Raw genomic sequence first — 71,707 nt, forward strand, 5'->3', positions numbered from 1 at the left:
GGGATATACTGACTCCGATTTTCAAGCGGATAAGGATTCCAGGAAATCCACTTCGGGATCTGTGTTCATCCTTAATGGTGGAGCTGTTGTGTGGAGAAGTATTAAGCAATGTTGCATTGCTGACTCCACAATGGAAGCAGAATATGTGGCTGCTTGTGAAGCATCCAAGGAGGCTGTATGGCTTAGAAAGTTCCTTAAGTATTTGGAAGTTGTTCCAAACGTCGACGAGCCCATGACCCTTTATTGTGATAATAGTGGGGCTGTCGCTAACTCAAAGGAACCTAGAAGCCATAAGCGCTCTAAGCATATTGAGAGGAAATACCATTTCATTCGAGAGATCGTGCAGCGCGGAGACGTGGAAGTGAAGAAGATCTCAACGGTGGACAACCTCGCAGATCCATTCACCAAGGCCCTAGCGAACAAGGTCTTCGACCAACATCGTGAGGGATTAGGCATGAAGGACTACACACACCTTCTTTGAGTCAAGTGGGAGTTTGTTGTCAATGGTGCCCACAAGAAGAGTTGTAGTCTTTATTTTGTACATTTGATGTAATAAAGTCTCATGAAGACTCTTGCTTGTAATTGCCTATCTATTCATTAATAAAGTTGAAACGTTCATTCATTCTTTCTTTGTTTGAAGCTTTATGATAAAACCTTAGTCTTTTAGTCCATAAACAAAGTTAACAACTTATGAAGAGACAAATGTAGATTTGCATGAACAAACTCTTCGTAGTTTGCTTAAAACGATATATTCGCAATCTTAGGGTCAAAGGACTATTGACCTCAGTATGATTGTTAGAAGAATCTATGATGTCTGGTTATGAGGCATTGAGAGTTGGAGACTCTATAGTTCTTCTAGGTATCTTCCGAAGGTACTGAATTGACCAGTGCACTTCTAGAGACAAGATAAGAACAAACCGTTTAACCTCTTATGTCTCGAAGTCACTATGTATGAATTGCATCTTGCTTACCTTAATCCTGAAATGAGACATGCCATTTCACAGCTTAGTATTCTCTTTTGAGAAAGTCAGAGTTCGGACTCACTATGTGATTCCGAACAGGGCCTATTGGTGAAGTACTAAGTTGTGAGTATGTCATGAGTAACTTTGTGAAGTTCTCATAGATATGGAATTCATGTACAAGATTGCTGAAATGCAATGTATGTCACCTCATGCTTTGTTCCTTGGAGTGTGAATAAATGAACTGGCCAGTGTCCAAATTGAGTCCTGACTCTTTTGGATGAAACAATGTGACTTGTTAGCTCCTCGTCAATACATTGTTTCTAACTTATTCACAAGCGACAAAGGAGTTGAGGAAATAACAGCTAGAAGGGTAAAATGGTAATTCAGTAAATCCCGACTAGCTGATGACATTCATGAAGGGTAAATATAGATAATATTCAGTGGATCCGCTCATCATAATTTGGTTGAATTCTTGAGTAGAAAATAAATTCATTTTAACCGAGAGATTTTCAGTGTCAGCTCTTTAGTGGAGTCAGTTGGCATTAAGCTAAACTTGGAAAAGTTTTGTGAACTTTTGAGTCCAAGTGTTTAGCTCAAGCTTTGTTCATTTGGGTCCATGAGGTCACTGTCACGAATCACATCGATAGGAATAGTTAAACTGGAAGCTAAGTCAAAACGAGAACGAAAATAGTCAAAAGGGTATTTTTGTCTTTTGAGACAAAGGATGAAATGAATGTCAATAAATTTTTTGACAAGTTCATTTGATGACTTAATGTCACTCGGCCATAACTTGATTATTGGGCCTTGTGGATTAATTTCATTTCATAAGAATTTTATTGAAAATTCTAAATGGGCCTTTTCTTATGTTGTCATGAACAAGTGAAGAAAATTCTAGAAGCCTTTCTAGAAGATTTAGGCGCCTACTACCCAAGAGGAAAGAGAGTTTATTTTGTGCATAAATGTATTTAGATACTTGCCAAAAGAAAAAGAGGAAACAAATTTCCTATGCATGGCATAAGGGAATTTCGGCCATAAGGGTCAAGAGAGAAGCAAATAAAAGAGGAAACAAATCCAAGGACGTGCTTGGCAAGTCTTGGCCGTGTGCCTCATAGAAGAAAAGGGGAAATTGGCTCATTAATATGTGATATTCTATAGAAGAGGAAACTACCTTATTGAAGGTAAGACCTCACCTATAAATAGGAGCCCCATTCCACACTTTTCATTCATCCAAGTTTGAGAGATTTGAGAGACTCTCTCTCTAGAACTTGGCCGAACTCCTCTCTCTCTCTTTCTAGTTTATTTTCGATTTTTCTTGTTTTGGCACCTAGGTCCTCACTCGACCTAGAGTTTAGCTCTGCGACTTCAAGACTCGTTCTTAAGTCGTAGTGTTTAAAAGTGCCCACTCACTAATTCCTTTATTTCGAGTGATTTAGTGATAGAAACTTTCGTGGTTGCTCGAGGTGTCGAGGAAAGGAAGAGAGACATGCTGCGTGGGGAGACGAGCGTTGCAACTTTCTAAGAGCTTCTCAAAGATCAAGCTTCAAGAAAGGTTAGTAAACTTCTTAGCTCATATTAGTTTTTAATTACATGTACTTGCACTTGTCTAGGTTAGTAAAAACCGTTTTTACTTGTAAAAGAAAATTTTTAAAATTCCGCCGCTTCCCGAAGCGTTAATTATTTTCTTAAACCCTAGATCGATTCCAACAGAGACATGTAGAGTCGGCGAGAGGAGTATCAGTCGACTCGTGGACTCGGGACTCAACTCAAGGACTCATGTAGAGCCTGCACGAGGAGTTACGTGAAGAGTCGGAACGAGGAGTATCAATCGACTCGTGGACTCGAACTCGACTCGAGGAATGAACTCGTCTCGAGGAGACATGTAGAGTCGGCACGAGGAGTATCAGTCGACTCGTGGACTCGGGACTCAACTCGAGGACTCATGTAGAGCCTGCACGAGGAGTTACGTGAAGAGTCGGCACGAGAAATATCAGTCGACTCGTGGAGTCGAATTCGACTCGAGGAATGAACTCATATCGAGGAGAAATGCGGAGTCGGCACGAGGAGAATTTGTCGACTCGTGGACTCGGGACTCAACTCGAGGACTCATGTAGAGATTGCACGAGGAGTTACGTGAAGAGTCGGCACGAGGAGTATCAGTCGACTCGTGGACTCGGGACTCAACTCGAGGACTCATGTAGAGCCCGCACGAGGAGTTACGTGAAGAGTCGGCACAAAAATATCAGTCGACTCGTGGAGTCGAATTCGACTCGAGGAATGAACTCATATCGAGGAGAAATGCGGAGTCGACACGAGGAGAATTTGTCGACTCGTGGACTCGGGACTCAACTCGAGGACTCATGTAGAGCCTGCACAAGGAGTATCAGTCGACTTGTGGACTCGGGGCTCAACTCGAGGACTCATGTAGAGCTTGCACGAGGAGTTACGTGGAGAGTCAGCACGAGGAATACTAGTCGACTCGTGGACTCGAACTCGACTCAAGAACTCATGTAGAGCCTGCACGAGGTTACGTGAAGAGTCGGCACGAGGAATACTAGTCAACTCGTGGACTCGAACTCGACTCGAGGAACGAACTCATCTCGAGGAGACATGTAGAGTCTGCACGAGGAGTTACGTGAAGAGTCTGCACGAGGAATACTAGTCAACTCGTGGACTCGAACTCGACTCGAAGAACGAACTCATCTCGAGGACTCATGTAGAGCCTGCACGAGGAGTTATGTGAAGAGTCGGCACGAGGAGTATCAGTCGAGTCGCGGACTCGAAACTCAACTCGAGGACTCATGTAGAGCCTGCACGAGGAGTTACGTGAAGAGCCGGCACGAGGAGTATCTGTCGACTCGTGGACTCGAACTCGACTCGAGGAATGAACTCATCCCGAGGAGACATGTAGAGTCGGCACGGGGAGTATCAGTCAACTCGTGGACTCGAACTCGACTCGAGGAATGACCTCATCTCGAGGAGACATGTAGAGTTGGCACGAGGAGTATCAGTCGACTCGTGGACTCGGGACTCAACTCGAGGACTCATGTAGAGCTTGCACGAGGAGTTACGTTAAGAGTCGGCACGAGAAATATCAGTCGACTCGTGGACTCGAACTCGACTCGAGGAATGAACTCATCTCGAGGAGAAATGCGGAGTCGGCACGAGGAGTATTAGTCGACTCGTGGACTCGGGACTCAACTCGAGGACTCATGTAGAGATTGCACGAGGAGTTACGTGAAGAGTCGGCACGAGGAGTATCAGTCGACTCGTGGACTCGGGACTCAACTCGAGGACTCATGTAGAGCCTGCACGAGGAGTTACGTGAAGAGTCGGCACGAGGAGTATCAGTCGACTCGTGGACTCGAACTCGACTCGAGGAATGAACTCGTCTCGAGGAGACATATAGAGTCGGCACGAGGAGTATCAGTCGACTCGTGGACTCGGGACTCAACTCGAGGACTCATGTAGAGCCTGCACGAGGAGTTACGTGAAGAGTCGGCACGAGAAATATCAGTCGACTCATGGAGTCGAATTCGACTCGAGGAATGAACTCATCTCAAGGAGAAATGCGGAGTCGGTACGAGGAGTATTAGTCGACTCGTGGACTCGGGACTCAACTCGAGGACTCATGTAGATCCTACACGAGGAGTATCAGTCGACTTGTGGACTCAGGGCTCAACTCGAGGACTCATGTAGAGCTTGCACGAGGAGTTACGTGGAGAGTCGGCACGAGGAATACTAGTCGACTCGTGGACTAGAACTCGACTCGAGAACTCATGTAGAGCCTGCACGAGGTTACGTGAAGAGTCGGCACGAGGAATACTAGTCAACTCGTGGACTCGAACTCGACTCGAGGAACGAACTCATCTCGAGGAGACATGTAGAGTCTGCACGAGGAGTTACGTTAAGAGTCGGCACTAGGAATACTAGTCAACTCGTGGACTCGAACTCGACTCGAAGAACGAACTCATCTCGAGGACTCATGTAGAGCCTACACGAGGAGTTACGTGAAGAGTCGGCACGAGGAGTATCAGTCGACTCGCGGACTCGAAACTCAACTCGAGGACTCATGTAGAGCCTGCACGAGGAGTTACGTGAAGAGCCGGCACGAGGAGTATCAGTCAACTCGTGGACTCGAACTCGACTCGAGGAACGAACTCATCCCGAGGAGACATGTAGAGTCAGCACGGGGAGTATCAGTACACTCGTGGACTCGAACTCGACTCGAGGAATGAACTCATCTCGAGGAGACATGTAGAGTTGGCACGAGGAGTATCAGTCGACTCGTGGACTCGGGACTTAACTCGAGGACTCATGTAGAGCCTGCACGAGGAGTTACGTGAAGAGTCGGCACGAGAAATATCAGTCGACTCGTGGACTCGAACTCGACTCGAGGAATGAACTCATCTCGAGGAGAAATGCGGAGTCGGCACGAGGAGTATTAGTCGACTCGTGGACTCAGGACTCAACTCGAGGACTCATGTAGAGATTGCACGAGGAGTTACGTGAAGAGTCGGCACGAGGAGTATCAGTCGACTTGTGGACTCGAACTCGACTCGAGGAATGAACTCGTCTCCAGAAGACATGTAGAGTCGGCACGAGGAGTATCAGTCGACTCGTGGACTCGGGACTCAACTCGAGGACTCATGTAGAGCCTGCACGAGGAGTTACGTGAAGAGTCGGCAGGAGGAGTATCAGTCGACTCGTGGACTTGAACTCGACTCGACGAATGAACTCGTGTCGAGGAGACGTGTAGAGTCGGCACGAGGAGTATCAGTCGACTCGTGGACTCGGGACTCAACTCGAGGACTCATGTAGAGCCTGCACGAGGAGTTACGTGAAGAGTCGGCACGAGAAATATCAGTCGACTCGTGGACTCGAACTCGACTCGAGGAATGAACTCATCTCGAGGAGAAATGCGGAGTCGGCACGAGGAGTATTAGTCGACTCGTGGACTCGGGACTCAACTCGAGGACTCATGTAGAGATTGCACGAGGAGTTATGTGAAGAGTCGGCACGAGGAGTATCAGTCGACTCGTGGACTCGAACTCGACTCGAGGAATGAACTCGTCTCGACGAGACATGTAGAGTCGGACGAGGAGTATCAGTCGACTCGTGGACTCGGGACATAACTCGAGGACTCATGTAGAGCCTGCACGAGGAGTTACGTGAAGAGTCGGCACGAGGAGTATCAGTCGACTCGTGGACTTGAACTCGACTCGAGGAATGAACTCGTCTCGAGGAGACATGTAGAGTCGGCACGATGAGTATCAGTCGACTCGTGGAGTCGGGACTCAACTCGAGGACTCATGTAGAGCCTGCACGAGGAGTTACGTGAAGATTCGACACGAGGAGTATCAGTCGACTCGTGGACTCGAACTCGACTCGAGGAATGAACTCATCTCGAGGAGACATGTAGAGTCGGCACGAGGAGTATCAGTCGACTCGTGGACTCGGGACTCAACTCGAGGACTCATGTAGAGCCTGCACGAGGAGTTACGTGAATAGTCGGCACGAGAAATATCAGTCGACTCGTGGACTCGAACTCGACTCGGGGAATGAACTCATGTCGAGGAGAAATGCGGAGTCAGCACGAGGAGTAACTAGTCGACTCGTGGGCTCGGTACCCGACTTGAGGAGTGAACTCGACTCGAGGAAATATGTACAGGGTGTTTTTCTCTTTGGGACCTCCGGCCTGACCATCGGCCCCTTGAGATTTTGCTACACTTTTGTTTTTGTTTTTGAGTTGTTTCATTGCTCCCTATTAACCCCCCGAGTTTCTTGTGTTTGTGAGACGAGGACCAAGAAACTCTCGTGTTGGAGGTGTACAATAGTGTGCGTTGATATGTGTAAAATATCTTTTTATTGCAGTAGGGAGGTCGTTACAGGTTGTTATGGCACTTGGCCTTCTTTGAAAAAAGAAAATTACATAATTGAAATGAAGCGATTACAAAGTTGATAGAGTTCGGGCGTGAGTTTAAGGGCGAGAGCTGTGACAATCACGGCTTGCTAGCAGACGCGACGCATTCCTGGAGGTCCCCACTTCGAATTAGGGAGTCAATTTGATTCTTAAGCTGGTAGCATTCCGTCGTTGCGTGTCCGTGGTCATGGTGATATTCGCACTGTTTGCTCTTGTCCCTCGTTGCAGGGTCCGTCTTCAGCGGGGGCGGAGATCCCAGTTTTTGTTGTCAATGGTACCCACAAGAAGAGTTGTAGTCTTTATTTTGTACATTTGATGTAATAAAGTCTCATGAAGACTCTTGCTTGTAATTGCCTATCTATTCATTAATAAAGTTGAAACGTTCATTCATTCTTTCTTTGTTTGAAGCTTTATGATAAAACCTTAGTCTTTTAGTCCATAAACAAACTTAACAACTTACGAAGAGACAAATGTAGATTTGCATGAACAAACTCTTCGTAGTTTGCTTAAAACGATATATTCGCAATCTTAGGGTCAAAAGACTATTGACCTCAGTATGATTGTTAAAAGAATCTATGATGTCTGGTTATGAGGCATTGAGAGTTGGGGACTCTATAGTTCTTCTAGGTATCTTCCGAAGGTACTGAATTGACCGGTGCACTTCTAGAGACAATATAAGAACAAACCATTTAACCTCTTATGTCTCGAAGTCACTATGTATGAATTGCATCATGCTTACCTCAATCCTGAAATGAGACATGCCATTTCACACCTTAGTATTCTCATTTGAGAAAGTAAAAGTTCGGACTCACTATGTGATTCCGAACAAGGCCTATTGGTGAAGTACTAAGTTGTGAGTCTGTCATGAGTAACTTTGTGAAGTTCTCATAGATATGGAATTCATGTACAAGATTGATGAAATGGAGTGTATGTCACCTCATGCTTTGTTCCTTGGAGTGTGAATAAATGAACTGGCCAGTGTCCAAATTGAGTCCTGACTCTTTTGGATGAAACAATGTGACTTGTTAGCTCCTCGTCAATACATTGTTTCTAACCTATTCACAAGCGACAAAGGAGTTGAGAAAATAACAGCTAGAAGGGTAAAATGGTAATTTAGTACATCCCGACTAGCTGATGACATTCATGAAGGGTAAACATAGATAATATTCAGTGGATCCGCTCATCATAATTAGGTCGAATTCTTGAGTAGAAAATAAATTCATTTGAACCGAGAGATTTTCAGTGTCAGCTCTTTAGTGGAGTCAGTTGGCATTAAGCTAAACTTGGAAAAGGTTTGTGAACTTTTGAGTCCAAGTGTTTAGCTCAAGCTTTGTTCATTTGGGTCCATGAGGTCACTGTCACGAATCAAATCGATAGGAATAGTTAAACTGGAAGCTAAGTCAAAACAAGAACGAAAATAGTTAAAAGGGTATTTTTGTCTTTTGAGACATAGGATGAAATGAATGTCAATAAATTTTTGGACAAGTTCATTTGATGACTTAATGTCACTCGGCCATGACTTGATTATTGGGCCTTGTGAATTAATTTCATTTCATAAGAATTTTATTGAAAATTCTTAATGGGCTTTTCTCATGTTGTCATGAACAAATGAAGAAGCTTCTAGAAGCTCCTTCTAGATGAGAGATGGGCGCCCAAAATACCCAAGAGGAAGAGTTTATTTTGTGCATAAATCTATTTAGATACTTGCCAAAAGAAAAAGAGGAAACAAATTTTGCATATGGGATGCATAAGGAATCGGCCACATGAGAGAAAAGGCAAGCCTTGAACAAAATAGGAAACAAGGAGAATCGGCCAAGGCAACCAAGAAGGGAAACAAAAGAGGAAACTAATCCCTTGTGGATTGTATGAGATGGGCGCCTATATTGATAGGTATGGGTAATAAAAGATTGCTCATAAAGGCTTGGAAAATAAGAGGAAACTATTTCTTTCCAAGGCCAACCCCTCTCCTATAAATAAGACCCTCATTCCCTTCATTTTATGCATTCCACACAAGTTAGAGATTGAGAGACTCACTCTCTAGACATTGTGGCCGAAAATCCTCTCTCTCGCTCTAGTTTATTTTCGATTTTTTCTTGTCTTGGCACCTAGGTCCTCACTCGACCTAGTGTTTAGCTCTGCGACTTCAAGACTTGTTCTTAAGTCGTAGTGTTTAAAAGTGCCCACTCACTGATTCCTTCTTTTCGAGTGATTTAGTGATAGAAACGTTCGTGGTTGCTCGAGGTGCCGAGGAAAGAAAGAGAGACGTGCTGCGAGGGGAGACGAGCGTTGCAAACTTTCCAAAATCTTCTTCAAAGTTCAAGCTTCAAGAAAGGTTAGTAAACTTCTATGCTCATATTGGTTTTTATTTACATATACTTGCTTCTTTGTCTAGGTTAGTAAAAACTCTTTTTACTTGAAAAGAAATTTTTTAAAATTCCGCCGCTTCCCGAAGCGTTTAATCTTTTTCTTAAACCCTAGATCAATTCCAACAAATGGTATCACAGCTATGGTCAAAGAGATGCATGTACATGTTTTTTTAAAATTATGAGCTTGAAAATCGTTTTCAAAAGTTTACTAATTTTGTAACAAGTTAGAATTGTTATCTTAGATTTTTTTTAATTTATTGCTCATGCCTTTAAATTAAAAACCATGTTGATTTTCTATGAGTTTGGGATGTTTTTAAAACACATTAGAATCAGTTCTAAAAGTTTTTAATTTTTTATACTGAAAAACGTGTTTTAAAGGTTTGAGAAATTTCGAGTAAAATTTTGTGACTAGTTATATTGTCTTGCTAGTTTCGTTTATTTACTTGAATCGTTTTATGCATGTTGTTATTTCTTTTATTCTATGTTATTACCCTGCTAATAAAACACAAATAAAAGCTTTAATCAACATCTTAAAACGTTCCGTTACACTCGATTCTTTTTCGCACCTAAAAAGGACCAAGCTTTAATTTATTTCTTTTTCTTCGAGCTGGAGTAAACCCGCATTAAAAGTGGCATACCTCTCTGGTCAGAAATCGAAATTTAATGATTCTTGAATCAAATTAAAGCTCTGTCTGTCCTCTGTCCAATGCCACCAGTTTCGGCTCAAAAAGACATCGGAGCCGCCAGATATGGCGATTTTACTCCGAGGTGCGCGGCTGTCTGAAACTCCAGTTTTTTAGAAATCCGGATTTTCAAACCCCACTACCATGAGTTATAGAACTCTAATGAAAAAATTTTCTTGAGGAAAAATGTTTTTCATATGATTATAAACATGATGTGTAAAGATTAAAATGTTTTGATTTTTGAAAGTTTAATTGAAATTGAATTTTTACAAAACTAGTTTGAATTTTGAAAAACCGTTTTCACTTTCAAACTTGAAAAATATTTTGTCATCCAAATCAAATAAATTTTCGAAATGTTTTCAAAACTATATCTATATCACATATGTTCAAAATCTATATGCTCTTGAAAATTTGAGTGGGAGGTCTCCTTGTAGACAAGCCGAAAAATAAAAGGATGTGTAATCTAAAACTTTCAAGTGTTCGAGTGAGTTGAAGTTCACACTTCCCTCACGCACTTTCCCGAAATAGAAAATAGGAAAAGATCGAGTATGTACCTTGTGCCTTTATGCACTAATACTGCTCTGAACATGTCGATCTAGGATTCTTTTCTAGTTGTCCGCTCTGTCGCTCTCTAACTAGGAAATTTGTTTCCGAACTTATAAGAGTCGATGAACCAACTCCAAAAACTAAGTGGGAGGGTTATACTTGTTGTTTGTAACCCACGATCCCCAACACTAATGAAAGATGCAATAACGTGGGACTAAGAGCCGCTCTTGCGACCCTCACTTAAATGTGAGTACTCCAAGACGTTATTGCTTCGATCATTGCTCAATGAGCTACGTCCGAAAGTGATGCAATGATGACAAGGCCTCCCCTTGGGGGATTGTTTTTCAAAGCTGATCTTTTGGACTAAGTGGTTGGTTGCACACTTAGGCTCAATCCCTAGTAATCCTCTCTTGAGGCTCTGCGAAAAGATGTGAGTGATCAAACCAATTTAAAAGGTGGCTAGTCAAAATAGATGTATTGACATCTTGGCTTAGCATTAATGATGGGTCATTTACTTATAAAAGGAGATTTTTCGCGGCCTTCTCTTGAGGGAGTAAATTATCGTTTGGTTTATAACACCTTTGGATTTTATAAAAGTCTTAATAAAACTTAAATCCTAAACCAAAGACTAATCATAAACTTGTTTCAACTTATATAGGCAATATGTCTCTCAACCATCTCTCAATCTTTCTTTCCTCGATCAAACTCGAAAACGAAAACTACGTAGATTCGAAACGTAACCTCGACATAATACCTACCGTTAACAAGCACAAATGGGTACTCACCACCCCGTGTCCTCCTCTGACGAATGATGATTCAACTCAAGAGGACAATGACGCCTTAGCGGCCAGGCTTCGATCCGATGAGATTGTGAGGTGCTATATCTTGGCATCTATGAACAATATGATGAAAGAGCAACATCGTGACATCGAGACTGCCACTGACATGCTCTACAATCTCCTTGAGATGTTTGGAGGGCAAAGGCGTCAAACAAGGCTAAAAGCAGTCCGACAGTTTACGAACTGTCATATACAGGCTAGGACTCCTGTTGGAGACTTCATGATACTGATCATTAGTTTTCTGAATAAAATGGAAATCCTAGGATCTGAGATTGATGGGAAGAATATCATAGATATGATCTTAGAAACTCTCCCCGCATCTCTTGATACCTCCAAGATGAACTACTCCATAAACAAGCTAGAGTACACTGTTACCAAGCTTATGAAGGAACTTCACACTGCTGTAGGTCTCACTAAGAGAAAGAGGAATCAAGGAGAGGCATATGCTACTGAGCAAAAAGCCTCCACCTCTGGAACTAAGAAGAGACCTCACAAAGCCGATAAAAAGAACTGTCCTGCCTATCTCAAAGCAAAGGAACATAGTATTGTACTAGTTACCGAAGCATGCTTAGTAGCTGATAATGTATCAACCTGGATTCTTGACTCCGCTGCTACTAACCATATTTGTTGTTCCTTGAATGGTTTCAAGAAAACCAAAAGCTTAGAGGAAGGCGAGTTCTGTTTCAAATGGGGTGATGGGAGCCTGGTGTCCGCGAAGGGTGTGGGATCCGTGACGCTGTCTTTTGAAGACCGCACTTTAAACTTGAATAATGTTTATTTTGTTCCTACCTTTGGGAAGAACTTAATATCCGTTGCTTGTCTTCGTGAGCAAGATTATTGTTTAAAGTTCATTAAGAATGGAATTCGTATTTCGGACTCTTTTGGATGAAACAATGTGACTTGTTAGCTCCTCGTCAATACATTGTTTCTAACTTATTCACAAGCGACAAAGGAGTTGAGGAAATAACAGCTAGAACGGTAAAATGGTAATTTAGTAAATCCCGACTAGCTGATGACATTCATGAAGGGTAAACATAGATAATATTCAGTGGATCCGCTCATCATAATTAGGTCGAATTCTTGAGTAGAAAATAAATTCATTTGAACTGAGAGATTTTCAGTGTCAGCTCTTTAGTGGAGTCAGTTGGCATTAAGCTAAACTTGGAAAAGGTTTGTGAACTTTTGAGTCCAAGTGTTTAGCTCAAGCTTTGTTCATTTGGGTCCATGAGGTCACTGTCACGAATCACATCGATAGGAATAGTTAAACTGGAAGCTAAGTCAAAACAAGAACGAAAATAGTTAAAAGGGTATTTTTGTCTTTTGAGACATAGGATGAAATGAATGTCAATAAATTTTTTGACAAGTTCATTTGATGACTTAATGTCACTCGGCCATGACTTGATTATTGGGCCTTGTGAATTAATTTCATTTCATAAGAATTTTATTGAAAATTCTTAATGGGCTTTTCTCATGTTGTCATGAACAAATGAAGAAGCTTCTAGAAGCTCCTTCTAGATGAGAGATGGGCGCCCAAAATACCCAAGAGAAAGAGTTTATTTTGTGCATAAATGTATTTAGATACTTGCCAAAAGAAAAAGAGGAAATTTTTTTTGCATATGGGATGCATAAGGAATCGGCCACATGAGAGAAAAGGCAAGCCTTGAACAAAATAGGAAACAAGGAGAATCGGCCAAGGCAACCAAGAAGGGAAACAAAAGAGGAAACTAATCCCTTGTGGATTGTATGAGATGGGCGCCAATATTGATAGGTATGGGTAATAAAAGATTGCTCATAAAGGCTTGGAAAATAAGAGGAAACTACTTCTTTCCATGGCCAACCCCTCTCCTATAAATAGGACCCTCATTCCCTTCATTTTATGCGTTCCACACAAGTTAGAGATTGAGAGACTCTCTCTCTAGACATTGTGGCCGAAAATCCTCTCTCTCTCTCTCTAGTTTATTTTCGATTTTTTCTTGTCTTGGCACCTAGGTCCTCACTCGACCTAGTGTTTAGCTCTGCGACTTCAAGACTTGTTCTTAAGTCGTAGTGTTTAAAAGTGCCCACTCACTGATTCCTTCTTTTCGAGTGATTTAGTGATAGAAACTTTCGTGGTTGCTCGAGGTACCGAGGAAAGAAAGAGAGACGTGCTGCGAGGGGAGACGAGCGTTGCAAACTTTCCAAAAGCTTCTTCAAAGTTCAAGCTTCAAGAAAGGTTAGTAAACTTCTATGCTCATATTGGTTTTTATTTACATGTACTTGCTTCTTTGTCTAGGTTAGTAAAAACTGTTTTTACTTGAAAAGAAATTTTTTAAAATTCCGCCTCTTCCCGAAGTGTTTAATCTTTTTCTTAAACCCTAGATCAATTCCAACAGTTTTTCCCTGTATAAGCTCAAGATCCGGCTGGGCGTCGTGTTGAGTGGGACGAAGGGCTGCTTCAGGGCTGGAGAAGGATGGTCATTCGGGATTCGACCCTTCTACCCCTCTTTCTTCGCGAGCCGGGACCGGTGGCCGGTGCCATGAGTGTGGCGGCACGCTTCTTGTTTGATGCACGGTCGGCAACGTTGGGTGGTTGGTGTCCCAGGGCAGCTTCCCTCACGGTTTCGCGTCGGGCGTTGAGTTTCTCTCTCAAGTCGCACCCACGGGATTCCATTCGGGACTCGAGGTGGTCTCTCAAGTCTCCATTGGCCGTCCCTATCACTTTGGGCGAGGATACGCCATTCGAGTGACGTCCTCGACGGACGTCGCGGCCATTGACGTCGTCATCTCCTCGGGGATTTTGCACGCGGATGGTGAGCTTGGAGCGTCCCTTTCGAGACCTAGAGGTCGAGCGCCCCTGAGTATCATTCGACACTTGACGCCTCGACGTGGTCGCCCGAGGGTGTCCCCTCGAGGGCGTGTGCGCGTGTTCGTTAGAAAGTTGACGTCTCAGCGCGGTCGCCCGAGGGTGTCCCCTTGGAAGCGCGCGCAAGCGTCCCCTTTCGTGAACAGCGTGGTGGGGGTCGGTCTCGTGGGTTCTCGGCTTTGCCACGTAATCGGGGTCTTTCTCGCCGTGGTAGACGTCGTCGACGTCGTTGGAGTCGAGGAGGTCGGCGATGAGCGCGCCGGTGACGCCGGGACGGTCCAGGAGCTCGGCGAGCCTTCGGGCCGTGTCCTCTCGGACTGCGGCCGCGAGGTCACTCGTCGGGTCTCGGGGCTGGCTCTCATTATCATGAGGATTCCCTTCGAGACGGTGCGCGGAGCCTTGGAGGCCGTGCCTCGAGCTCGTCGCTCGGTCGGCCGCGGGGGTGACGGGCAATTGACTCATCTCTCGAGAGTTTTGCCCGTTGAAGGATGAAGAAGAGTGGTAGAGGGAATGCGTCGCCAAGCTCGAGAGATCCCCTCCTTCTAGCGCCAAAATGTTGTCGCTGTTTTTCGGACAACGATTTAGGAGCCACAGGCGGTTAGACCCAAGGCCGGACCAAGTGGTCTCGCCTAGACTCGAGCGTGTCGGACTTGGTATCCCAAGTTGTCCCTTAGCTGTGAGTGTCCCTTGAGTTCGTCCAAGTACCTGAAAAGGAAGAGAGAACACGTGAACTACAAAGGGGAAACAGAGGGGGTGCCTCTGTTTACCTCTCCGACGCTCAACATTAGTGGGATTGAGGTGAAGTATAGAGGTTTTAGAGGGTGAGAGGCCAAAGATGAGCGAAACGAGTGAAGTATGAGTTCGACAGCGTTTCGGGGCTCAAAAATGGATTACCTGGGTCAAGGGAGGGACCCTTGTATTTATAGGCGACCAAGGGGCATTTTGGGCAACCCCTTTGCCGAGGATGGCCTTGGCTCGGCCATTGGCCGAGGCTGACCCTTGGGCCGGCCAATGGCCGAGGCTGTCTGAGCCGGCCATTGGCCGAGGCTGGCCCTAGGGCCGGCCAATGGCTGAGGCTATTTGAGCCGGCCATTGGCCGAGGCTGGCTCTGGGGCCGGCCAATGGCCGAGGCTATTTGAGCCGGCCATTGGCCGAAGCTGGCTCTGGGGCCGGCCAATGGCCGAGGCTATTTGAGCCGGCCATTGGCCGAAGCTGACTCTAGGGCCGGCCAATGGCCGAGGCTATTTGAGCCGGCCATTGGCCGAGGCTGACTCTAGGGCCGGCCATTGGCTGAGGTCGAGCTCGTCAGGCCGAGGCTGAGCTGAGGCCGAGCTGAGGCCGAGCTAAGGTCGAGCTCATGAGGCCGGAGGTCGACCATGAGCTGGAAGCCGAGTTCATGAGGCCGGAGGTCGACCATGAGCTGGAGGCCGAGCTAATGAGCCCGGAGGTCGGCCATGAGCTGGAGGCTGAGCTCATGAGGCCGGAGGTCGGCCGTGCGTCGGGGGAGTCCCGGGGTGGTCGCTAACGCGGCCGTCGCTGCTCTGCCGGGCCGAGATGGACCGGTACTATACTCCCCCTTTTTGTCTGAAGACATGCTTGAAGAAACGGGAGACAAGCAAAGCCAAAGTCTAAGACAAAAAGAAGGGTACAAAGCAGGCCAATCAAAAATCAAAACATCTCATCACCTCCAATACAGAGCAGCAAACATGTCTCAGAACTCAGCAGAACTGACGGAAGACTCGTCTGCAGAGTCAACAACGGTTGAGGTCGATGCGGAGGCGGTTCCAGCATGTGTAGGGGCAGCGGAAGTGGATGGTTGGGCTGGTGCCGATATCCCCCCCTCCCTTTCGTTTTTTTTTTCGTTTTTTTAAGGGAAATAGCTCAAAAAGGTGATGACTCAAGATTTGATAACACATAGACCCAAGGCGGATCTAAGTGCTTCGAACTGAGAAGCATCGAGAGCCTTCATGAGGATGTCGGCTAGCTGTCGATCGGTAGAGGTGCCGGCACGAAGAGAAACACGGTTGAGGATGTAGCAGGCGGTATTGAATGCCTCGGCCCAAAATTTGAGAGGTATATTGGCAGCGTGTATCATGACTCTTGCCATCACTTGTAGCAACCGGTTCTTGCGCTCCACAATACCGTTCTGTTGGGGAGTGATTGGTGCCGAAAACTCGTGGGAGATGCCATGGTCTTCACAGAATTCAGCAAATGCGTTGTTCTCGAACTCACGACCATGATCGCTGCGGGTTCGTATCACCTTGCCTATGTCACGAGCTTTCTCCTTTTGAAGGCGGAAGCAGAGAGCCTTGAAGACTTCGAACGTCTCTGATTTATCTCGGAAAAATTCCACCCAATAGAAACGTGAGAAATCATCTACACACACGTAAATATATTTTTTACCTCCCATGCTTTCAAACTGCATAGGACCCATGAGGTCCATATGGAGCAGTTCCAAAACACGTGTCGTAGAAAGATGTTGTGACATGCTGTGTGACATCTTGGTCTGTTTGCCTATCTCACAATCTCCACAGATCTTTCCACCTTGGTACTTCAGTGCAGGAATACCACGAACAGCTTCCTTCGAAACAACGTCATTCAAGCTGCGGTAGTTGAGATGTCCAAGACGGTTTTGCCATAAGTCCGTCTCCTCAAGTTTTGTCTTCAAACAGGTTTCTGGAAGCACATCTAGAGGCACCCATAAGTAGCAATTGTCGGAGGAGCGTTTACCTATCATAACATGATTGTTGGAGGCATTGGTCACATTGCTCGTAGTCTTGTTGAAGTGGACATAGAGCTCACCATCACACAATTGGCTGACGCTAATAAGATTGGCTTTAAGGTCTTGCACATAGAGGACTTTGTCAAGAGGGGGCAGGCCATCAACATTCAGTGTGCCTACATCGAGGATTTTTCCTTTGACCCCGTCACCAAAGGTAACATGGCGACTAGGACAAGTCTCGATATTCTTCAAAAGATCCTTTTGACCGGTCATATGGCGGGAGCAGCCACTATCAAAATACCAATCTTCGGCCGTCATTGCTCTGAGTGAAGTGTAAGCGAAATTGCATCGGATGTCTGGTTCACGAACTCTCCAAATATTCTTGGGAGAGGCAACGATCTTTTTCTGGCTCCGGAACTGCTTCTTCAGATCTTTTTGGAGTCGGTAGCACCTAGGTCTGATATGGCCAGGCTTTAGGCAGTAATGACAAGCCCAACGTCACCGATTGCGTCTTGTCACAAGAGTTGTTGCAGCATATTCTGTGACATCAGCCTTCTCTGGGTTTTTGCTGCTCTTTACAAACGTGGTTTTGGAAACAGGTTGTCGAGCATCATAACCAATGTCGTGATGATTTCCTGCATTTTTCCCAAGGCAGAGAATGTCATCAAGATTAGATGTTCCTGAATTGAGCATGCGAATATTTCTTTTAAGAGCATTAAATTCAAAAGTAGCTTATCTTGCCGTGTCTTCTCTGACTGAAGTGATTATTGAAGAGAAACAATGGTTGAGGCAAGCACTTCCTTTTCCTTAGAGACGACATTAACCTTTGTGCGAAGGTTTTCATTCAGCCGTACGATTTCGATCCATCGACTAAACAGTTCACGATAGGCTCGTGAGACGGAGTCCAATGAGATTTCAACATCACTTTCACTGGAAGAAGCGTTGTCACCGAATTTGTCATAGACATTTTCTGTGACATCCTAATGAGACTGAGGATCGGTCACTTCCCGAGTGGTGAATGCAAGGAGGTTGGTCAGACTATCTTCATCCTCTGACTCTTCATCACTCCAAGTAGTATTGTAGCTCTTGTTGTTCTTCTTGAGTGTATTTGCACATTCTGCCTATATGTGACCGAACCCTTCGCATTCTCTGCATTGTATCCCCTTGGATTTGCCTCTCTGGTCAAGTGATGTCTCAGCAGCCTTTGGTTTTCTCTAAGGATTGGAAGCCCAGTTGTTGGTGTGGAATTTGTCTTGGGCAGATTCTATGGTATTCCCGCTTGAATTGTGGTTGAGCTTCGTCATGTACTTCCCAAATTTCCCAAAGTTCTTTGTTAGCAAGGCAATGCTTTTAGCCATATCATCATCGTCAGAGGGTGCAAGGTCTCCATGGACATCCGCTTTCAAGGCGATTCCCTTCATTTTGGGCTCCGGATCAATTGTCATTTCAAAGGTTCGGAGAGAACCCATGAGTTCTTCGAGTTTCATGCTTCTTATGTCTTTGGCCTCCTCAATAGCCATATCATCATCGTCAGAGGGTGCAAGGTTTCCATGGACATCCACTTTCAAGACGATTCCCTTCATTTTGGGCTCCGGATCAATTGTCATCTCAAAGGTTTGGAGAGAACCCATGAGTTCTTCGAGTTTCATGCTTCTTATGTCTTTGGCCTCCTCAATAGCAGTGACTTTGTAGATGAATCGCTTGGGTAGCGATCGCAAAACTTTCCCAACAAGTTTCTCCTCGGGAATTTTCTCGCCAAGGGCAAAAGATTCATTAGCCAGATCACAAAGACGAGAATTGAACTCATTCACAGTTTCACTTTCTTCAATTATGAGAGTATCAAACTTGGTGGTCAAAAGTTGAAGTCTCGACATACGTACCAATCGGTTCCTTCATGGTGGACTTGAAGGATTGTCCATGCATCTTTGGCAACCTCGCAGGCGTGGATGAGTTTGAAGATGTTGGCGTCCACAACGGAGAAGATGGCGTTGAGTGCTTTCGAGTTGGAGTTAGCAAGCCTCTCTTCATCAAGGGACCAATGTTCTTCAGGCTTGAGAGTCGAGCTTCCATTGGCTTCCTTAGTGGTCGGATGAGCCCATCCCGCGAGAATCACTTTCCAAGCCTTTTCATCCAAGGACTTCAGAAACGCCTTCATACGTGCCTTCCAATAAGAGTAGTTGCTGCAGTCAAGTAATGGAGGTCGGCTAATCGACGCACCTTCCTTCATGAAATCCATCTCGAATACCAAATCAGTAAACACCACGGATCACACTCAAGGTGAGGAGTGAACCGCTCAGATACCAATTGAAATTACGTAATCTGTGCGTATGTCACATAATATGTTGTGACGGATTCTGTGACAACCACTAAAATTCGAGTGATCAAACAGAGAAATGCTATAAGTGCGAAATTATAAAGAACACAAGGATTGGTAACCCAGTTCGGCAATTCGTGCCTACGTCTAGAGGGCCTTTGCCCGGTGGAAAGTAATTTACTATGATAACGTGGTACAATAAGGATTTACACTCAACGACTCCATCGCTAGCTATCCAACCTACGTCTATCCTCTTCAACAGCAACTTAGGCTCCCCTAAGCTCAAGATCCCTTCGATTCCCACAGAATATCTCTCCCGAGACTTCTAAACGTGTTTCCCAACAAAAAAACAATTGAAAAACCTAACCTCTAGCTCCTAATACAATCACCCGTATATAAGCAACAAAGTAGAGGTAAAAGACACCTTAAAAGCTTCAACATAGGTCGTTCTAAGCTCTGCCAAAACACTAAAAAAAAGGATTCTCTCAAAAGGTGTCAAAGAGTTTATGAAACGAGGATGCCACATATAGTCTTCGAGGCGAATTAGGGCGTCACAATTCAGTTGCTGGCATCATGGTTATCATATCTTTGACCCCTGGAAAATCTCGCGGATATTTGATGACTCCGAGAATGTCGTAGAATACGTCGCCACAAAATCTGCAACAAATCAAATATTCTCAGCCGCGTGAAGACTGTGGGAGTAAATATCTCTCCCCTCTATCTAGCGAACTAGATCGACCAAGCCCACAGCGAGCTCGGTCCAAAAGGAAAGATAATTGTCAGATCGGCCCAAAGCCCAGTTCGGCCTAATAAGCCCAGAACGGTCCAAGACATTATTCCGGATGGAAATCAGACTCGACCCGGGCCCATAGACGTTCCCAGACGGTCCCGCCAAGGAATTTGAAGTTCGAAGTCATCAAAGAAACGGTCAAATCGCCTAGAAGAGTGGAGATGTGCGCAAGAATAAAGGATCGAAGACCAGTTCTGCACGTACACGTGCATCGATCTGAAGATGAAGGAAAGTCGGAAAAGTGGCTATAAAAGCTCATTCCATCCTCGTTGAGAGGAACGGATTTGGAAGGAAGAGAGAGAGATTGCGATATTATCTTCTGAAGCTTATTTTCTGTTCATTTCCATTCGAATTTTTCTTATTCTGATAGAGCTTTATTTGATTATCAATAAAAAAAGGAGCATCCTTTCGCCCTATTTATATTGCTATTTATATCGTTTATTAATTCCTTTCGGATTCTAATTCATTCTTCATAAACGGATTATGAGACCCTCTATTCATATAAATAAATATACTAGATAAATCGAAATAATCCAGTGTAGATTGTTGGGTCGAGAAATCGGTTCAACAATTTGGCGCCGTCTGTGGGAAGCTTATCAGAAACCTAACGCCGAAGAACACAGATCGGATTTGAAAGAATGTCTTCTAACAGCGAACACGAAATCCTGATCTCTGGAGATGATCCAGAGACACGGGCTCTTTTGCTAAAACTCGTTGAAACCACCGCACAATCTTCACTTCAAGAGCAGCTCGACGCTGAGCGAGCTATCCTGCTGAGTTCGACCGATCCGCCTACCGCAAACGGATGAAAGTTCGTTCTGCCCGGGAGGCGGTTAAGTTTTTCTGGGATCCACATGTCGCCCGACACGGCCGGCCCTAGCAATACGGCCGGGATGGGTCTGTTTGATGGGCAGGTCAAAGCCAGTGTTTGGCGAGCTCGACCGACTCAAGGCGACCTACCACCCCCACCTCCAGGAGGCCCTCCTCCTGGATATGTTCCCCAGATCATCAACCTCCCCCGCGAGGGAGGAGTTCTTGAGGAACCAAATCATTTCGAGCCGATAGCTCGCCCGAATGAAGGAAACCCTCAGAGAACAGAAATCCGAACTGGGGGAGAACAATTCGCCGAAGGAAACCCTCAGAGAGGAGAAATCCGAACTAGGGGAGAACAGTTCGCCGAAGGAAACCCTCAGAGAGGAGAAATCCGAACTGGGGGAGAGCAGTTCACCGAAGGAACCCCGAGGGACGATCACCCCGCGTTCAATGCTTTCCGCCAGTTGGTGGAGGAGAAGTTCCGGGCTGTCGATTCCCGAATGCACTATTCCACGAGTTCGGCCCCTGAGATCGACCGATTGGTGGCAGACACCGGTCAAACTCCTTTTGCTCCGTGCATCACCCAGGTCAGGATTGGGGACACCGGGAAAGTCAGGCTCCCCAAGTACTCCGGTACTTCCAACCCAAAAACCTATGTAACAGCCTTTCGCATCGCGATGGGGCGAGCATGTCTGCGAGATAACGAGCGAGAAGCAGGGTTTTGCCAGCTATTCGCCGAAAATCTATCAGGAAGTGCCCTAGATTGGTTTTCCCGACTGGAGGAAGGATCCATAAGTTCTTTTCAACAGCTGTCGGCCGCGTTCATCAAACACTACTCAATGCTGGTGGAAGATGAGGCGACCATGGCGGATCTATGGAACACTCAACAGGCCAGAGACGAGACCTTGAAAAGCTTCATGACAAGGTTCAAAACTGTCATGTCAAAAATCCCTTCCGTAGCGGGAGAGTCGGCTCTGAACGCTCTAAAAAATGGACTATGGCACATGTCCAGATTCCGAGAAGAAATGAGCGTGAACAGACCGCCCACCATCGAAGATTCAATTCACCGCGCTTCGAACTACGCCAAAGCTGAGGAAGAAAGGGCCCTCCTATCGAAGAAGCATAACCCAAGGAAAATCCCCTCTATGACACCTGTTCCGGCCATGACTAGGTCACCCAGGATGAGACCTTACCGAAACAATGAATGGAGGAAGCCTCCGAGTATCCCGGAGCACGCCTTTAACGTAAACGATGAAGGAGTTCCCGAAGGAAGCACCCCGAAATGGCCACGTGACAAAAAAAAATCTTGCGACTTCCACAAAAACTACGGGCACGACACTCTGGACTGCGTCGTGGCCCGAAAAGTACTTATAGAGAAGTATAAAAATGGAGAGTTAAAGAACGTCGACCTGGGGCCACCACCCCAGAAGAAAGAATTTAACAACAACAGAACCCGAGGAAATCCCCCCCCCCCTCCCAAAAAGAGGAAGAGCAAAGGAGGACGACAACGACGTCTCCCAAGCAAAACCCCGGATTGACTACATCATGGGAGGTTCAAAATTTTGCAGGGATAGCATAAATTCGATTAAGGCACACCAACGTCGACTTAAAGGTGCGCCAAGGTCACCTGGGTGCCAAGAGGAAGAAGATGCCACGATCTCATTTAGCGAAAACGATACCAAAAGGCTATACGGGCCCCATGACGACGCTTTAATTATCGAACTCGAAGTGGGTAACTGCGTAGTAGCCAGAATCTTGGTCGACGGAGGAAGCTCCGTGGATGTTATATTCAAAACCACTTTGGATAGAATGAACATCGAGGAGGCTGAAATCGAACACAAACCCAACCAGCTATCAGGATTTAATGGAAAAGTGACACCTTCTCTAGGAATCATTGAACTCCCTGTACGGGCTGGAGACGTAAACCAGATGGTCGAATTTATCGTTCTCGATTGCCCGTCCCCATTCAATGCTATCCTGGGGAGACCTTGGATACATGGGATGGGGGCGGTACCATCAACTTACCACCTGTGCGTGCGATTTCCGACCCCCAACGGGATACAAGAAATCAGAGGGAGCCAAGAGGCGTCCCGAATTTGTTATATGAATAATCACAAAAGGATCGTCGAAAAACACCGGCCAGAAGAAAACGATTCGGAAGATCCAACTAGCAAAGAAGCCAATGAGGGCCAATAGCAATTAATGACCATCGGGGACGAAATCACCTTCTCGCCTCCGAAAGAAAGTTCAGAGGAAAAAGATGAGCCTAGTACGGAGTCAGTAACACAGATTCAAATAGATGGAACCGACCCCGAAAGATGTGTAGGCATCGGAGCCAAGTTGAAAGGGAGCATCCGTCGAGAACTAATAGCGTTCCTAAAGAAGAACAAGGGAACATTTGCGTGGACGACAGAGGACATGCCAGGCATAGACCTCGAAATCGCTGCACATCAACTCAACGTCGACCCCAGTTACAAACCCGTGAAACAGAAGCGTAGGAAACTCGGCCCAGAAAGAGCTAAAGTGGTCAACGAAGAAGTAGACCGCCTCTTAAAATCCGGTTTAATACGCGAAGTAAAATATCCCGATTGCCTCGCCAATACCGTCGTTGTCAAGAAAAAGAACGGTAAATGGCGCGTATGCGTCGATTATACCGATCTTAATAAAGCTTGTCCTAAAGACAGCTTTCCTCTACCACACATAGAACGCTTGGTGGAAGACACCGCCGGTCATAAAGTCCTGTCATTCATGGATGCATTTTCAGGATACAAATAAATCTTGATGCATCCCAATGACCAGGAAAAAACCGCTTTCACAACCGACAAAGGTATCTATTGCTATAAGGTAATGCCCTTCGGGCTGAAAAACGCAGGAGCCACGTATCAACGCCTAGTGAATAAAATGTTCGCCGACAAGATAGGAACAACGATGGAAGTTTATATCGATGACATGTTAGTAAAATCACTACGAGAAACTGTTGGAATCGATCTAGGGTTTAAGAAAATAATTAATGCTTCGGGAAGCGGCGGAATTTTAAAAATTTTCTTTTACAAGTAAAAACGGTTTTTACTAACCTAGACAAGTGCAAGTACATGTAATTAAAAACCAATATGAGCTAAGAAGTTTACTAACCTTTCTTGAAGCTTGAACCTTGAAAGAAGCTTTTGGAAAGTTTGCAACGCTCGTCTCCCCTCGCAGCACGTCTCTCTTTCTTTCCTCGGCACCTCGAGCAACCACGAAAGTTTCTATCACTAAATCACTCGAAATAAAGGAATTAGTGAGTGGGCACTTTTAAACACTACGACTTAAGAACAAGTCTTGAAGTCGCAGAGCTAAACACTAGGTCGAGTGAGGACCTAGGTGCCAAGACAAGAAAAAATCGAAAATAAACTAGAGAGAGAGAGAGGATTTTCGGCCACAAGTTCTAGAGAGAGAGTCTCTCAAATCTCTTAAACTTGGATGAATGAAAAGTGAGGAAATGAGACTCCTATTTATAGGAGAGGTCTCACCTTCAATAAGGTAGTTTCCTCTTCTATAGAATATCACATATTCATGAGCCAATTTCCTCTTTTTCCCTTTGAGACACTCGGCCAACACAAGGCTTCTAGAAGCCTTGATTTGTTTCCTATTTTGTTCAAGGCTTGCCTTTTCTCTCAACATGGCCGATTCCCTTATGCGTGCATATGCAAATTTGTTTCCTCTTTTTCTTTTGGCAAGTATCTAAATACATTTATGCACAAAATAAACTCTCTTTCCTTAGGTATGTTGGGCGCCCAACATGTCTCTAGAAGGAGCTTCTAGAAGCTTCTTCATTTATTCATGAGAACATGAAAAAGACCCATTAAGAATTTTCAATAAAATTCTTATGAAATGAAATTAATTCACAAGGCCCAATGATCAAGTCATGGCCGAGTGACATTAAGTCATCAATGAACTTGTCAAAAAATTTATTGACATTCATTTCATCCTTTGTCTCAAAAGACAAAAATACCCTTTTGACTATTTTCGTTCTTGTTTTGACTTAGCTTCCAGTTTAACTATTCCTATCGATGTGATTCGTGACAGTGACCTCATGGACCCAAATGAACAAAGCTTGAGCTAAACACTTGGACTCAAAAGTTCACAAACCTTTTCCAAGTTTAGCTTAATGCCAACTGACTCCACTAAAGAGCTGACACTGAAAATCTCTCGGTTCAAATGAATTTGTTTTCTACTCAAGAATTCGACCTAATTATAATGAGCGGATCCACTGAATATTATCTATGTTTACCCTTCATGAATGTCATCAGCTAGTCGGGATTTACTAAATTACCATTTTACCCTTCTAGCTGTTATTTCCTCAACTCCTTTGTCGCTTGTGAATAAGTTAGAAACAATGTATTGACGAGGAGCTAACAAGTTACATTGTTTCATCCAAAAGAGTCAGGACTCAATTTGGACACTGGCCAGTTCATTTATTCACACTCCAAGGAACAAAGCATGAGGTGACATACATTGCATTTCAGCAATCTTGTACATGAATTCCATATCTATGAGAACTTCACAAAGTTACTCATGACATACTCACAACTTAGTACTTCACCAATAGGCCCTGTTCGGAATCACATAGTGAGTCCGAACTCTGACTTTCTCAAATGAGAATACTAAGGTGTGAAATGGCATGTCTCATTTCAGGATTAAGGTAAGCATGATGCAATTCATACATAGTGACTTCGAGACATAAGAGGTTAAATGGTTTGTTCTTATCTTGTCTCTAGAAGTGCACTGGTCAATTCAGTACCTTCGGAAGATACCTAGAAGAACTATAGAGTCTCCAACTCTCAATGCCTCATAACCAGACAACATAGATTCTTCTAACAATCGTACTGAGGTCAATAGTCCTTTGACCCTGAGATTGCGAATATATCGTTTTAAGCAAACTACGAAGAGTTTGTTCATGCAAATCTACATTTGTCTCTTCGTAAGTTGTTTAGTTTGTTTATGGACTAAAAGACTAAGGTTTTATCATAAAGCTTCAAACAAAGAAAGAATGAATGAACGTTTCAACTTTATTAATGAATAGATAGGCAATTACAAGCAAGAGTCTTCATGAGACTTTATTACATCAAATGTACAAAATAAAGATTACAACTCTTCTTGTGGGCACCATTGACAACAAACTCCCACTTGACTCAAAGAAGAAGTGTGTAGTCTTTCATGCCTAATCCCTCACGATGTTGGTCGAAGACCTTATTCGCTAGGGCCTTGGTGAATGGATCTGCGAGGTTGTCCACCTTTGAGATCTTCTTCACTTCCACGTCTCCGCGCTGCACGATCTCTCGAATCAAATGGTATATCCTCTCAATATGCTTAGAGCGCTTATGGCTTCTAGGTTCCTTTGAGTTAGCGACAGCCCCACTATTATCACAATAAAGGGTCATGGGCTCGTCGACTTTTGGAACAACTTCCAAATACTTAAGGAATTTTCTAAGCCATACAGCCTCTTTGGATGCTTCACAAGCAGCCACATATTCTGCTTCCATTGTGGAGTCAGCAATGCGAGATTGCTTAATACTTCTCCACACAACAGCTCCACCATTAAGGATGAACACAGATCCCGAAGTGGATTTCCTGGAATCCTTATCCGCTTGAAAATCGGAGTCGGTATATCCCGTCATAGTCAGGTCAGTACCTGAGTATGTAAGCATCAAGTTCCTAGTTCTTCGAAGATACTTAAGAACATGCTTAACAGCAATCCAGTGCTCGGGTCCACGGTTGGATTGGAAACGGCTAGCTACGCAGAGGCGTAAGGAATTTTCCTCATGTCTTCAATCTCTTGTGCAGTCTTGGGAGACTGGTCCTTAGAGAGTGAAACTCCATGCCTAAAGGGTGTTTGGCCCTTCTTGGAGTCTTGCATCGAGAAGCGATCCATTATCTTATCAATATAAGATGCTTGAGAGAGGGACAGGGTCCGGTTTTTCCTATCTCGAAAGATTTGGATCCACAGAATGTACGCGGCTTCTCCTAGATCCTTCATATCGAATTGCTTTGCCAGCCAGACCTTAACATCAGATAACTTACCCACGTCATTACCAATGAGTAGTATATCATCGACATATAGTACTAGAAACACAACTTTGCCTTCGTGTATTAACTTGTAAACACAAGGCTCATCTATTGACTGTTCAAAGCCGAAGCTCTTTACAGTTTCATCGAATCTAATATTCCATGACCTAGATGCTTGCTTTAGTCCATAAATGGATTTAAGCAACTCACAAACCTTGGTCTCTTGACCTTTATCCACGAAACCGTCTGGTTGAGCCATGTAAATGCGCTTGTCAAGATTGCCATTCAGAAAGGCTGTCTTGACATCCATTTGCCAGATCTCATAGTCGAGAGCTGCAGCTATGGATAGGAGTATGCGGATGGATTTAAGCATCGCGACTGGCGAGAAGGTTTCTTCATAGTCAATCCCTTCTTGTTGGGTATAACCCTTCGCCATAAGTCGTGCTTTGAACGTCTCAACGTTCCCATCAGGACCCCTTTTCTTCTTGTATATCCACTTACACCCTACGGGTTTAATCCCTTCAGGAAGGTCCATAAGTTTCCAGACATTGTTGACATACATCGAGTGCATTTCAACTTTCATGGCGTCAAACCAAAGGTTTGACTCAGAACAAGCCATCGCTTGGCTATAGGAAACAGGATCATCCATGTCAGAGACGGCTACAAGAGAGTCTCCATAAGACATGTACCTGTCAGGCTTTTGAGTAGCCCTCCCACTACGTCTAAGTACTACTTGAAGAGATTCTGATTAGTTAGGTTGTGTTTCAGTTGGGGTAAGAACAGTTCTTACAGATGAGGTAGAAGCTTCCTCACCCAACTTTTCTTCAAGCACAATTTTGCTTCTAGGTTTTGCATCTTTCATAAAGTCCTCCTAGAGGAAACGAGCATTCGTGCTAACGAAAGTCTTATCGTCCTCGGGACTATAGAAAGTAAAACCTTTGGTTTCCTTTGGATATCCAACAAACAGGCACAATTCTGACCTACTAGCCAACTTGCTAGTCTTTTGCCTCAGCACGTGTGCAGGGCAACCCCAAATTCGGATGCGGAAAAGATTCACTTTACGGCCAGTCCATCGTTCATAAGGAGTACCAGGAACCGTTTTGGACGGAACTTGGTTCAAAATATAGGCGACTGTTTCAAGGGCATATCCCCAAAAGGAAAGAGAGAGTGATGAGTAACTCATCATTGATCCAACCATCTCCATAAGAGTTCGGTTTCTTCTCTCTGACACTCCGTTTTGTTGAGGTGTGCCAGGTGCGGTAAGCTGAGAAGCGATACCTTCTTCTTTAAGAAAGTCATTGAACTCTCCAGACATATACTCACCACCTCGATCAGATCGAAGGGTTTTGATCACTTTGCCAGTTTGCTTTTCCACTAAAGCCCTAAAGATCTTAAATACGTTAAAGGTCTCGGATTTGTGTTTAAGCAAATAGACAAACCCATATCGCGAGTAATCATCGGTGAAGGTAACGAAGTATTCGTATCCTCCACGTGCCTGTTGGCTGAGCGGACCACATGCATCAGAATGTATTAGTTCCAGCAACTCAGTGGCTCTTCGACCCTTATCAGAGAAAGGTCGCTTAGTCATTTTTCCTTCTATGCAGGATTCACAAGTAGGTAGTGAACCTATTGCAGAGGCTTGGAGTGGACCGTCCCTCACAAGTCTCTTAATCCTATCTAGACTGATATGACCAAGCCTTAAGTGCCATAGGTATGTTGATTTTGCTAGATCGGAGGATTCAGAAAGTTTGATCCTCTTTGGCTCCCTAATTAGATCGTTATCTATTTCGGTGTCTAAAAGAGAAGGTTGAGTGGGATAGATGTAAAAAAGACCATTCTTCATACATGCATCAGTGATGAAAGAATTAGAAAAAGAAATACGAATTCCATTCATTATAAACTTTAAACAATAATTTTGCTCGAAAAGTTGAGCAACAGATATTAGGTTTTTCCCAAAGGAAGGAACATAATAAACATTATTCAAATTTAAAGTTCGATCTTCAAAAGATAGCGTCACGGATCCCACAGCCTTCGCAGACACCACGCTCCCATCACCCCACTTGAAGCAGAAGTCGCCATCCTATAAGCTTTTGCTTTTCCTAAAACCAGTCAAGGAGCAGCAAATATGGTTAGTAGCAGCGGAGTCAATAATCCACGATGATACATTATCAGCTACTAAACAAGCTTCAGTAACAAGTACAATACCTTTTACTTTGGTTTTGAGGTAGGCAGGACAGTTCCTACGCCAGTGACCAGGCTCATTGCAGTGGTGGCACTTGTCTTTAGACTTGTCCACCTTCGGAGCCTTTGGTGCCTTCTTCTTCGTTTGAACCTTAGGTTGGTTCTTCTTCTCGGCATTGCGAGGTCTCTTCTTAGATCCAGAGGTGGAGGCAGTAGCATGTACTTCTCCTTGAGCCCTCTTTTTCTTAGTGAGTGCCTCAGCGGTTTGAAGTTCCTTCATGAGCTCGGTAACAGTGTACTCTAGCTTGTTCATGGAATAATTCAATTTGAAGGTATCAAAGGTTTCGGGGAGAGTTTCCAAGATCATATCTATTTTAGTCTCCCCATCAATCTCAGATCCAAGGATCTCCATCTCGTTGAGATAGCTAATGATCAGCATCATGTGATCTCTAACGGGAGTTCCAGCCTTCATACGACAGTTCATGAATTGTCGGACCGCTTGTTGCCTAGCCTGACGTCCTTGCCCTCCAAACATCTCATGGAGATTGTAGAGCATATCGGTGGCAGTTTTGTAATCACGATGTTGTTGTTGCAACACATTGTTCATCGATGCCAAAATATAGCATCTCGCAATCTCATCGGATCGAAGCCAGGCCGCCAGGGCGTCTTTCTCCTCTTGCGTCGAATCATCATTCGTTTGAGGACAGGGGGTGGTGAGAACCCATTTGTGCTTGTCGACAGTAAGGACTATGTCGAGGTTACGTTTCTAGTCGACGTAATTTTCGCCTTCGAGTTTATTCGAGGAAAGAATGGTTGAGAGAGGGTTGAGAGACATATTGCCTATAAAAGTTGAAACAAATTTATGATTAGTCTTTGGTTTAGGATTTAAGTTTTATTATGACTTTTATAAAATCCAAAGGTGTTATAAACCAAACGATAATTTACTCCCTCAAGAGAAGGCCGCAAAAATTCTCCTTTTATAAGTAAATGACACATCATTAATGCTAAGCCAAGATGTCAATACATCTATTTTGACTAGCCACCTTTTAAATTGGTTTGATCACTCACATCTTTTCGCAGAGCCTCAAGGGAGGATTACTAGGGATTGAGCCTAAGTGTGCAACCAACCACTTAGTCCAAAAGATCAGCTTTGAAAAACAATCCCCCAAGGGGAGGCCTTGTCATCATTGCATCACTTTCGGACGTAGCTCATTGAGCAATGATCGAAGCAATAACGCCTTGGAGTACTCACATTTAAGTGAGGGTCGCAAGAGCGGCTCTTAGTCCCACGTTATTGCATCTTTCATTAGTGTTGGGGATCGTGGGTTACATACAACAAGTATAACCCTCCCACTTAGTTTTTGGAGTTGGTTCATCGACTCTTATAAGTTCGGAAACAAATTTCCTAGTTAGAGAGCGACAGAGCGGACAACTAGAAAAGAATCCTAGATCGACATGTTCAGAGCAGTATTAGTGCATAAAGGCACAAGGTACATACTCGATCTTTTCCTATTTTCTATTTCGGGAAAGTGCATGAGGGAAGTGTGAACTTCAACTTACTCGAACACTTGAAAGTTTGAGATTACACATCTTTTTATTTTTCGGCTTGTCTACAAAGAGACCTCCCACTCAAATTTTTCAAGAGCATATATATTTTTAACATATGTGATATAGATATAGTTTTGAAAACATTTTGAAAATTTATTTGATTTGGATGACAAAATATTTTCAAGTTTGAAAGTGAAAACGGTTTTTCAAAATTCAAACTAGTCTTGTAAAAATTCAATTTCAATAAAACTTTCAAAAATCAAAACATTTTAATCTTACACATCATGTTTATAATCATATGAAAAACATTTTTGCTCAAGAAAATTTTCTCATTAGAGTTCTACAACTCATGGTAGTGGGGTTTGAAAATCCGGAATTCTAAAAAACTGGAGTTTCGGAACAGCCGCGCACCTCGGAGTAGAATCGCCATATCTGGCGGCTCCGATGTCCTTTTGAGCCGAAACCGGTGGCATTGGACAGAGGACAGACAGAGCTTTAATTTGATTTAAGAATCATTAAATTTCAATTTTTGATCAGAGAGTTATGCCACTTTTAATTCGGGTTTACTCCAGCTCGAAGAAAAAGAAATAATTAAAGCTTGGTCCTTTTTAGGTGCGAAAAAGAATCGAGTGTAACGGAACGTTTTATGAAGGTTGTTAAAGCTTTTATTTGTGTTTTATTAGCAAGGTAATAACAAGGCATAAAAGAAATAACAACAAGCATAAAACGATTCAAGTAAAAATAAGAAACTAGCAAGATAACAAAACTAGTCACAAAATTTTACTCGAAAAATCTCAAACCTTTAAAACATGTTTTTCAATATAAAAAATTAAAAACATTTAGAACTGATTCTAATGTGTTTTAAAAACATCCCAAAATCATAGAAAAACAACATGATTTTTAATTTAAAGGCATGAGCAATAAATTAAAAAAAAATCTAAGATTACAATTCTAACTTGTCACAAAATTAGTAAACTTTCGAAAACGATTTTCAAGCTCATAATTTTAAAAACATGTACATGCATCTCTTTAACCATAGCTCTGATACCATTTGTTGGAATCGATCTAGGGTTTAAGAAAATAATTAACGCTTCGGGAAGCGGCGGAATTTTAAAAATTTTCTTTTACAAGTAAAAACGGTTTTTACTAACCTAGACAAGTGCAAGTGCATGTAATTAAAAACTAATATGAGCTAAGAAGTTTACTAACCTTTCTTGAAGCTTGAACCTTGAAAGAAGCTTTTGGAAAGTTTGCAACGCTCATCTCCCCTCGCAGCACGTCTCTCTTTCTTTCCTCGGCACCTCGAGCAACCACGAAAGTTTCTATCACTAAATCACTAGAAATAAAGGAATTAGTGAGTGGGCACTTTTAAACACTACGACTTAAGAACAAGTCTTGAAGTCGCAGAGCTAAACACTAGGTCGAGTGAGGACCTAGGTGCCAAGACAAGAAAAAATCGAAAATAAACTAGAGAGAGAGAGAGAGGATTTTCGGCCACAAGTTCTAGAGAGATAGTCTCTCAAATCTCTTAAACTTGGATGAATGAAAAGTGAGGAAATGAGACTCCTATTTATAGGAGAGGTCTCACCTTCAATAAGGTAGTTTCCTCTTCTATAGAATATCACATATTCATGAGCCAATTTCCTCTTTTTCCCTTTGAGACACTCGGCCAACACAAGGCTTCTAGAAGCCTTGATTTGTTTCCTATTTTGTTCAAGGCTTGCCTTTTCTCTCAACATGGCCGATTCCCTTATGCGTGCATATGCAAATTTGTTTCCTCTTTTTCTTTAGGCAAGTATCTAAATACATTTATGCACAAAATAAACTCTCTTTCCCTAGGTATGTTGGGCGCCCAACATGTCTCTAGAAGGAGCTTCTAGAAGCTTCTTCATTTATTCATGAGAACATGAAAAAGACCCATTAAGAATTTTCAATAAAATTCTTATGAAATGAAATTAATTCACAAGGCCCAATGATCAAGTCATGGCCGAGTGACATTAAGTCATCAAATGAACTTGTCAAAAAATTTATTGACATTCATTTCATCCTTTGTCTCAAAAGACAAAAATACCCTTTTGACTATTTTCGTTCTTGTTTTGACTTAGCTTCCAGTTTAACTATTCCTATCGATGTGATTCGTGACAGTGACCTCATGGACCCAAATGAACAAAGCTTGAGCTAAACACTTGGACTCAAAAGTTCACAAACCTTTTCCAAGTTTAGCTTAATGCCAACTGACTCCACTAAAGAGCTGACACTGAAAATCTCTCGGTTCAAATGAATTTGTTTTCTACTCAAGAATTCGACCTAATTATAATGAGCGGATCCACTGAATATTATCTATGTTTACCCTTCATGAATGTCATCAGCTAGTCGGGATTTACTAAATTACCATTTTACCCTTCTAGCTGTTATTTCCTCAACTCCTTTGTCGCTTGTGAATAAGTTAGAAACAATGTATTGACGAGGAGCTAACAAGTCACATTGTTTCATCCAAAAGAGTCAAGACTCAATTTGGACACTGGCCAGTTCATTTATTCACACTCCAAGGAACAAAGCATGAGGTGACATACATTGCATTTCAGCAATCTTGTACATGAATTCCATATCTATGAGAACTTCACAAAGTTACTCATGACATACTCACAACTTAGTACTTCACCAATAGGCCCTGTTCGGAATCACATAGTGAGTCCGAACTCTGACTTTCTCAAATGAGAATACTAAGCTGTGAAATGGCATGTCTCATTTCAGGATTAAGGTAAGCATGATGCAATTCATACATAGTGACTTCGAGACATAAGAGGTTAAATGGTTTGTTCTTATCTTGTCTCTAGAAGTGCACTGGTCAATTCAGTACCTTCGGAAGATACCTAGAAGAACTATAGAGTCTTCAACTCTCAATGCCTCATAACCAGACATCATAGATTCTTCTAACAATCGTACTGAGGTCAATAGTCCTTTGACCCTGAGATTGCGAATATATCGTTTTAAGCAAACTACGAAGAGTTTGTTCATGCAAATCTACATTTGTCTCTTCGTAAGTTGTTTAGTTTGTTTATGGACTAAAAGACTAAGGTTTTATCATAAAGCTTCAAACAAAGAAAGAATGAATGAACGTTTCAACTTTATTAATGAATAGATAGGCAATTACAAGCAAGAGTCTTCATGAGACTTTATTACATCAAATGTACAAAATAAAGATTACAACTCTTCTTGTGGGCACCATTGACAACAGAAACAGACAACGTCTCACATTTAGAGGAGTGTTTCAACGTCCTAAACAATTACCAAATGAAGTTGAACCCGTCCAAATGTACCTTCGGGATATCTTCTGGAAAATTCCTCGGATACATGGTAACTCAGAGGGGAATTGAAGCCAACCCGGACCAAATACAAGCGCTCCGAAATTTACCTTCTCCCCGAAACAAAAGAGAAATCCAGAGGCTAACCGGGCGAGTGGCAGCCCTTAGCCGATTCATTTCTCGGTCAACCGATAAATGTCTTCCTTTCTATAAACTCCTAAGAGGAAATAAGAAGTTCGAATGGACAGAAAAATGCGAAGAAGCGTTCGAACAACTAAAACAATACCTAGCGAAACCCCCAATCCTAGCCAAACCAGAAGTAGGGGAACCACTCTACTTGTATGTCGCCGTATCGCACACCGCGGTCAGCGTAGTACTCGTTAGAGAAGAGCGAGGAGACCAAAAACCTGTATTTTACATCAGTAGATCACTCGTTGACGCAGAAACAAGATATCCGGCAATGGAAAAATTAGCCTTGACCGTCGTCACAACAGCCCGAAAGCTACGACCATACTACCAATCCCACTCGATAGTCGTAATGACCACTCAACCTTTACGATCATTCCTACACAGCCCCAATCAATCACGAAGATTAACAAAATGGGCCGTCGAATTAAGCGAAGACGACATCGAATATCGCATTAGGACATGCGCAAAATCACAAGTTCTAGCCGACTTCCTCATCGAGCTCCCCGCAAACGAAAGCAAAACCACGGCAAGCACCGGATGCTGGACCCTTAAAGTCGACGGTTCCTCCACGAAACAAGGGGCCGGAATCAGGATACATTTGGCATCGCCACATGGAGAAATAATCGAACAATCCTTCCGACTGGATTTCACCGCCTCAAACAACGAAGCCGAGTACGAGGCACTAATCGCGGGACTACGCCTGGCAAAAGCTGTAGGAGCAAAATCCGTGTCCGCCTTCAGTGACTCGCAACTCGTCGCAAACCAAATCAGCGGAGAGTTCGAAACAAGGGATGAGCGTATGGAGGCATACGCACAATTAGTAAAAGAGATAACAAAACAATTCGAAAAATTTGAATTAACCCGAATTCCTAGAGGAGAAAATACCACAGCTGACGCCCTCGCCGCCTTAGCTTCAACATCAGATCCCGCCATAAGCCGAATCATACCGGTCGAAGCAATAAAACAATCTTCCATCACTACCAAAAGCGCGAGCATAATGGTAATAATAGAAGAGGGGGACTGGAGAAGGGATATAATCAGATATATATCCGAAGGCCACACCCCGACAGATAAACAATTGCGCCGAAAACTAATCAGCTAAAGCGCAAGATTCTCCATAATAGACGGAGTGCTTTTTAAAAGAAGTTTCTCCGGAGTATACCTGCGGTGTATAGGAAAAGATGAATCCAATCGCATCCTTTCCGTAATACACGAGGGAAAATACGGGAACCACGCGGCCGGAAGAGCTCTAGCCGTTAAAATAAAAAATCAAGGGTACTTTTGGCCAACCATGGTCGCCGACTGCGAACAACATTCACGGAAATGCGACCAATGCCAAAAGCATGCCCCAAATATCAAACAACCAGCCGAAGAACTATCCTCCATATCCGCTCCGTACCCATTTCTAAAATGGTCCATGGATATCGTCGGCCCCCTAGCCACAGCACCCGGAGGGCTGAAATTCCTCCTTATAACAACAGACTATTTTTCCAAATGGGTAGAAGCCGAAGCATTCGTCTCGATATGGGACGTGGACGTAAAAAATTTAATTTGGAAAAACATAATTTTTCGACATGGAGCGCCGAAAGAAATAATCACTGATAACGGCGCACAATTCATATCAAAAGAATTCCGACGATTCTGCGCAGCAGAAGGAATCACTTTACGATTCTCCACGCCCCGATACCCGCAAGGGAACGGACACGCTGAGGCTACCAACAAAACAATCGTTGGTAACCTGAAAAAGAAACTACTAGCCAAGAAAGGACGATGGGCTCATGAACTCCCCGGAGTACTTTGGGCCTACCGCTCGAGTCCGCGAAGGCCTACTGGGGAAACCCCATACTCCCTGGTCTACGGAGTCGAAGCAATACTGCCCATTGAACACGAAATCCAAACAATTCGCACCATGTACGCGAACGATCACGAGGAAACTAACAATAAAATGCTGTGCGACTCCCTCGATTTGACAGATGAAAGAAGAAATCGAGCCCTAACGCGCATGAGTTTATACCAACGATCAATCGCCCGATACTACAATAAAGGAGTCAACTTCCGAGAATTTCATACTGGAGATCTCGTATTGAGGAAGGTGTATCAAAACAGAGCCGAAGAAAATGCAGGAAAATTGGGAGCAAACTGGGAAGGACCATACCGAGTCTCAGAAATCCCACGAACAGGCGTCTACAAGCTTGAAACGCTCGATGGTATCCCAGTACTCAGATATTGGAATATCCACTAGTACAAAAAACAGCATTGGGTGCAACTTTTTTCGCACCTGAAAGTCAATTTTTGCACCACCCAATGATACCTTTAGGTGCGACTTTAGGTGCGACTTTTTCGCACCCGAAAGTTCGCACCTAAAGGTCATGGGTGCGAAAAGTCGCACCCGAAGGTCATGACTTTTAGGTGCGACTTTTAGGTGCGGTTTTTCGCACCTATATTCGCACCCATAAGTCAGAAATGATGTGCGAAAAAGTCCGCGGAAAGGCCATTGGGTGCGACTATTCCCACCCAAAGGCCTACCCGCCAAACCTTTGGGTGTGACCAGTCGCACCCGTTCGCCTACCCGCCAAATTTATGGGTGCGACCAGTCGCACCCGTTGGCCTACCCGCCAAATTTATGGGTGCGACCAGTCGCACCCGTTGGCTTACCCGCCAAATTTATGGGTGCGACCAGTCGCACCCGTTGGCCTACCCGCCAGATTTTTGGGTGCGACCAGTCGCACCCGTTGGCCTACTTTAGTTTTTTTTTAATTTTGTTTTATTTATTATGCTTATGAATTCTATAATTGTTGTTGTCGCACGAAAATGAACAACTATTTAAAACCTCGGGCGGTTCGATCCAAGGCCGGACCAAGTGATCGCACCCGGGCCAAGAGTGTGAACTCGATAGTCTCGAGCAAGGGTTCTCTCCGATCAACCCGCCTCTCGGGAGAGGTAGGGGGTGAGGAGGAGGAGTGACCGTGCCTTGGTTGTCGGCTGCCTACGTACCCGTGTGTGGGATCAGGTCAGAACGTAGTTCAAGCGTGTAGGACGCTGTATGAGGCGCGGAGCCTTGGTGGAGAAGCGTGCTCGACGAAGGAAACGGGGCTCGAGGAGTCCTCGGCGGCGTCTCAGGACTTCGGAGATCGTGAACGCGAGAGAGAATGTGTGTTTTCTCTCTTTTGGAGACGTGGAAGACTCTAAGTCAAGAGTTCCTTGTTGTGGCGGAGATTCCGGACGCGTAGGCGATTCCTGGTCGGAAATGCCGGACGCGTAGGCGATTTCTTGTCAGAAATGGCAGACGCGTCTAGGGTGCTAGACGCGTAGGCGATTTTCAGTAGAAAACCGTTAGAGCACTCGTGGGCTCAAGATTAATCGCTCGATCAAGAGAGGCGGCACTCGGGAGTCCCCGGAAAGCGCTTCAGAATCTCCGAGAGCGAGAAATCGTGGAGAATCCGCTTCAGGCCAAGGATGGCATCTAGAGAAGCGGAGAGAAGTCTCAAGTTCCTTGAGAAAGAAATGGGATGGCTTTCCCCTCAATGAGAGGGGGTATTTATAGGTGTTTGGGGGCCTTAAGAGGCTCCTTTTTCGTCCATGTGGGACTAGGAATGCGCGTGGCATTAATTGGAGGCGCACGGCGCGCGCGGCGCACAAAGTGCGGCGCACAACGCGCGGCGCGCGGCGCGCGGCGCAGGGGGCGCGGCGCGCGGGTCACCAGGCGCGGCGCGCGATGCGCGGCGCTGGATGTGCGGCGCGGGCGTGTCATCACGCGGCGCGCGGTCTGCTTGGCGCGGCGCGCGGCCCGTCTGGCGCGGCGCGCGGGCTGCTGCGCTTGGTTGGCCGGCGCGGCTGCGCGCGCGGCGCATGGCCCGCCTCGTCGGGCTCTTGCGGACCTTCGAATACCATTCTTGCCACATGAAATATGAGGGTTTTTACTTGGCAAGAGTGACTCGATTCGAGGAGCGACTCGAGGCTCGTCTTGAGGAGTGAAGCTCAACTCGAGGAGACCGACTCGAGGCTCGACTCGAGGAACAACTCAAGGCTCGCCTCGAGGAGCGAAGCTCGACTCGAGGAGATTGACTCGAGGCTCGACTCGAGGAGCGAAGCTCGACTCGAGGAGATTGACTCAAGGCTCGACTCGAGGAGCGAAGCTCGACTCGAGGAGTCAAGAGTTTAGGCGAAGGCTTGAAGACCTGCCGCTCTTCAGGACCTCCGGCCTGACCATCGGCCCTTTGAGTGACGTGCCTTCTTGGCGTCTCGGGTTTTCCGAAAACGACCGACAACATTAGCCCCCCAAGTTCGTCGCTCGGGAGGCGTCCCAGCGATGAACTTTTTGTTCTTCTAGTTGGGTGTTTGAGGAAAATAGACTTTCCAGAGCTTCACTGTTGCGAAGCCTTTGTGATTATAAAGAATACTCTCACAATTGCTAGTGCTTTCTCTCGCTTTTCCTTCTCTCTCGACACGAGTGTGTGATGTACACGTGGAGGAGGATCCAAGCGGATAGGAGGCGTAGCTCAACGTGGGCGAGGCGAACGCGCTTGCGTTCGTCGCTCTAGCCCCGGAGCAAATGGGATATGCATGCGCGAGTAGGGCGTGCATTTATGTAGAGGTGTGTCGGCGCGTCGCGGCTTATTGATCTTTTGGCGATGTTACGCCCGAGTTAACCTTCGATGGCGTTTTGTTTGATAATGTCATCAATCCGGAGTCCATGGGACTCGACGGTGACTAGCAGGGTGATGATTGTGTAATCGTGACCTATTAGGGGAAGATCATGGCTTCCGTCTCGGCCAGCTTGGAAGGCGACTGCACTTTTGCATTTTGCAAAGGCGTGCTCATTCCGAGGTCTCGAAGACGGAGGTTGATGCTGCGGGCTGATGCTTCGAGAAGACGGAGCGGCACCTGGCGGAAGGCTCTGCCGCACCGGAGGGCTTCGACTGCTCGGGGATAAACGCTAAAAGTTTGACCACGCATCAAGCATAAGTCGGCCTCACGGGGCATCCGCCATTCCCGCCTTGGTGACGCTTCTTCGTCTGCGTTCGGAAGATCGGTCCTTATTCCCCAGGCGCGAGCGCGGGTCTCTACCTTGGCTGACCTGTTCTTCAGGTCGCTCCAGGCGTTTGTTCGAGGAGTGGGACTCGTCTCGAGGAGACTGACTCGAGGCTCGATTCGAGGAGCGAAGCTCGACTCGAGGAGACTGACTCAAGGCTCGACTCGAGGAGCGAAGCTCGACTTGAGGAGACTGAATCAAGTCTCAACTCAAGGAGCGAAGCTCAACTCGGGGAGCCGACTCGAGTCTCAACTCGAGGGGCTAGGCTCGACTCGGGGAGCCGATTCAAGTCTCAACTCGAGGGGCTAGACTCAACTCAAGGAGACTGGCTGGACATTAAGGAATATGACTCTACTCGAGGAGCGATGCTCGACTCGAGGTGTATGACTCAATTCGAGGAGCAAGACTCAACTCGGGGAGAATGGCTCGACTCAAGGAGCGAAACTCGACTCGAGAAGGATGACTCGACTCGAGGAGCGAAGCTCGACTCGAGAAGAATGACTTGACTCGAGGGGCGAAGCTCAACTCGAGGAGACTGACTCGACTCGAGAAGCGAAGCTCGACTCGAGGAGGATGACTCGACTCGAGGAGCGAAGCTCGACTAGAGGAGGATGACTCGACTCGAGGAGCGAAGCTCGACTCGAGGAGAATGACTTGACTCGAGGAGCGAAGCTCAACTCGGGGAGACTGACTCGACTCGAGGAGCGAAACTCGACTCGAGGAGGATGACTCGACTCGAGGAGCGAAGCTCGACTCGAGAAGAATGACTTGATGAAAGGGGTGATGCTCGACTCGAGGAGAGCGACTCGACTTGAGGAGCATGGCTCGACTCGAGGAGGGCGTGACTCGACTTGAGGAGGATGTCCTGACTCGAGGAGCAAGGCTCGATTCAAGGAGAGCGGCTCGACTTTAAGGAGCGATGCTCGACTCAAGGAGAATGGCTCAACTCTAGGAGCGAAGCTCGACTCGAGGAGGATGACTCGTCTCGAGGAGCAGAGCTCGACTCGAGGAGAATGGCTCAACTCGAGGAGCGAAGCTCGGCTCGAGGAGGATGACTCGTCTCGAGGAGCAGAGCTCGACTCGAGGAGAATGGCTCAACTCGAGGAGCGAAGTTCGACTCGAGGAGAATGGTTCGATTTGAGGAGCAAGGCTCGACTCGAGGAGAGTGACTCGACTCGGGGAGCGAGGCTCGACTCAAGGGGAATGACTCGACTCGGGGAGCGAAGCTTGACTCGAGGAGAATGACTCGACTCGAGGAGCGAAGTTTGACTCGAGGAGAATGGTGCGATTTGAGGAGCAAGGCTCGACTCGAGGAGAATGACTCAACTCAGGGAGCGAGGCTCGACTCAAAGGGAATTACTTGACTCGGGGAGCGAAGCTCGACTCGAGGAGAGTGACTTGACTCGAGGAGCATGACTCGACTCGAGGAGCGAAGTCTTAGCTAGTTCAGGCTAAGCGAGGTTCTTGCTCAGAGGCGGGGGTCGCGAGTTTTTGCGAGCAGCTTCAATTAACTCGCATGGAACGGGGATTCTCCCACGGTGATCGTGTTTAGTTGGCGATGGCGAAGATGGCATGAACCGCGCCTCGTACGGCGGTTCAGGTGCGTTGCGATTTAGTCATCATATGCAACACCTCGTGGCGACTCAGAGCGCGTTGTGAGAGACGGTTTTGTGCGTCGTTTAGGTGTCTTAGGCTGCGCAATGTAGGCGTCTTAAGTGCGCCATGTAGGCGTCTTAGGTTGCGCCATGTAGGCATCTTACGTGCGCCATGTAGGCGTCTTAAGTGCGCCATGTAGGCGTCTTAGGTTGCCCCATGTAGGCGTCTTACGGGCTGCGCCTTTACGCGTCTTACGTGCGCCATGTAGGCGTCTTAGGTTGCGCCATGTAGGCGTCTTAGGTTGCGCCATGTAGGCGTCTTACAGGCTGCGCCTTTACGCGTCGTACGTGCGCCATGTAGGCGTCTTAGGTTGCGCCATGTAGGCGTCTCACGGGCTGCGCCTTTACGCATCTTACGTGCGCCATGTAGGCGTCTTTGTTGCGTCACGAGGGACGGCTTTAGCCTGCATCTCGGGGATGTTTCTTGGGCGCGCCGCGGAGGCGTCTTTAGCCTGCATCTCGGGGATGTCTCGTGGGCGCGCCGCGGGGGCGTCTTTAGCCTGCATCTCGGGGATGTCTCGTGGGCGTGCCGCGGGGGCGTCTTTAGCCTGCATCTCGGGGATGTCTCGTGGGCGCGCCGCGGGGGCGTCTTTAGCCTGCATCTCGGGGATGTCTCGTGGGCGCGCCGCGGGGGCGTCTTTAGCCTGCATCTCTGGGATGTCTCGTGGGCGCGCCGCGGGGGCGTCTTTAGCCTGCATCTCGGGGATGTCTCGTGGGCGCGCCGCGGGGGCGTCTTTAGCCTGCATCTCGGGGATGTCTCGTGGGCGCGCCGCGGGGGCGTCTTTAGCCTGCATCTCGGGGATGTCTCTTGGGCGCGCCGCGGGGGCGTCTTTAGCCTGCATCTCTGGGATGTCTCGTGGGCGCGCCGCGGGGGCGTCTTTAGCCTGCATCTCTGGGATGTCTCGTGGGCGCGCCGCGGGGGCGTCTTTAGCCTGCATCTCTGGGATGTCTCGTGGGCGCGCCGCGGGGGCGTCTTTAGCCTGCATCTCGGGGATGTCTCGTGGGCGCGCCGCGAGGGCGTCTTTAGCCTGCATCTCGGGGATGTCTCGTGGGCGCGCCGCGGGGGCGTCTTTAGCCTGCATCTCGGGGATGTCTCGTGGGCGCGCCGCGGGGGCGTCTTTAGCCTGCATCTCGGGGATGTCTCGTGGGCGCGCCGCGGGGGCGTCTTTAGCCTGCATCTCGGGGATGTCTCGTGGGCGCGCCGCGGGGGCGTCTTTAGCCTGCATCTTGGGGATGTCTCTTGGGCGCGCCACGGGGGCGTCTTTAGCCTGCATCTCTGGGATGTCTTACGGCGCGCCACAGAGGCGTCTTACGTGCACGCTTGCTCCCGTTTTGTGTTCGGGTGTTTTGTTTTGATGGAGCGTGCTTTCTTTTTGTGGAGCGTACTTTCTAGAGGATTTTTAGTGTACATACCATTGCCTATAGGACTAGCCCCCCGAGTTCTGGGTTTACAAGTGTAATCTTGATGATTAAAAATCTTTGATAAAGTGGATTTTAAAAGAAAAACATCGAACTTTATTAACATTGCAAAAAATTTGAAATCCTAAAACGTTGGCTCGTAGGCCTTATTGTTTAGAAAGCAAATAAATAAATGGGGGGAGCGCTGGCTAGTGGTAGTACTCTCTTCAAGTGTTCCGCATTCCACAGGCGATAGATCGGTGTCTCGTCCATGTATGACCTGGTAGACCGTGTGGGGTCTCTGATGAGGACGCCATTACCTTGCACTTGGGTGTCATGCAGGTGTCTTTATGGACTTCGCGGAGGACCTTGGTCGACTCGACGCTATCTCTGAGCTGAGAGATCGTGTTAACCGTCTTTTTAGCGGTCTTTCCATCGATTCCCTGGATGTAACATATTCTGGCTTGGGATTGATCTCCAGCCATGATGCCGATTCCATCCTTGGTAGGGAACTTCACCAGTAGGTGGTATGTTGAAGTGATTGCCCTTAGCCGGTTCAACGTGGGTCGCCCAACGATTACGTTGTAGGGGGACTCTTGGTCGACCACTAGGAATGGGACCATGTGAACGACTTCAATGCCTCCGGGAGTTCCGAAGGTGACCGGCAGATTGATGACGCCTTCAGTCATGACTCTCTTCCCAGTGAACCCGAATAGAGGCGTTTGGGTCGGAGTTGGGCGTAGCCCCCCGAGCTTCATGCGCTCTAGGGTGGACTTGAAAATTATGTCGGCAGCACTGCCGTTGTCGATGAGAACTCTTTTCACCAAGTTATTAGCTACTTGGGCTTTGAGCACAATTGCGTCATTGTGCGGATGCACAACTCGCTTGGCCTCTTTGTTGGTGAAATGCATCGTCTCGTGAGGCACGGACGGAGGTTCTTCATACGTGAGGTTGACGTGCATAGCAGCGTCTTCTTGAGCCACGGCCTTTAGGAATTTTTTCCGTTGTCGGGCCGAATCTCCATCTTGTGGACCTCCCAATATGGTGGTCACAACGTGGAGTTGTGGATTGGCATTGGCAGTAGCCGTGGTTCGGTCGGCAGAAGCGGCTGTTCCTCCTCCCCTGCCAGACTGTGGTCTGTTCGAGGTGGGGCCCGCAGCGCTAATCATGCGTGACACGAACTCTTTTAGCTCACCCCGTTGGATCAATGCCTCGATCTGCCTTTTAAGACTATAGCATTCAGAGGTCAAGTGACCGTATTCCTGATGGAACTCGCAATATTTAGATCTATCGCGAGTCGCGGGATCTTTGTTCATTGGAGCCGGGGGAGTGAACTTGTCACGCGCTAAAGCTAGGATTTGCTCCGGCGTTGCGTTCAACGGTGTGAACGACGAGTAGCCCTTAAAGTCTTCCGCAAGTCGCGGCTTCTGGGGCATCGGAGGTCGTCTATTAAAAGTCTGACCTCCTCTGTTTCGCCTTTTACGGGAGTTTCCTTGCTCGTTGCTAGGCTCGTCTCGGTGGTGAGGGCTTTGATCATTGCCCTTGCGACCATCGAGGTAATCTTCGACTCCCATGAAGGTCTTGGCTCGAGTCATTAACTCGGCCATGGTAGAAGGGACACGGCCGACGATGGACTTAAGGAAGTCACTTGTGCGCAAGCCTTCAGTGATGGCGGTGATTGCGTCTTTGTCGTCAAAGCGGTCGACCTTATTCGATTCTTCAGTGAATCGGGCGAGGTATCGTCTAAGGGACTCGCCATCCTCTTGCCTGATTGACCACAGGTACATCTTGGTCTTCCTTTGGACCATAGACGTAGCGAACCGTGCTAGGAACATGTCCTTCAGGTCTTTGAACGAGCGGATGCTTCCCGGCCTTAAGTTCTTGAACCACTCAAAGCCGGGTCCGGCGAGGGTAAGACTAAAAGCTTGGCACATAGCGCCGGGAGTGACACCCTGCATCGTCATCCAGGTTTCATAGTGCTGGATGTGGTAAGCAGGATCTGCTTTTCCATTATATGGAGCGAGGTTCGGGAGTTTGAAATTTCCCGTACATACCTCGGCCAATATCTGAGCCGTGAAAGGCGAGGACTTCTCCTCAATGACCCCATAGGCACTTCCGCCTATTCCGTGTTCTCGGAGATCACGTACTTCATTTCGAAGATTGTGCATCATTGTGATCACATCGAGACCGGTAGTCGGAGTAACTCCCTGTTCGGGAGGAGTCACCTGTCGTCTTTCATTTGACCCTTGACCCGTTCGGCGGTTCCCGTTAGTTGGGGCTGCTACGGGGATGTTTGGCCGAGAGCTTAGTCGCTCCCTTAGGTCATCGCCACGCTCGATGCGTTGGGCGGTGAGGTGATCCCTAAGATCTGGGCTGGTCGTTCGGAGGCGCAGGCTTCGTCTGCGACGGCGCGCTCTCCGCGTGCCCTGACTTTCCTCAACGTTCTCCCTTCGACCCAGTCGGTCGAGGGCCGAGCGTCGGGAGTTTCCCTCTTGAGAAGCAGCCGGCGCGTCGCCTTTCCGGGGTAGGGGATTCGGAGGACCGGCTTCAAACATGGCGGGGAGTACTCCGTCCTTCGTGAGAGAAGTCTCGATATCCTCCGGATCGCAAGTACCCTCATAGTCAGGGTCACGGTCGTGACTTTCCTCGTTGAGGTTCTCAGGATCCCCGTTGGGGGTCATTGCGTTATGCGCGGGTTGCCTGGTAGCCAGTTGGCTGTGGTACCTCGCGTTCTTCGCCTTTAGTTGGCGGATACTCTCCTCCAGCTCCATGATGCGGTTGTCCCTGCTATCAGGAGATGGAGATGGTGAGCGGGTCGAGATCTCTTCGTGGAGCGACTCTTCGTCACCATGCGCTCGGGAGCGCAAGAAGTATTTCTTGGTCCCAGTGACGTTTTCGGGGTTGTTCACGCCCTCAGAACGTACAGGTGGTTGAGTACTCATCTTTTCTCAAGTTCGAGAAAGTTGAGTTTGTAGAAGAAAAGAAGAAGATGAATAGAAGGGATTTCGGGCTGAATAGGTCGGGAAGTCCCCTCCTTCTAGCGCCAAAATGTTGTCGCACGAAAATGAACAACTATTTAAAACCTCGGGCGGTTCGATCCAAGGCCGGACCAAGTGATCGCACCCGGGCCAAGAGTGTGAACTCGATAGTCTCGAGCAAGGGTTCTCTCCGATCAACCCGCCTCTCGGGAGAGGTAGGGGGTGAGGAGGAGGAGTGACCGTGCCTTGGTTGTCGGCTGCCTACGTACCCGTCTGTGGGATCAGGTCAGAACGTAGTTCAAGCGTGTAGGACGCTGTATGAGGCGCGGAGCCTTGGTGGAGAAGCGTGCTCGACGAAGGAAACGGGGCTCGAGGAGTCCTCGGCGGCGTCTCAGGACTTCGGAGATCGTGAACGCGAGAGAGAATGTGTGTTTTCTCTCTTTTGGAGACGTGGAAGACTCTAAGTCAAGAGTTCCTTGTTGTGGCGGAGATTCCGGACGCGTAGGCGATTCCTGGTCGGAAATGCCGGACGCGTAGGCGATTTCTTGTCAGAAATGGCGGACGCGTCTAGGGTGCTAGACGCGTAGGCGATTTTCAGTAGAAAACCGTTAGAGCACTCGTGGGCTCAAGATTAATCGCTCGATCAAGAGAGGCGGCACTCGGGAGTCCCCGGAAAGCGCTTAAGAATCTCCGAGAGCGAGAAATCGTGGAGAATCCACTTCAGGCCAAGGATGGCATCTAGAGAAGCGGAGAGAAGTCTCAAGTTCCTTGAGAAAGAAATGGGATGGCTTTCCCCTCAATGAGAGGGGGTATTTATAGGTGTTTGGGGGCCTTAAGAGGCTCCTTTTTCGTCCATGTGGGACTAGGAATGCGCGTGGCATTAATTGGAGGCGCACGGCGCGCGCGGCGCACAAAGTGCGGCGCACAACGCGCGGCGCGCGGCGCGCGGCGCAGGGGGCGCGGCGCGCGGGTCACCAGGCGCGGGGCGCGATGCGCGGCGCTGGATGTGCGGCGCGGGCGTGTCATCACGCGGCGCGCGGTCTGCTTGGCGCGGCGCGCGGCCCGTCTGGCGCGGCGCGCGGGCTGCTGCGCTTGGTTGGCCGGCGCGGCTGCGCGCGCGGCGCATGGCCCGCCTCGTCGGGCTCTTGCGGACCTTCGAATACCATTCTTGCCACATGAAATATGAGGGTTTTTACTTGGCGAGAGTGACTCGATTCGAGGAGCGACTCGAGGCTCGTCTTGAGGAGTGAAGCTCAACTCGAGGAGACCGACTCGAGGCTCGACTCGAGGAACAACTCAAGGCTCGCCTCGAGGAGCGAAGCTCGACTCGAGGAGATTGACTCGAGGCTCGACTCGAGGAGCGAAGCTCGACTCGAGGAGATTGACTCAAGGCTCGACTCGAGGAGCGAAGCTCGACTCGAGGAGTCAAGAGTTTAGGCGAAGGCTTGAAGACCTGCCGCTCTTCAGGACCTCCGGCCTGACCATCGGCCCTTTGAGTGACGTGCCTTCTTGGCGTCTCGGGTTTTCCGAAAACGACCGACAACAATTGTAATCAAATAATATGTACTAAATAGTTTATTAATTAGAAAATTCATAAATTAATATTCATAATAATAATAAAAACTAACCATTAGTTGTTCGATTACAATAATTATTATAATGTACGACAAATAATTAAAAAAAAATGTTCATTCTTTTCCCTTTCCTTTTCCTCGGTTTGTAAACCACTCCTTGAACATTTTACTCCCTCTTCCGCCAAATCTTGCTCCAGAACTGCTGCTACCTCCTCGTCCACTGCCGCTCGTACGCTCATTGCCGCTCGTACGCTCTCGCTGGAATTCTGCTGAAGCTGGCGGCGTCGTCTGAGCATCTGCCATTGAAACTGATGGCGGCGTTGTCTGATGCATAGGGTGCATCTGAGGCGACGGGTGCATTTGAGGCGATGGCGTCGTCTGAGGCATCTGTGGCATCGTGCCGGGCGACATCTAAGGCATCTGTGGCATCGTGCCGGACGACATATGAGGCAAGGGCGAAAACTGCTGCGTGAACGCGAACATTTGTCGCTGCATCTCCTCCATCTGCTGTTGGTTGGCTCGCCTCATCTCATCCATAGCGAGTTGTTGTGCCGCCACCTGAGCTTGGAGCTCGCCAACCACTAGATCTGGAACGCGGCGCCGCGACGAGCCTGAGCCTGATGACGAGCTTTCGTCCTGAGCCTGAGCAATAGCCCAAGTATATCTCGGGACCGTTGGACCTATTCCAACATACCAATCTTGACGGTTCCCGAGAATTTCTAGCATTGCGTGCTCCTCTGCATCGTCCTGGTTAAAGACTACGCCTTGCTCTTCTGCTTGTCGCTGAAGATCCACCAGTAGAGTAACTATCCGCGCCTTTACACATAAAAAAAATTATTAAAAATTAATTATTATGTAAGTAACGTAATCTTAATTATCACATATGACTTACATGTGCTCGTCTCGCCCAATCTGTCGTCCATTCACCTTTTCTATTATGGTGTTTTTGCTCCCACGTCGTTAACGCGGAGCCTAAAGTCCCATCATCCTTACTCTGCAATTGTTATGAAAATATAAGTATTGAATTTATTTCAAATTAAGTATTTCAAAATTAGAATAACTTACGTTCAAATGACGATGAGCCAAGAAAGAAAGAGATCCTTGAGTCGACCTCGTCTTCTTCTTCTTCGAATTCTCCTTGTTGCGATTAGACTTTTTCTGCAAATAATTAATTTTGTCATTCTTCAATCTGATAAAGATATTGTGATTTATTACAATCATACATTACGTACCTTCCAATCATCAGTTGCGAACTCGTCTACCACCGCCTCCCAATCCTCTTTCTTATATCCCGGTGGTGTTTCCACCTTAGCGTTTTCTGTGCTCCCACAAAACTCCAACCTGAACTTCTCTGATAGCTTGGACTTCTGGTTGCGTCGCCTGATCTTGGCATTCCGAATGATAGTCTGATCAATCGTATTCTGATAGCAATCCGCAGGCAGATCCTCGCCGGTGTTAGGATCCGTGTACACAAATCTGAACTCCGAATGAAGTGCGCTCAAAATAACAGCCAACATCTGGGGCGTCACTTCACTCCAATCACGAGTCGTAGGCGGGATATGTGATTTCACCAAAGCACCGAGGTGGTTGTTAAATAGGCCAACCTTTTTATTTTCTTTCCTTATCTCTTGATAGAATGTTTGGTTTATTGGGTCCCACTTGACCACCTTCGCACCCGGTACACCCTGTGTTGCTCGCGCCGACGTCGAGCCGGTTGTTGGTCCCCTTGATTTCTTAGGACCTTGGGAATCAGGTTCCTGTGGCGGACCTTGAGAATCCGGTCTCTGTGGCGAATCTCCACCAGAACCTGAAGCGGTCGACATCCTATAAAATGAAAACAACATTTGTAAATTGACATCGTATAAAATAAAACAACATTTGTGAACATACATCACAAAACAAAAGGAAACAACATCATACAAAAACGTGGGTGACACCAGAGATATATTTTATTATAAAACCTCACATATGGCGGAGGAAAACCGTGGTTACATAGATAGTTCTCATTCATCGTCATCACTACCTATATCAATATCAACATCAACATCTTCTCCCTCAAAAACGATGCATTCCTCATGATCATCATCGTCTTCCTCACCATCGTCAACGATATTTACTAGCTCAGCATCTTCGATTTCATGTCGATGATTCAGACGATCGATGTTTGACAATTCTATTGTCAACGGAATCGAGGCTGAGGTGGTGGGGTCGACTTTAGGAACGTCCCAAATCCCTCGATGATTGCATTCCTGAACGATTTCCCAGTTACCACCTAAAACAAGATCTTTGATGTAAAAGACTTGTTTCGCCTGAATTGCGAGTATGTACAGCTCCTCTGTAAACCACTATTTCACGGTAAAAGCACTCGTTTCTCCAGTAGTCTTATCGTTGTGAACTAGTCACCAAGAATCGTGCTTGTCACCGTACCATATACATTTGAATAATACAACACGACAGTCGTACCTATAATTCAGCACCAAGACGTCTTCCATCCGACCGTAGTAAGTGAAATCATCCACAGGCACACATACACCGCTATTTTGAGTGACTCGTTGATTATCGCGACGATGAGTAATGAACTTCACGCCGTTAACAAAGCAGCATGGATATTGATAAGCGACTTGAAGGGAACCGATAGAAAGCGAGTAGATCTCGTCAGACACGTCAGAGCCACTAGCTTTCATTTAAAAAATCTGGTTATTACGAAACAAAGTATTGTGTAGCACTTGTGTGTTTAGAAAAAAACGGGTTATTGTGTTATTACCTTGTTCGCAAACCAATCTTTGAATCCCTTTCTATGCTCCGCTTCAATATCGCGAACTCCAGATTCGTTCAGGAAATCCAAATGCTCGCTGTTGCATGTTTAAAACATTGCTTAAACAAAATACAACAATGAAATAAGTTAGAGAAGCAAGTGGATCGATTACTTACACCAAATACGGATCCACTTCAGGACAATTGGTATAGATGTACCACTCCGCTTTTTCTCTTTGCTCTTCGTCTAATACTATCGCGTTCATCATCCCATAAGGCACACACATCTCGGATCGAAAAACGGAGAGCTCTCGCATTTGAACTTCTTCAACTACTTTCTTATCTTCAATATACCTTGCAATGAACGTTAGAGCTTCTTCTACAACATAAGCTTCTGCAATAGAGCCTTCTGGTCTAGCTCTATTTTTGACAAAATGTTTTAACATCCCAAGGTATCTCTCAAAAGGGTACATCCACCGTATATGCACCGGGCCGCCGTGCAACGCTTCCTCTGGTAGATGCATCGCCACGTGAACCATGATCGTGAAAAAAGCAGGTGGAAATATCATCTCAAGCTTACACAAGATCTCGACGATAGACTCTTGCGCTCTTTCAAGATCTTCGGCTCTTAATGTTCTCGAACTTATCAACTTGAAAAAGTTGCAAAGCTCAGTGATCGTATCATGTATTGGTTGTGGCACAAAAGGACGAATACCAACAGCCAACAATCTTTGCAAGATCACGTGGCAATCATGCGACTTCAAACCTGTGAGCTTCCCATCAGTTGTCACATTTTTTTTTAAATTCCCAGCGAGACCATCGGGAAATTTGACAGATTTTAAGTACTCTGTAAATCGCTGTCTCTGCTCAAGGGTCAAAACGTACGACGCTCGCGGTTTGTAATACCCACCCCCATTTGGTTCCAAGTGCAAAGCGTACTTGATGCCCAAGTCCATCAAGTCAAGCCTCGCCTTCTCGGTGTCACAGTTCTTCTTTTCCAAGCTGAGCATCGTCCCGAGAAGATTCTCACACACGTTCTTCTCTACGTGCATCACGTCCATGTTGTGTTTCAACTGCGACTCAGACCAGTACGGCAACTCGTAAAAGATGCTTTTCTTGGTCCAATTCAGTTCGCACTCAGCTCGCTTTCGTTTTTTGCCTACAGAGGCAGCGTGTTTGCCAGTAGTCGTGCAAGAAACACCAGCCAACTGAGCGAGTATGTCTTGCGAAGTCAACTTCTCGGGTTTATTTCGTTTCTCGTGCTTATCTTTGTAGTGATTGTTGCTTTTCCTCAATCGGTGACGCCTTTATAAGAACCGACGATGGTCGTAGTAGACGATCCTGTTTCTGACTTTTAGGGACGGCGTGTCAAAGTTGCACGTAGGGCAAGCGAGATACCCCTGGCCGCTGCATCCCGATAATACGATCTAGTCGGAAAATCGTTTATCGTCCAAAGTAACGCGGCACGCAACCGAAACACTTTATCTCTGGCTCCATCACGAACGCGGACTCCATTCTCCCACAGTTCTTTCAACTCTTCAACCACAGGCTGCAAAAAAACGTCCATATCTTTTCCTGGTGAATGGGGCCCCGTGATCAGAAGCGTGAGCATCAGGTACTCTTTGTTCATGCACAACCAAGGCGGCAAGTTGTACGCCGCAAATACTACAGGCCACATGTTGTATGATAGGTTCATATCCCCAAACGGGTTGAATCCATCAGCAGCTAGCCCAAGCCGCACGTTCCGAGGCTCTGCAGCAAAACCTGGGTATCTCTCGTCCAAATTCTTCCACGCTGTACCATCAGCAGGATGTCATAGAACGCCAGCTTCCCTGACGCGATCTCTTTCGTGCCACTGCATATGAAGCACCGTGTGTCGAGATGCATACAGTCGCTTCAATCGATCTTTCAAGGGAAAATATCGCAATATCTTCTGCGGTATCTTCTTACCAGTTGGCTTCCATCTACTCTCGTTACATATCGGGCACACGTCGACGTTCGCGAGATGTTTTCGGAATAGGACACAGTCATTAATGCACGCGTCGATCATCTCGTATCCCATGCCAAATCGCTTCAGCTTTGCTTTTGCCTCGTAGTGCTTCTCCGGTATTCGATTACCGGCTGGATGAGACTTCCTCAAAAGCTGCAGCAGTTCTGTGAACGACTTGTTCGTCCAATGGTTCGTGACTTTAAGGTGCATCAACTGAACCAAGAATAACAACGACGAAAACTCCTTGCATCCAGGGTACAATTCCGCTTCCAACTCAGCGAACAAGTCTTCCACTTGCTCCTCCGCACGCACATCGCTCGGAGCCGGCTCCGTAACACCATCGAAATCCTCGTGATCTCTTATATCCTCCACAGCAGCATGTATTCCTCCTACTCGTCTCTGGGCTGTTTCTCCGATGGGGACTTCTTCAAGATGACCGACGGAACGCACGACCTCGCCATGATGATACCATTCTGTGTAGCCCGGGGTAAACCCTTTGTTTAGCAGATGATGCCTTACAACTCCAATGTCGTGCCATCTCACGTTGTTGCAAGGCTTGCAAGGACATCGATATTCGTAATTATCGTTCGGAAATCTTCTTGCAGCGCGGATAAATTCATTAACTCCGATTTTATACTGCAAGGACAACCGATTGTTCTCGGTGATCCAATCTCTACTTGGATTGGACATTAATTTCGCTAAACGAAAGAGAAAAAGAACAATTATTAAGAGTTGTTGCTAAATGACGAAGACGAATGAAGTCGATTACTTATGTTGGCGATGATGCCGAATAGTGCGGCTTAAAAGTTATTGCTAAGGGACGACGAACTATAAAGGTGAAATTATGAATTATGGTTGGAAACTCTACCGAAATTTTGGCAGAATTTCCCCTATAATTCTAACAAACCAAAAACCTCCAAACTCATTTAAAAATCATATACAAATCATCCAAAACTATCTTAATAATCAACTAAACCCTAAATCGAACCTCCGTGGCTCGATTACAACAAAAATTCAATAATATCAACTCATTTATCAAAAATATGTAAACTAAAACTAAATTATACAATAACTCAACTAAATTCAATTTCATGATTAACAATTGAACAAATAACTTAAATTATATGATATTAACTTAAAAAACTACTAACTAAATTAATTTCAATTACATAAAACATTATACCAATTTTACTAATTATATCAAATTAATTTCAATTACATGATTAACAATGTTAATAATTATATCAAATTAATTTCAATTACATTAACAATTTTACTAATTTTACTAATTATATCAGATTAATTTCAATTACATAATTAACAATTTTTATAATTCTATCAAATTAATTTCAATTACATAATTAACAATTTTATCAAACTAACTACATTATTAATACATATATACATATAAAAAAACTATTTAATTACCTAACTAATTAACAATTGTTGTGGCCCGTCTAGGGCCAACGGGAACAAAGGCATCTCTTCGACCCACGTGGCTAGTACGAGGTCTTGGGCGGCGAAACCCTGACTCAACCAGGGGCCGGCCCAAACCAATGGCAAAGTCAAACGCCTTGCCCAGCCATGGGCCGAGTCAATGGCTCACTCGGCCATTGGCTGGGTCAAATGGCTCACTCGGCCATTGGGCAGTTCACTCGGCCAATGGCCGAGTGAACCCTTCAGCCACCAAGGCAGTTCACTCGGCCATTGGCCGAGTGAACCTTCCAGCAGTTCACTCGGCCAATGGCCGAGTGAACCCTTCAGCCGCCAAGGCAGTTCACTCGGCCATTGGCCGAGTGAACCTTAGTGAACCTTCCAGCAGTTCACTCGGCCAATGGCCGAGTGAACCCTCCAGCCACCAAGGCAGTTCACTCGGCCATTGGCCGAGTGAACCTTCCAGCAGTTCACTCGGCCAATGGCCGAGTGAACCTTCCAGCCGCCCAAGCAGTTCACTCGGCCATTGGCCGAGTGAACCTTCCAGCAGTTCACTCGGCCAATGGCCGAGTGAACCTTCCAGCCGCCCAAGCAGTTCACTCGGCCATTGGCCGAGTGAACTTTCCAGCAGTTCACTCGGCCAATGGCCGAGTGAACCTTCCAGCCGCCCAAGCAGTTCACTCGGCCACTGGCCGAGTGAACCTTCCAGCAGTTCACTCGGCCAATGGCCGAGTGAATCCTTCAGCCGGCCATGCAGTTCACTCGGCCATTGGCCGAGTGAACCTTCCAGCAGTTTACTCGGCCAATGGCCGAGTGAACCTTCATCCGGCCAAGACTCTTCACAGGTCATTGGCCGACCCAACCCTTCAGCCGGCCAATGGCCGACCCAACATTGCTCACTCGGCCAAGGGGTCTTCAAACCACCCCTCGGCTGCCTATAAATACAGAGGCCACTCCCCTAGTCCAGGTAATCCATTCTTGATTACTGAAACGCTGTCGAACTCGTACCTCGCTCGTTTCTCTCAAGTCTCGGCCTCTAAACACCCCTAAAACCTCTATACTCCACCTCAATCCCACTAATGTTGAGCGTCGGAGAGGTAAACAGGGGCACCCCCCTGTTTCCCCTTTGTAGTTCACAATCTCTTGTTCACTTTTCAGGTATCGAGACGAGGTGAGCTTCACCCATAGCTAAGGGACGACTTGGGATACCAAGTCCGACACGCTCGAGCCGGAGTGAGACCACTTGGTCCGGCCTTGGGTCTAACCACTCTGGGCTCCTAAATAGTTGTCCGAAAATCAGCGACAACATTTTGGCGCTAGAAGGAGGGTACCACCGACCTTGGCACGCTCTCCCTTCCATTCCACATTTTCACCACTCCTACGACTCTCGAGAGATGAGTCACCTACCCGCTACCTCCGCGGGTACACGAGCGACGAGCTCGAGGTACGGTCTCCGACTCCTCGCACACCGTCTTCAAGGGCAACCTCGCGATAGCGAGAGCCAGCCCCAAGACCCGGTGAACGACCCCGAGGCCGAGCTCCGAGAGGACACGGCCCGGCGGCTCGCGGAGCTCCTTGACCGTCCCGGCGTTGACGGCTCCCTCATCGCCGATCTCCTCGGCTACGACGTCGAGGATCGATCCGCTCAGGACGACTCCGACCCCGAATACGTGGGGGAGTCAAGGACCAACGAGGCCACCCCTAGCCTCGCTCAAGCACGACCCGAGAGGGCCAATGGTGCGTTGGCCGATCCTTTGTACCCGGCACGACAACAGGCACGGTCACAGTCCCGGGGACTCGCCCCCTCGGTTTCAAGAAGTGGCCGGACACGGCCCCTCGCTGAGGAGAGAGCGACTCTGGTTGACGATGGGGCCGATAGCCGAAGCGCTCGCCGGACGACCCGACAAAGGGCGACCTCACCTCGCCACGCACCTAGCGCGGACCTTAGAGAACACTTGACGGCGCGAAGAAACTCTCGAGGGGAGGATCTTTGCCAAAGGCTCAATTCTCAGCGGGACGCGCTGCCCGCCGCAACTCTCGGCCGACCTCAGGCCAATGTCGTGGACCAAGCGTCCAACGAACGCCAACCGGTGACCCCCGTGGCCCCGACAGTCGGCCCTGCCAACGGGCTTGATATGGTCACAATGATTCCGAGCCTCCAAAACCAAATCATCGAGATGAGGGAATCGGGGAGGCAGAGATCATATGGAGGGATCGAGGAATCATATTCTCCCTTCGCCGCACAAATCCTCGCGCAGCCTTGCGTAGGGAACTTCAAATTGCCGTCCATCCCTCCCTATGATGGACGGACTGACCCAAACTTCCACATCCAACATTACGAGACGTGGATGACAATGCAAGGACAGTCGGATGCGACCCTCTGTCAAGCCTTCAGCCTGACCCTCACAGGGTCGGGCTTTGAGTGGTTCCGAAGTTTGAGGCCTGGAAGCATCCCGTCCTTCCGGGCCTTGCGAGAGGCTTTCCTTGCCCGCTTCGCCATGATTGTGGCACAAAAGAAGTCGAAGACCCACCTCCTCTCCATTCGACAAGGGAGAGATGAGACATTGAGACAATACCTCGCTCGCTTCACCGAGGAGTCTCACAAAGTCGAGGGCTTCGATGACAAGGACGCCATCACAGCGATCACCGAGGGAGTTCGCACGAGCGACTTCCTCAAGTCCGTTGTCGGGCAAGTCCCGCGAGACATGGCGGAGCTGATGACGAGAGCCCGCACACATATGGGAATCGAGGACTATCTCGATGGCCGAGATGGCCGAAAGTCAAGAGGACAAGGTAGTCGCCACCGCGACGAACAGGACGGAGATCGTCCCGGCCCTCAGAGGAAGAGGAGCAAGGGAGGCCGGGCCCCTAACAGTCGCCCCCTCTCCGGTCCAAGATCGTCGCACGTTGATAGCTTCCGAGCGTTATCAACGTACACCCCTGTGAACACTCCGCAAGAGCGGATCCTAGCTCTGCACCGCGACAAGCTAGGAAGTCCGGCTCCTCTTGCGAAGGATCCCGCGAAGAGGGATCGAAACAAGTTCTGTGAGTACCACCAGGATCACGGGCATCTGACGTCCGAGTGCTATCATCTCAGGCGTCAGATCCAGGCCTTGATTCAAGACGGGAAATTAAAAGAGTATGTCCTGAGAACGGTCGGGACGGCCGCGGTGCACGAAGGCCGTCCACGGCAAGGAAGGAAGGGTCCAGCGACGGTGACTGTCACGGACCGGGCAGCGATTGAAGAACCGGAGAGCTCACAACTGCATGTCGTGGGCTCGATCATGGGTGGCCCGGAGTTTGGGGACTCGTCCACGCAAAGGAAGAAGTACGTGCGCGAGGTTTCCCGAGGAAAAATTGCGCACTACATCAACCATACGTACGAGGCTCCCCCTCCGACCCCGTTCGAGTCCATGTTCTTCACTGGCCAAGAGGCGACACGAGTTCTCCACCCGCACAATGATGCAATAGTCGTCTCGGCCCTGGTCGCCAACAATCTCGTCCGAAGAATCCTGGTTGATAACGGCAGCTCGGCCGACATCATCTTCAAATCAGCGTTGGACAGGATGAAGCTGACCGGACTGAAACCGACCCCAATCTCGACCCCACTCTTCGGCTTCTCCGGGGAGAGGGTCATGACGGAGGGCACTATCGACCTCCCGGTCACCTTCGGGACGCCGGGGGGGCTCGAGGTCACCCGCATCGTGTCCTTCCTAGTGGTGAACCAGCCCTCAGCGTACAACATCATCATCGGCCGCCCGACTCTCAACCGATTGAAGGCTATAACGTCCACCTATCACCTGATGATGAAGTTCCCGACTGAAAAGGGGATTGCCATCATGTTGGGAGACCAGTCGATGGCGAGGATGTGCTACATCCAAGGCGTGGACGGGAAAGGGAAGGAAAAGATGGTGAGCGCCACCCTCTAGCTCGGTCAAGCTACAGAAGCTGGCACTGCAGCGGAAGCCCGTCCCCGTTTCTCATTATGTCATTTTATTTCCGGTTTTAAGACAATCTCGAATTTCAATAAGGCCAATGGCCAAGGGATGTAATTTTTGACTATTTCTGCATGGTAATTATATTACATTTCACCTCGAAGTCTTTATCTTGTCGCATTATAATTTCTAGTCTCCTCTACGAGTACACGAGAAACTCGGGGGGCTAATGGGAAACAATGCTCAACGAAACTAGAGCTCGCTCGCTCAAAAAAAAAAAAAAAAAAACTCAAAAACAAAAACAAAAGTACAATAAAGTCGTGCTAATCGATCACGCCTTCATTGGTAAGTCGAGAAAATAAGACACGCGCAACAAAGTCGTGCTAATCGATCACGCCTTCATTGGTGGGTCGAGAAAATAAGACACGCGCAACAAAGTCGTGCTAATCGATCACGCCTTCATTGGTGGGTCGAGAAAATAAGACACGCACAATAAAGTCGTGCTAATCGATCACGCCTTCATTGGTGGGTCGAGAAAATAAGACACGCGCAACAAAGTCGTGCTAATCGATCACGCCTTCATTGGTGGGTCGAGAAAATAAGACACGCACAATAAAGTCGTGCTAATCGATCACGCCTTCATTGGTAAGTCGAGAAAATAAGACACGCACAATAAAGTCGTGCTAATCGATCACGCCTTCATTGGTGGGTCGAGAAAATAAGACACGCGCAACAAAGTCGTGCTAATCGATCACGCCTTCATTGGTGGGTCGAGAAAATAAGACACGCGCAACAAAGTCGTGCTAATCGATCACGCCTTCATTGGTGGGTCGAGAAAATAAGACACGCACAATAAAGTCGTGCTAATCGATCACGCCTTCATTGGTAAGTCGAGAAAATAAGACACGCACAATAAATTCGTGCTAATCGATCACGCCTTCATTGGTGGGTCGAAAAAATAAGACACGCACAATAAAGTCGTGCTAATCGATCACGCCTTCATTGGTGGGTCGAGAAAAGAAGACACGCACAGTAAAGTCGTGCTAATCGATCACGCCTTCACTGGTAGGTCGAGAAAATAAGCCGCGCGCAAGAAAGTCGTGCTAATCGATCACGCCTTCATTGGTGGGTCGAGAAAATAAGACACGCACAATAAAGTCGTGCTAATCGATCACGCCTTCATTTGGTGGGTCGAGAAAATAAGACACGCGCAACAAAGTCGTGCTAATCGATCACGCCTTCATTGGTGGGTCGAGAAAATAAGACACGCACAATAAAGTCGTGCTAATCGATCACGCCTTCATTGGTAAGTCGAGAAAATAAGACACGCACAATAAAGTCGTGCTAATCGATCACGCCTTCATTGGTGGGTCGAAAAAATAAGACACGCACAATAAAGTCGTGCTAATCAATCACGCCTTCATTGGTGGGTCGAGAAAAGAAGCACGCACAGTAAAGTCGTGCTAATCGATCACGCCTTCACTGGTAGGTCGAGAAAATAAGCTGTGCACAACAAAGACGTGCAAGTCGATTATGCCTTCGTCGGTAAGTCGAGAAAATAAGCCACGCGCGACAAAAGCCGTCCCTCGCAACGCACAAAGGCCGTTCCCCGTGATGCAAACCCGAGAGCATACATCCCGCATCCGCATAAAAGCGTAGATTTTGAGTTTCCACTCGACCTACGCTCGACCGAAAACTCGGGGGGCTAATTTTGTCGGCCCGTCTAGGGCCAACGGGAACAAAGGCATCTCTTCGACCCACGTGGCTTGTACGAGGTCTTGGGCGGCGAAACCCTGACTCAACCAGGGGCCGGCCCAAACCAATGGCCAAGTCAAACACCTTGCCCAGCCATGGGCCGAGTCAATGGCTTACTCGGCCATTGGCTGGGTCAAATGGCTCACTCGGCCATTGGGCAGTTCACTCGGCCAATGGCCGAGTGAACCCTTCAGCCACCAAGGCAGTTCACTCGGCCATTGGCCGAGTGAACCTTCCAGCAGTTCACTCGGCCAATGGCCGAGTGAACCCTTCAGCCGCCAAGGCAGTTCACTCGGCCATTGGCCGAGTGAACCTTCCAGCAGTTCACTCGGCCAATGGCCGAGTGAACCCTCCAGCCACCAAGGCAGTTCACTCGGCCATTGGCCGAGTGAACCTTCCAGCAGTTCACTCGGCCAATGGCCGAGTGAACCTTCCAGCCGCCCAAGCAGTTCACTCGGCCATTGGCCGAGTGAACCTTCCAACAGTTCACTCGGCCAATGGCCGAGTGAACCTTCCAGCCGCCCAAGCAGTTCACTCGGCCATTGGCCGAGTGAACCTTCCAGCAGTTCACTCGGCCAATTGCCGAGTGAACCTTCCAGCCGCCCAAGCAGTTCACTCGGCCACTGGCCGAGTGAACCTTCCAGCAGTTCACTCGGCCAATGGCCGAGTGAATCCTTCAGCCGGCCATGCAGTTCACTCGGCCATTGGCCGAGTGAACCTTCCAGCAGTTCACTCGGCCAATGGCCGAGTGAACCTTCATCCGGCCAAGACTCTTCACTCGGCCATTGGCCGACCCAACCCTTCAGCCGGCCAATGGCCGACCCAACCTTGCTCACTCGGCCAAGGGGTCTTCAAACCACCCCTTGGCTGCCTATAAATACAGGGGCCACTCCCCTAGTCCAGGTAATCCATTCTTGAGTACTGAAACGCTGTCGAACTCGTACCTCGCTCGTTTCTCTCAAGTCTCGGCCTCTAAACACCCCTAAAACCTCTATACTCCACCTCAATCCCACTAATGTTGAGCGTCGGAGAGGTAAACAGGGGCACCCCCCCCCCCCGTTTCCCCTTTGTAAATCACAATCTCTTGTTCACTTTTCAGGTATCGAGACGAGGTGAGCTTCACCCATAGCTAAGGGACGACTTGGGATACCAAGTCCGACACGCTCGAGCCAGAGTGAAACCACTTGGTCCGGCCTTGGGTCTAACCACTCTGGGCTCCTAAATAGTTGTCCGAAAATCAGCGACAACAACAATTAGACTAATTATACTAATTATACTAATTACAATTAATCTAAAGTAATTAAAAACACAATTAAAAGGACTACGAGAGGCTAACCTGTAGGCGGGACTTGAGCACGGCGAGGCTGCGAGAGGCACGACGGTGCTGCGACGGGAGTTGAAGCGCGCGGGTCTCGAGCAGCTTGGCGGGACAGCGGCGGTGCTGCGACGGTGCTGCGACGGGAGTTGAAGCGCTCACTCAGGTGCTGGGACAGCAGCTTGACGGGGAATTAAAAAAAAAATAAAAAATACACACACTCAGACTTAAACACACATACACACGTACACACACTCAGACTTATTTGTATAGACGAAGCAAATAAGAACGAAAATCTGAGACTAACCGGTTTGATTACGAGGGAGAGGCTCTCAATTCGAGGGAAGCGGAGCCGCCTGAGACTGAGACTCACGGGGCTGCAGCTAGAGAGACTCACGGGGCTGCAGCTAGAGACACACTACGAGGCCGGTCCAGAGGCTTTGATGTGCAGCAGAGGCTTCGAGGGGTCGCGCGAGGAAGTGGCCGGTCCAAAGGGTCTCCGGGGCTGGTCGTCGGAGGACTGGTCCGAGGCTGAGAGACAGAGGACCGGTAGTGGTGGCGGTCGGAGGCTGAGAGAGAGAACGTAGTGGTGGCGGTCGGAGGCTGAGAGAGAGAGCGTAGTGGTGGCGGTCGGAGGCTGAGAGAGAGTGGTAGTGGTGGCGGTCGGAGTGGTGGCGGCGACGGGGGTCGGAGAAATTGTAGAAGAGTTTCGGAGAGAAATTTGGTGTTTGGCTCGGGTAAAATGAAAACCGAGCAGCTTTTTATAGAGAAATTTGAATTTGGGTGCGACTTTGTCGCACCTAATGACTTGTGTCAGTGATTTCGGGTGCGACAAAGTCGCACCCAATGACATTTGTGAAAAAAAGGGGGAAGTTTGGCCGCGGAAAAATTTAGGTCATTTAGGTGCGACTAAGTCGCACCTAAAAGTATTAACACACTTTTGGGTGCGATAAGTCGCACCCAAATTCAAAAAAATTCGCGAAAATTTTTCAGCGCTTAATTGATTTTTGGGTCCGACTATTCGCACCCAAAAGTCATCCGCACCGGAAAACTGTATTTGTAGTAGTGATCATGAACCTAAAGAAATATTACTGTTAAAAAGTAATATCACAACAATCGAACTACGTAACGGCTTGATCCCAAACATGGGTACGTAGGCAGCCTTGAGATAAGGTTCAGCCCCCACCTCACATAAAAGAGAGAAACTTGAAACGAACAAGTTCGATTCAGATCAATTCGCCAAACGCGATGGATTCGACTTACAACCGCAAATGAACACACCTAAGGCTTCGTTCATGCGTAGTGTACGATAAATCACTATAAACCTAACTCAAGAGCAAAGGAAGACGACGAGTTTTGGTTCGGAAATGGCAAATCACGTATAAGTCATGACCTGGTGGCACGACGTATACGTAATCCCAACACGACTAGGGGTTCGACTGACGATGGCCGACACACATCGTGCAAATAAGTTGTCAACAAATAAACGCCATAGTAAATCAGTGCGTTGGCTCAAATACAAGGAAAAAGATAATTATGCATTGTCTATCGAGGCCATCATTACGCAAGCAAAATAAGAAAATAAACATCGATAAACATTTAACAAAATCCATGGAATATGTTCGACACAAATAAAAATGAAAGAAAATAACGATAATAAAACAAAAGGAGTTCGACAAACCTGCCCAGATGTCGGGCCCAAAATGAATACGCCCACGCAGGGGCCCAAAACAAATTAATTATTTAAAAACTTGGAAAAAGAAATGCAAGAGGCGAGGGGAGTCTAGGCCGACTCGTCCTTGGCGAGCTCAGCTTCCTCTGAGTTCTCCCCAGCCTCGTCGATCGACATAAGTACGGCCTCCGAGCTGTCGAGCATCGAGCCGAACTGATCCGCGACCTCGGAAGTCCCAGGCACAGGCGCATCAGGAGGAGAGCGATCGTCGTAAGGGGTGAACTCGAGATCTTCGGCCCCGGCAAGAGAAGGCAAAGGAACGCTGTCGAGCTCGGCTTGAAGCTTCGCCAGTTCGTCCTTGGCCTCCTGCAATTCAGCAGGAACGTCAGCGATCTCCTTGTTGATGACCTCCTGGAAGACCGACGATGCCGCCTTGGCTTGGTCGAGGTTCCGCAGGATGGTCGTCCTCTTCTTCCCGACCGCGACGAACTGGTGGTAGGCCACCAGCGCCCCCTTGTACTTCGCCCCGGCAACCTTCCTGCCCGAGCGAATACCATCATCCTTAGCCGAACGGTAAGCGCGGTACAAGGAACGATTCCCCGTCTTCTCCTTCGCCAGATCGGCCTTCACCCGGTCCAGGTCGGACCCAAGGTTGTGATGGGAGGTCTCGGCCATATCGAGCTCTCTCTTCAGATCGACCCGCGTCCTCTCAGAATCTTGAAGGCGATCTTCAAGATCCTTCAAACGACGGGCGTATGTCTCTGCCTCGGCAATGAGGTGGTCCATCTGGCCAAGGGAACCTTGGCACTTCGTGAGCTCGTACTCGGAAGCCTTCAGCTTAGTTCGCAAATCTTGGTTCGCGAGGGAGAGGCGGTCGTACATCACCTCGTAACCGAGAAAGCCCTTGTTCAGCTCGGCCATGAACTGCAAAGGAAAAGAGTTAGCCTTAAAACGAAAAAATATATATATGTAGTAATTCGAAACTTACCCGAGAGCCCGCCGCGCTGACAGAGCGGTAGTAGCTCGACCCGTGCATTCTAGAGACCATCGGGAGCCGGTATTCAGGGAAGTTGAACTGGCGCATGAGACACGCCGCCGCCTCCGGATCGTCGCAGATCGGCTTGTCGAGGTTGTAGTTGAACGCCAGCTTACAGGAGCTCGGCTGAGACACCTGTTGCTGACCAGAGCCCTTCACGGCCTTTCCTCGGTCCTCAGCTAGTCCCCTTTTGGGATCGTTTTGCTGAACGCCTTCTACCTCCTTCCTCTTAGCTTGAGAGGACGGAGCCGATGAGGACTTGGCCGCGGCTACCGAAGCCTTCGCAACCTCGGAGGACGTAGCCTTGGCAGAGGGGGCTTCGACGTCTTTGGCGGTCTGGGCATCCTCGGCGGTCTTGGCGACCTCGGGCTCTCCGCTGAGCTCGATGAGCAGCGTGGCCGGAGGAACCACCATTAAAGGCTCCTGGAAGCCGGATATAGGAGCCGGCGCTATCGGAGCAGACAGGTTGGCCTCCTCGGCCGATCCGGATGTGGTCCCGGCATCACTAGCCGCCCTAAGGGCCTTCTTCTTGGCGCGCCAGTCTACGTCCTCGTTATTCATCTCGGACGAGGAGGAGAGTTCGTCTGAAGAGTCGCCTAAGGAAAAACAAATTAACAATAAAGCTAAAAACTATGAAACAAGGTAAAGCTCGGAAATAAAAACCGACCTGAGGAAAAGCGGGCCAAAGATCGGCTGCTACAAACCGAGCTTCGGAGAAAGACTTCCAGGAGACTTCGCAAGCGCGCAGCTTTCGGACTTTTAGATCGAACGCGTCCGACGGAAAAACAACTATCTTTTCTGAAAAGACAGACAACAAAACGTCAGTTCGCCCCAGGCATGTGATAGATAGCTCGCAGATCGCCCGAAAATCCCCCCATTACCACAGTCCGTCTTCCACGGAACGGACAAACAATCCTTCACCACCTCGACCGTCTTCTCGCAGATTTCGAAATAGAAGTATTTCGAACCCCAGTTCTTATCCTTGCCAAGGAGGTCAGTAACTATACCCTGGCGAGGTCGGTTCGCCAAATAGAAGCACACCGGACGGTGCTTTGAGTTGCGCTTCGCGACCAACAGACGGCCGAGGTCATTAACGTCTAAAGAGACCCCAGCCTCTTTAGACAACAGCAACAGAGCCATCACCTGGCGAACAAAATTCGGACACATTTGGGCGAACTGAAGTCTCAAACGGTCACAGAATTCGATGAGCAGCCGGGGGATAGGAAAACGAAGTCCGCATTCCTCGAAGAATACCTGGTATGCACAAACAAATCCAGGGATGACTCGATCGGCGGACTTGCCTCCTACCTTCACCCGGAGCCCGTCGGGAAAGTCGTATCGCTCCCCCATGTCGCCACGGTCGCGTTTCGTCAACAACGACGACGACGACAACTCATGATTGGGATCATCGCTCTTCCTGTCGAGTGCCGAAATTTCTCTTCACAAGGGCTGGTTCCAAAGAGGGAAAAGCAAGAACCTGGAATCGACCAAACCTAGAAGGCCCGACACCCACTAATATAACCGAAGAAAATCCCGAAAATTTTCACAGCCGAAAATGGCGAATACAAAGAAATTCAAGAAACGCAAAAAAAAAAAAAAAAAAAAAAAGAAGAGAAAGTTGCGATTTTTTACCTCTGGGATGTGAATGAATTGATATTAATGAGAAAAATCGAAGGGTCACAGCTTTATTTAAGCGTCAAATCGACGGTTGAGAATCCCGAGAAGATCGCTATGATTTAAAAAATCTTTTGAGTTTTCAAAACACGGACGTAGCGACACGTGTCTATGGCGCCTGCTCAAAAGTAACCAAAAGGTAGAAATACCCGAATATTTCGTCAAATTTCAACCAGATTCCGAAAAAATCTCGGTTCGACAAAGTATATTCTATATTATTTTATAATATAGAAGATACTGGGGGACTGATTGTGGGAGTAAATATCTCTCCCCTCTATCTAGCGAACTAGATCGACCAAGCCCACAGTGAGCTCGGTCCAAAAGGAAAGATAATCGTCAGATCGGCCCAAAGCCCAGTTCAGCCTAATAAGCCCAGAACGGTCCAAGACATTACTCCGGATGGAAATCAGACTCGACCCGGGCCCATAGACGTTCCCAGACGGTCCCGCCAAGGAATTTGAAGTTCGAAGTCATCAAAGAAACGGTCAAATCGCCTAGAAGAGTGGAGATGTGCGCAAGAATAAGGGATCGAAGACCAGTTCTGCACGTACACGTGCATCGATCTGAAGATGAAGGAAAGTCGGCAAAGTGGCTATAAAAGCTCATTCCATCCTCGTTGAGAGGAACGGATTTGGAAGGAAGAGAGAGAGATTGCGATATTATCTTCTGAAGCTTATTTTCTGTTCATTTCCATTCGAATTTTTCTTATTCTGATAGAGCTTTATTTGATTATCAATAAAAAAGGAGCATCCTTTCGCCCTATTTATATTGCTATTTATATCGTTTATTAATTCCTTTCGGATTCTAATTCATTCTTCATAAACGGATTCTGAGACCCTCTATTAATATAAATAAATATACTAGATAAATCGAAATAATCCAGTGTAGATTGTTGGGTCGAGAAATCGGTTCAACAAAGACTCCACATCAGGAACAGATATCCTCATTTTATGAGCAATTTTGCCAATTAAACATCACCAATAATTGCAAAGTAGTTGCATTAACATGTTATTTCAGTGAATCTATAAGATGAATCTCATGCATCCCTCTGTTTGTCCTTGAGCTTATATGTTTAAGCTTTAAGCTAAGTTTGATTCCGTACTCAATTTATCGAAATGAATTTCTCTGAATCCTGCATGTCAAAGCCTTGAACCGCAACAATGCTGATAAATCCCAACAGCAAGAACAAAACAAAACTATCTTATTTATATAATCTCATAATAATACCAATAATAACAATAAATTAAAAATATCTCTTTAAACAAGAAACAAGAATGTAAAAAGCCACAATAATAATAATAAATAAATCTCCAATCTCCAGTCCACCAGTAGCACTCAAAAGTTGCGCCTCCCCTCGAAAGTCTGTCCGAACGACCAGTTTGCTGGTGCCACATCACCAAACTCGAGTGTCTTGCCATCGCTGGTGGTGACGCGGAACGAGAGCGCTTGACCGGCCAAAATGACCCCAGTCTGCCAATTCTGGCCCCAGTTCCGGGTCATGGGGACCCACCCAGTGCCGGAGCCCTTGACCTGGACGGCAGACACGTCACCAGCCCTGGCGATGTTGTAGAGCAGGACCAGAGTCCAGTACTTGTTGCCCTTGATCTCAAACTTGACTCCACCTTGCTTGTAGCAGAGCACGCGCCGGTACTTGACGGGGATGATGCCGCCGCGGTAGATGCCGATCTTCAAGAACATGGGCATTGAGAGGTCGAAGTGCTGCTGCGGGGGGTTGCACCAGTTGCCATCCGGCTTCGAGTAGTTTGGGGGGCAGAAGTTGGTTGCCGTCACGCGGATGGACCCCGCCTTCGGGACGCACCACTTCGAGTTCGTGCATTTCATCTCGAAGCACGCACCGCAGGCCGCACCCTCGTTGAAGAGAGCCGTGCTCAGCGCCGTCGTCTCCAGTCCGTACCCTTGCTGGAACAGGTTCCCGTACCCGCAGGCTCCCACTACACAAGCAATCCACTCGAATTATAGAGAAAGCTAGAGATTTCCATATAAACGCTATCACAATGATTGAGGGACACACTTGCCTCAATTTTTTGAATAGTAGATTTCATGTTTATGTGCCGCTTTTCATGTGTTAAATGCGGATCGCATTCTTAAAAAAACTTGAAAATGGCATAGAACCTACCCATTTTAAAATAGGGACAATTAATGCCTTTCTTTCTATAAAAACATACTATGTTTATGGTAATATAAATGGAATATAGATTGAGCTGTGCGAAAGCTAGTAAATAATCCATGACTGAAGGTTTATAAACTAGGTAAACAAAACGGGAATGATATGAAGCTAATATTTCCTTACACACTAATAATATATAATATAATAAATAGTTAAACAGTTAAAAAGAATAAATGTTAAAACTGCAACGTGAAAGATTTCATACTTTCACGGTCGCACCCAATATTAATAGGTGGTGGTAATTTGAGCATAAATAACAAAATAGGTGTGGTGTTAAAAATTATAATCCCCGGATGTGTTTGTTTAGGTCATGTTGGATAATGGATTTTTTGTATCCCTATAGAAAAAATATTAACGAAAATGACACGTAAATATGAGTTCGATAGTGTTATCAAGTGTATTAATTTAAGTCCCGTTGGATTATAGGTTTTTTTGTACACATCCCAAAATATATCAATTTAAACAGCATTCGTCAAAATGTAAAAGATATTTAGGAATCATTCAAAGCTTTTTCATTAGGTAATTCTCTTTCTACAGAGAATTTACAAAAAGAAAACATGCAACAGAAAATTAAATAAGATTGGAAACACTTGAGTGCACAAAATTAAATTAGGGAAATATATATGAGTCAATAGTATATAAAATGTAAATTGTTTTAAGTCTATTCAAGCACGTAACAAAAAAAAAAAACCGCCAATGACACGTGAATATGAGTAAGTGGTATCATGAAATGTAATTTCTAGTTTTGTGTACACTCATAAAATGAATACACATGATACGAAAAAAAGTTCCATTTCCATTTTAAAAAAATCCCAATCGACAACATTGTTCATTTTCTGTTTAGCATTTCATGACGGTTTAGAGAACTTATTCAGATTTGATTTTGTTTTAAAACAAAAAACAAAAAAAAAAGAGCAGAAATATTATTACACAATACTACTTTGTTAATATCTGTGACTCACTCATAGTCTCTCCACCGGTCATGTCGCCGTAGAAAGTGGCGTGCGCGTCTTGCCAGCCGCCGTTGACTTGAGCCAATAGAGCAACAAACACCACTAAACCAAAAGCTTTCACAGCCATAGCCATTGTTATTAAGATACTCTAACTAAGATTATAGTATTGCTTTTGAAAAGCTTTGGACGGTTTTGAAATAAACTGTGGGGTTGATTATTTATAGACGGGAAAAGGGGAATATAAAAGGTAGATGTGTTAAGCGATTTTATTGTAATTAATGATTACCCGGATTCTCTCTGGTTATATGCATGGAGAATAAAATAATAAATGAGGTAACATTAAATGTATAGTTTCTTGCATGGGAAATAATCTCTACGCATATTGGTTAGAGACAGATATATGTGCAATTTTTTATTCTATCTTTGAGCCATTAGAGATACGCATTTAGTAAAAATATGGTAATATGGAAAGTTTTAGCGATAACGTCTAGGAAGCAAATATTTGCTGAAATGGAAAAAAAATGAGCGATATTAATCACTATAACAAGAAAAGTTGCAAGGATACTCTCTCTCTCTGTATATATATGTATATATATATATTAGTATATATATATATATGTATTAGTATAGATATAAGAAACGTGTTTGTATTGGAATGTGGAATCTACACATTCACATGCAAGTATATGAAACCGATTTTTATTTTTATTGTTAGTTTCTGGCTGTTTGGAAAAATAATTTGTGTTCAAGTTGTTCGAGTGAAACTAGAAAAAAAATGTTCAAGATTCGGGTTACTTGTTCTACACAGTTCTCTCGCGCGAACTAAAACTGAAAATTTTCCGTTTTCAGTTTAGAATATATATATTGGGTATATATTATTGGATATTCGGTTTTCGATTCTGAGAGATTCGCGAGAGATTTGAGCCTTGATCTAATAAAGCTCATTTTAGATCGAATTAGGTATTTGTCTCTTTTGTTAGGTAAGACACACCACTTTATACAGGCTCTCTACTCTGGAGATCTTCATCGACAACTAGCTATTGGTGCTTATAATATTATGAGTCATTCATTGATAAAAGTTTGTGAGTGCGTGTGTTTGCATTGACGTGCTTGATAATATTCGGGAGAAGATTGGGTGAAACATAAAGAGGGAGTCTCTAATTTGAGGGGAGGTCAGATCTACATCTATTGGAGAGGTCAAAGACGATGGTATTTACAAAACGGAGTTTTGTCAAACTTAATATTCCAATTTCTTTTACGATTGATTATAGTAGATTGTTTGCACTCGGACGTATCAATCCCTCTGAGTATGTTATTTATACCGAGCAAAGTTACCAATTCTTGTGTGTCGTCCTTATTGTTTTAATAGTTTGACTGTTTTGTTTATTTATCATCTTGATTAAAATTATTAAAAATAATAGTTGTTCAACAAGTTCCACACGCTAGTTGAACAACAATCTTAATCACACCTGAAGTATTTTCAGTTATTATAATTGGCATCGATCTCAAATACTAATACTTGTAAGTGAAAGAAATCCTCTTTCTCCATACTACTAAAACAGAGTGAATGTTGAAATACTATAATATCCCCAAAAAAATTGTTACATACAACTGCTGTCAAACAAATTGTATTGGATATTTTGGGTAATTATTTTTTTCTATCATATATTCATCCACGTGGATTAATGCACGCCTATGCTGAATACTAATATTTAAATGAAAAACTCATATGAAATCATCATTTACAACTGAATCAAAAGCATAGTCAGTATATCAAATGTTGTTACGTGATTTTAACATACGTGGCTTATATTTTCTATCTCAATCACATTAAAAAAAAGGAAAATTGTACACAATAGCCATTTGAAATTGATTAGCAAAATAGCTAAAGTTTTAATTTTTCAGCAAAATAGTCAAATTTACATTTTCAAAACTTTTTTGACAGTCAGGATTAAAATTTTTGACGATTATTATATGCAGTTTATCTCTTTCAAAAAAGTTAATCTTGAGGTTAATTTTTTTTTTAAACCAGATTGTTGCACATTTGGACTATTTCACTAAATTAAGACAAACCTTGACTATTTTGCAAATTCATAACTTTAAATTGATTATTTAACTACATCACCCTAAAAAAACCTGCCTCATTCTCTTTATATATTAATAAATTATTAATTTATTTTTATCAAATTTTAAATTATTAACGACATAATATTTTAATTGGTAATCAAAGATTTGTATCCTTATAGCGATAATAATTTTTTATTTTTCTCATATATAATGATTCATATAACGGCATGTAGATAGATATGAATGTACGTAGTTGGAGAATAATAATAATAAGATGTTCTAGAATTTGCCATGTGTGTAAGAAAATATACAAATACTAGATTCACACAATTTCTTTTTAAGGTTTATGAGATATATATAGTTAAACTGCTATTCAATTTGTTTTATTTATGTAAAATTATAAATAACCTTCTAATTTATTTTATTTCTATTAATAACGGTCAATGATTTATATTACATATTCATTTGATGAAATTAAAAAAAAATTATTTTTATTTTTATTGTTAGTTCTTATAGCATGGGTTGTTTGGAAAAATAATGTGTGTTCAAGTTGTTCGAGTGAAACTACAAAAAATTGTTCAAGACACGGGTTACTTGTTCTACACAGTTCTCTCGCGCGAAGTAAAAGTGAAAATTTTTGTTTTCAGTTTAGAATATATTGGGTATATATTATCAGATATTTAGTTTCCGATTCTGAGAGATTCGCGACAGATTTGAGCCTTGATCTAATAAAGCTCATTTTAGATCGAATTAGGTCATTGTCTCTTTTGGTAGGTAAATCACGCCACCTTATACTTGTAGTTAGTCTTGTTAGGTTTTCTTGCCCACGAGAGATAATGAATAAATCATAAATGATTACTAAATAGAATAATGGTTTACTTTATTAGCATCATATGATTAGTGGGTTGAGCTCTGAATATCAGAATCAATAGCAACTACAATCCGCAGCCTCCGTATTAAACTGGGTCACGTGTTGGGAACCTGAGTTCGAGCGGTGAGCTAAAACATGGTCGATGACTAATACACGCCTGGATAGCTGTATCTAAAGTCATATATGTGAAACATTTGTAAAAGTTGATAATGACGTGCGAGCATTCTGCACTTGTGATAAGTGCACGACCCAGACATGATTTGGTTATAGATGCATCGTTTAAGTACTGTTACAATACACTAACCGAAGTCGCTATGATGGACATGTTGGAATAGATCTAGGATTAATAAAATATTATCGCTTCTAGCAAGCGGCGGAATATAAAAATTTCTTTAAAAACACGTAAAACGATTTTACTGCCTAGACAAAGAGCATGAGCGTATAATTTAAAATTTAGAAACTACTTTGAGTTTTCACTCGGTACCAACCTCGTTAGAAGCTTGAGCGTTGAGAAGCATTTGAAAAGGTTGAATTGCTCGTCTCCCCACTAAGCTTGCGTCCCTCGAGTCTTCTTAAACCTGTGAGTAACCACGAACATTTCTACTACTAGAGTCTTTTGAGTATGGTTAGGATTTAGTGTGTGGGCACTTTAAACACTATGACTCAAGAACTTGTCTTTGAGCCAAAGAGCTAAAACAAAACACTAGGTCTAATGAGGACTAGGTGCCAAAATAAAAGAATAAGAAGAGAGAGAGAGAGAGAGAGAGAGAGAGAGAGAGAGAGAGAGAGAGAGAAGGAGATGGGCGGCCAAGTCTAGAGAGAGAAGCTCTCAATCTAAAAAACTTGTGTGTTCAACATTGTGAATGAGGTGGGGTATTTATAGGAGGAGGGATTGCCTTGAAGAGGTAGTTTCCTCTTTTCTATTGAATATCAAATATTCATGAGCATAATCTTTATTTTCCATTCCTATCAAAATACCAAGGTTGGAAGTAGTTTCCTCTTCTCTTCCATTTGGCCGCCCACCTTGATTGCTTCATGGAGATTCTAGAACATGCTTCTAGATGTTTCCTTATTTGTTCATGACAATATAAGAAAAGCCCATGTAGAATTATCACATAAAATTCTATGAAATGAAATTCAATACTCAAGGCCCAAATTCAATAATGTTGGCCGTGTAGACTATTTCATTGTCATCATATGACAATGTCAAAAAAATTTATTTATTGACATTCATTCCATCTTATGTCCTAATGGAAAAAATTACCCTTTAGACAATTTTCGTAAAACTTATCTAGTTCAACATTTGAACTTGTTTTGACTTAGCTTCTAGTTTAACTAATCCTACTCTAATGACTTGTGGT

At 46.1% G+C, this 71,707-nt stretch overlaps 3 protein-coding genes and 1 long non-coding RNA gene across 4 annotated transcripts; 1 reads left to right on the top strand and 3 right to left on the bottom strand.

Annotated features, from left to right (window-relative positions):
* Positions 1-22,342: 22,342 nt before the first annotated feature.
* LOC149407910 (uncharacterized) lies at positions 22,343-22,993 on the top strand. The gene has a single exon (XM_089622606.1). The coding sequence runs from the start codon at positions 22,343-22,345 to the stop codon at positions 22,991-22,993; it is 651 nt and encodes a 216-aa protein (XP_089478732.1).
* A 24,416-nt stretch (positions 22,994-47,409) lies between these two features.
* On the bottom strand, positions 47,410-47,840 carry LOC149407911 (uncharacterized). The gene is made up of 3 exons (XR_016297170.1): positions 47,768-47,840; positions 47,595-47,696; positions 47,410-47,518 (listed from the first exon to the last, which is right to left on the bottom strand). It is a non-coding gene; the product is annotated as an uncharacterized LOC149407911 (long non-coding RNA).
* Positions 47,841-61,668: 13,828 nt separating this feature from the next.
* On the bottom strand, positions 61,669-63,943 carry LOC149407912 (uncharacterized). The gene is made up of 5 exons (XM_089622619.1): positions 63,848-63,943; positions 63,475-63,736; positions 63,257-63,391; positions 62,546-63,189; positions 61,669-62,481 (listed from the first exon to the last, which is right to left on the bottom strand). The coding sequence occupies exons 1-5, from the start codon at positions 63,941-63,943 to the stop codon at positions 61,669-61,671; spliced, it is 1,950 nt and encodes a 649-aa protein (XP_089478745.1).
* Positions 63,944-65,602: 1,659 nt separating this feature from the next.
* LOC149407913 (expansin-A23-like) lies at positions 65,603-67,538 on the bottom strand. The gene is made up of 2 exons (XM_089616000.1): positions 67,418-67,538; positions 65,603-66,219 (listed from the first exon to the last, which is right to left on the bottom strand). Exons 1-2 carry the CDS (start codon positions 67,533-67,535, stop codon positions 65,603-65,605), a joined length of 735 nt encoding a protein of 244 aa, XP_089472126.1. The 5' UTR covers positions 67,536-67,538.
* Between the last annotated feature and the right edge of the window lie 4,169 nt (positions 67,539-71,707).

Source organism: Urtica dioica, chromosome 1, assembly GCF_054948205.1.
Source record: "Urtica dioica subsp. dioica isolate 48M chromosome 1, U.dioica_male_clone48M_v1_H2, whole genome shotgun sequence".
In the NCBI taxonomy this organism is placed as follows: domain Eukaryota; kingdom Viridiplantae; phylum Streptophyta; class Magnoliopsida; order Rosales; family Urticaceae; genus Urtica; species Urtica dioica.

Excerpts from the sequence above, each read along its gene's own strand:
- LOC149407910 (XM_089622606.1), top strand. The coding sequence starts at position 22,343 with ATGGGAGGTTCAAAATTTTGCAGGGATAGCATAAATTCGATTAAGGCA.
- LOC149407912 (XM_089622619.1), bottom strand. The coding sequence starts at position 63,943 with ATGGGGGAGCGATACGACTTTCCCGACGGGCTCCGGGTGAAGGTAGGA. Across the intron at positions 63,737-63,847 it reads GATTTGTTTGTGCATACCAG|GTGATGGCTCTGTTGCTGTT; the intron begins GTATTCTTCGAG and ends TTTGTTCGCCAG. Across the intron at positions 62,482-62,545 it reads TCAGCGCGGCGGGCTCTCGG|TTCATGGCCGAGCTGAACAA; the intron begins GTAAGTTTCGAA and ends TTTCCTTTGCAG.
- LOC149407913 (XM_089616000.1), bottom strand. The coding sequence starts at position 67,535 with ATGGCTGTGAAAGCTTTTGGTTTAGTGGTGTTTGTTGCTCTATTGGCT. Across the intron at positions 66,220-67,417 it reads GACCGGTGGAGAGACTATGA|TGGGAGCCTGCGGGTACGGG; the intron begins GTGAGTCACAGA and ends TTGCTTGTGTAG.